Here is a 72,089-nt window from a genome sequence, read left to right on the forward strand (position 1 = left end):
AGAATGGATCCAAATTGTTGTAAAAAGTTTTCAGCTCTACATTGAGCCTGAAGCCACTCGTGTAGGCTGAGAAGCCCACTGAAGTACTCAGACCCCCCAACACAGTGTATGAATGGGGCCTAAAATGAAAATGTTATTTCCATTGACTTTTACAAGTTCAAAAAGGCCAGTAAAATCCCTTCTCATCAGTTTGGATTTTTGCCGACCAGTGCTGTTTGTGCCAACGTGGAAAACAACCTTCTTAACAGAGGCGTGTTCTGTAAGCACGCAGAAGCCGTGGCAATGACTGAATGGCAAAAACTCCAAGATGAGCTCGTCTTTTTCTTTGAGCTCGGCTTCCAGACGAGCGTTGCTTTTCTTCAGACTTGAAACGGCGTGATCGTCATCAGATCCACACTCAGCCATCATACTTGCAGTCCGTAGAAGTCCATAGAAGTGCTAAAAGCTTAAAGCTTCAGCAGAATAAAATTCCTCAAAAGTGTTCTGAGAGAAAACTAGACTTCTGCACCTCCTTATGGCTCTGTTTTCAAGCTTTAGAAAATCTAACCCGTGACAGGAGACTTTAGCCAATCACAGGTCATTTCAGAGAGAGTGCGTTCCTATTGGCTGTGCTCCGGCTGGTGGGCGTTGCTTGGTATTTCCTGAACTGATCTCAACATGGCTGCCGGATCACAAACTTTCTCATTTTACAGCTAAACCGTACAATACAAGATGTTTTCTGAAACATTTGAGGAGAGAAATACACATTACAGTAACAGAATATTGATTCATATTTGATCAGAGCTGCCTTGATCGGAGTTCACGAGTGATTGAAAGCTGCTCAGAGACGGCAGACTCCAGACCAGCCTGATTGCTTGTTTTCCTCCAGTCTATGAAATTCTGCAGATGCCGTCAGGAGCACCAGAGGACACAGAGGAACATGATTTTTTCCAGATTACCTGTCTCATGCACTACTCTCAGGATACAGTGACTGTTTTATAAAAATAACTTTTTGAAATCATATTTGCTCCATTTCTACCCACTGCAGCTTTAAGATCCACAAAACAATCCATAGAAGTGCTAAAAGAAAAGCCACCACCCAGCTAATGTAGCCAACGGGGCTTAAACAAACCTATCAACTCAAGCTAGCAGCAGTTGAGAACGAGTCGTGTCAAAAATGTAACCAACAAGTTACGAAAATGTGCGAAAACTCTCACGAGACTCGCTGCCCGACGACCTATCGTAACCTTAACCATTGGAGGTCATTGCTTTCCAGATCCAGACATCTGATGACTGAAATATTTGACCTTGTTACAGAATATAAGTAAAACAATCAGGATCTAAAAATGTAGCGTAAAAACTGGATTTATGACAGAGCTTTGGTGGACAAACACAATTAGATAGACCACGAAGACAGCGTTATATAACTTATCCTGAGAGACAAGAACGGAAAGACAGTCGACATTAAGAAGAGGCCACTATGTTTATTTTAATCCAATAGAATTTAATTAGAACTATGTAAAATATGCACGTCTTATTTTACAAAAAATAGTGTGCATGCTCTCAACTCTGTAGAACTACTCAACAAACGAGGGGTTTGCTTGAGTTTCCACCATTAAACAGTACCATGACACAATTTCTGTTAGCATACACTATATAATGACTTAGTTGTTGTGTTTTGAAAGATATGTGACATTTAATTCTGACAGAGAACTTACAACAAGGGTGTGAGTAATGTGACATTTTGTTAAAAAATGTGTCTGAAAAATGTGTTTGATGAAATACAACCTCTGAGATAGGAAATGGAACCAGAACAGAATCCAGTCCAGCTTTGATGCGACTGTAGTCGGCTTCCTTTGGTGAACTAAGACCGGTGATGAGCACACAAATAACTAAATATTCTCCACAGATCCACACACTTTCAGCACAATACAAGGATAAATACAAAGCAAACATAACAGTTTCAAAACCCATGGCTCAGATAAAGCATTGTGAAATGTTTTTATGTTTATGTATATATTCTTCATACAGTATATTGGAAATCCTAGTGGTGCTTCTGTGGTTTTAGGCTGTAGTACTCAGTTCTGAGCCAAACAGCACAATTTGTTTGTGGAAACAGAAAAGGAAGACATATCACATTATAAAGGTGTTTGATAACCACAGTGTTCTGGTTCATCCAACAGCAGCAAAAAAAACACGTCAAAGGACAAAAAGCACAATGTCAGTCATGACTGATACATACCAATATAAATTCAGATTTTCAAATACTTTAAAATCTCTTTCTTTTGTACAAAATTAGTAATCTTTGACTTACTACAGAAATGTACATATAGTACAGAGTTATTTTGTATTGTGTGTAACAGATTTAAAACAGTGCAGTAAACTCATCCAGATTCAATCTGACCAGATTCACAACAGCATTACAGAGACACTGGCTGGATTCAAAACCGCCTAAAGTACTACTGACGACGCAGTATACAGTATACAGTATACAGTATACAGTATACAGTATACAGTACATACTGCATACTGTGTTCCTCAGTAGTATGTAGTATGCGACGGTTAAAGTGATGTATTTTGCAGTATGCTAGACCGGGCTTTAGCCTTTAAACCAGCTCTTAAAGCACTGGACAAAAAATAAACTCGTACCACTATTACAATATTATCGAACAATAGAACTCAGATTTTGTTGTTTATGTTCTGTTTACTTTATCAGATACTGCAGGTTTAAACTATTTATTCTAACAGCTCATAATGAAGTGAGACAAACAGGATCATCAACGAGGAGAGACGGGAAATATAAAACATTGATCCACATTATTTACTCAAACTGCTTTTTCAGTTACAGCAACAAAACAGTGGACTGATCTCCCTCCAGATATTAGAGGAATATGTTGTCTCAGCAGGTATCTCTCTGCCCTGTCAGACGCTGCTCTTTCCCTCTCCTCTTCCCTCTCCTCTTCTCTCTCCTCTTCCCTCTCCTCCTCTCTCTCCTCAACTCTGAAAACGTTGGAGCAAATGTTCAATTCCCCATCTAATATCGTAAAACTGTAAACAATCAAAATCTATACAGTTGATTTCTCGCCACAAAAACTTTCAGAAGTGAGTTTAGTGATGAAATAGCTACGAAAAATTAAAAAAAGGAGCTGTTTTTGGCTGCTGTTGTTGTTGTAACTATAGCCTGTAGCTGTCCAGCGCTTTGCATTGTGGGATACGGTAAGTGAGGCAGACTGGTCCGATGCATACTGGAGATTTTGCTTTTGCTCGCATACTACATACAACATACTACATACTACATTTTGGGCGATTCAGTACGTACTACTATGCGGTTTCGAATACAGCCACTGTGTTTGTGAGGTTGTGAAAAAGACTGGCAACAACTGCTGTAATTCATCATCATCATTATCATCATCGTCATTAACTACAAGGCCCCAAGTAGAAAACTGAAACACACCCACACAGATGTTTTCAATACTTCTGGTTGATTAGACATCCTTACAGGCTCACGAGGCGCTGTGCTGGGGATCACATGATGTCATCAAACTACTACTGATCAGAGTGATGGTGGTGTAAGGTTTCTCACCATAAAGAGGTGCAACAAGAGAGTGAGGGAGATGCCAATGAAACACAGTCTGTAAATGCCCACCTAGTCCTCAGGAGAGCTCTAATGTTGCAATGAAAGTGTAAACAGTGTTGGAGCTTTAAGGGTTAAAGGGTGTAATAATAGACTACTCCTTCACTGGAGCAATTTTAAGGACCATACTCATGTTAACCCTATTTTCATTATTAGTACATTAACAACAAACCATGTAGACCTTTAAGGACCAGTGTGTAACATTTAGGAGGAACATTTTGCAGAAATGGAATATGATATTCAGAACTATGTTTCCATTAGTGTATAATCACGTGGAACTAAGTACCCCTTTACACTTGACGTTAAAATGTGTTTAGGGTGATCGGATAGTGCTTGACCACATGAAAGTACAGTTGTAAATGCCCCCAAAACGCATTGAGGACGGATTGTGCGCTGAATGGTCTGGAGGCGATCAGGGACGCATTGTGACCACCAACGCCAACGCCAACGCCAACGCCAACGCCAACGCCAACGCCAACGCCAACGCCAACGCCAACGCCAACGCTCTGTCTGTGTTCAGTGTCTCCTCTCCTCATTCCTCTGAGTGTGCCAGTGTAGATGTACCTCAAAGTCATGTTTGTGGGCCCTCCCCCCCCGAAATGTCTGGGTTTTTAGGCCGACACGCTTGTGAAACAGCGCTAACATGAGCCGCAGAGTAAAACCGTGCAAAACCGTGGTATCGGCAGCCGCCATCTGACTTCTGGTTCTCCTAGAATAGTGTTATTATAGTTTGCGGTGGCAAACTGACAACCATTTCCCACATAGATTTTGAATATATTTTCGTTCCAGGCATCAACTGATTTGCCTTAATTTTGCGTTATGAAAATGAGCTTGAAACCTGTTGGAGGTAGTTTCATTACTGTTGTGTGGTAATGAAGTCTGGACTTTTCAAATCTGCACTTTAAAATGCATTAAAACACAAAATTAACTTTGACCAAACTATGGTCACTGTAAAGTTGATTTTTAGGTGGTCTTTTAGATATAAAGATACAGGACAAACTAGGAAAAAGTATGTTAATATGAAAAATATGAATGTCATCACAGGACAGATTAAGGTCTTCTGCTTTTGCCCAGATCCACAAACAGAAGCTGTGTCCTAATTCCATATTACATACTGACAGGGCCACCGACAGTGGGTCAGTTGTCCCAGGTCCTTGCCCTTTAGGGCCTTTTAACCTTTAAATAATCTGGGGGGAGCTTTGGAAATCAACATGTCCTGGGCAGAAGCAAGACATAAGGCGGCCCTGCATACTAATTTTAAGTAGGTTTTGAATATGTAGTGTGTTTTCACTGAAAAATGACAACATGAAGTACAGAAAAGTCAATAGCATACAGAATGTGTGTCATTAAGTACTGTATGCACACATAGCTACAAAAAATGAAGGACGATGAAGAGAAAGCTCCAGGCAGAACTGAAGTTTAACTGGAACTGGAATTCCAAAGCCACATGCATACAAAATTGGCCATTGACAGCTTGTATATTACAGAAAAAAGTTGTCTATACTATAACCATAAACACTGTACTGCATAGTATATGTGTAATATCAGTATGTATGGAATTTGGACACAGCTGTACTTCCATCCATTGACTGTAACCGCTTATCCTATTCAAAGTCATGGGGGGGCTGGAGCCGATCCCAACTGACATTGGGCGAAGAAGGGGTACACCCTGGACAGGTCTCCAGACTATCACATGGCTGACACATAGAGACAGAAAGACAACCATTCACTCTCATGTAAACTCCACACAGAAGGGGCCCCAAGCCGGATTCAAACCTGCTACCTCCTTGCTGTGAGGCGATAGTGATAACCACTGCACCACAGCTGTATAGGTTCGAACCAAATGAATGGCTGCTACTATTTACTATCGAGCAAAACCATTGAGTATTAAATTTGAAACATCTAGAAGCAAATTATTTTAGATTTTTAACAAAGTCCTTGGTAAGAGACAACAGAAATGCCGTGACAAAGGGGAACAGCAAGAAGTTGTTTTCATTAGAACCATGCAAATATTTCTGTGAGGAAACACTGATGTAAATATTGCACAGCGACTGCACGGGAAGGCTTCATGTTAACAAGCTAACTGAACATCCTTCCAGGAAACACTGGAAACACCGCAGTCTCTGAATGGGAATTTTGTCTCGTCATTCATTTAACTCTTCCAGGACCACACCTGTTATTTGATGCATGCATGCTGTAGCAATATTTCCATGTTTTCTTTCTTTTTTTTCTCCGTTTAGTCTTCTTTTTGTAAACTATAAAAATCAGTGTACAGAAAATTGGGTTGGATAACTCATTATAGTGAACATTATGTCTGCTTTTATTGTTGTAAATGATAATATTGCATGATGACTGACTATAGACTGTATATAATGTTGAACGACGTGACAAAAGGGGGTGAGACATCATGATTGACAGCTGCTAGTAGTCGACGTGGAGACAGAGGATTGGGAATTGTACGATCCGGATCATGATCCGGATCTCCACCAAAATCTAATTGATTGTTCATTGTGCCTCACCCCACCCCTCTAAAAAATTTAATTCAAATCCATCGCACACTTTTGGAGTAATCCTGCTAACAGACAAACAAACCAACAAACAAACAACAAACAAACAAACCAACGCCGGTGAAAACATAACCTACTTCCTAGGCCTTTGGCCTTGTCGTAGGTAATGATTGATAATGAGTGCATGCAAAATAGTAAATGGGATAAAACATACAAAAAACTTTAAAGTCGGATTCTTGCCAAAACGTTTGTGTGTGTTGGTGCGATGCCATGCACCGACTGAGTTCAGTCCAAGACTGGCTCCATAATGACTAACTAGAAACACTGATCAATTATTGGGAGACTCCGATTGTTAAACATGAGATGAGTTCTATCTGGCCATGCACAGAGCATAAACCAGCCGTAGGACTGTTCAGTAAGTCATGCTGATCCTGGTTCAGAGCCAACTATGCAAAAGGAAACTATTTATGAGTGACTATGCATTTTTTTTCAGTCACACAGCAGAAATTTTAAATGTTCACACAGGACTACGTTGCATATTTTAGTCTACTCTACCATTGTACTTTAGACTTCTGAATGTGATTTTAATTTCTTCAGGCAGTGACAATTTTCCATTGATTGATAAAATCAACTTGTAGTAGCCTGAAACAGAGTCCATCAGATCACTATGACCATTATGACTGATGGCATATCTCAAGCAAGTTATGCTTTGAGAAATATTTTGTAGAAATGAAATGTTATTTGTAGGAAATAGGCTAAACCTTCAAAACCACCCAACCTCTCTCTTTGTGTGGCATAGACTGAAAGCACTCATGGTTGTCTCAGTAGAAAACACATAATGTCCTACAGCAGCAGACCCCTCCACCGCCGCACACAAACAGTCACATGATGCAGTATTGGCTGATGTTAACAGCTGAGTTAGGGCCAAGCTGTTTCCTAGAAAACACAATGAAGTTCCAATGAACTGGTGTGTACTCTGAGGTCAAAATTGCATAAACCAACAATAGTTTGGCCACAGACTTCATGTGAATGTATAACTATAAAATAAAGTATACCAAGTTCTTTTCAGAACAATTACTGACTGATATTAACTTTTATGGGACACAAAACACTTTCCATCCATCACACACACCACATGTTCTCCTCATACTGATTTTTCACTGCACTGGCACTCAATGTGTAACTTATATCATTTCTTTTTTCAAATGAAGTCAATTTAAATGTTTAGTCCAGCATTGGGTAAACTGCTAATGCAAAAAATAGTTGCATATGAATGTAATTTGCAGCAGAGATACAAAGTTACTTCTCTCTCTATCGTTTCATTGGGTCAGAAAAATGTCCACACAAACAACAGAGTTTCTAAATGTTGGTAGAAAACACACAGTGTAGACTACGGTTGTGAGCTGCCTAAATGCTCGAGTCAGAAGAAACCTGTGTGTGACAGAATATAAATGTGAACTGGAAAGTACCCCAGGAGTTGTTGCATTAGTCATAGTGCAAACAGAGAATCAGTGTAGTGATATTACAGGTTTTGGGGCCTCTTAACTGTTTGATAACTGAATAAAAACAGTCATGTATTGTATGGTGTGTGGTTTGGTGATAACAGCGTGTGTGTGTGTGTGTGTGTGTGTGGGTAGAATGAGAAGTTTGAGGTGGGGCTGAAAGCATAGGGGACAAAAACACAACATTGGCAGCTGAGCTGTAAGACACAAGTGGGTGTAACAGTGTGTAATTCATGTGTGTGTGTGTGTGTGTGTGTGTGTGTGTGTGTGTGTGTTTGTGTGTGGGTGTGCTCTTGTGGTTCCTAATATTCCACATTTCTTCAAGGAAACTTTTTCCATCTCCTTTCTGTTCCAGTCCTTTGTCTCCACAACAGTACTGATTAGTCAGAGGAGTCACCTGTGATCTGGAGCAGTCTTTATCTCGGGGTGAATTCCTCCATACTTGTTGTCTTCCCATATCTGGAGCTTTGTAGCTTTGTTCACCGTCTGTACGGAGAAGAGTATTAATCCAGTCCCCTTTCTTTCTCAGGCTTTTCTTGGCCTCTGTCACAGTGTTGCAAGTCTTGAAAAGTCCAAGGTTAGGGCGGACGTCTCACAGTAAAATGTCAGGAAAAGAGAACTGTGAATTTGATAAAAAATTAAACACAAACTAACTAACATGGATTTAGGAAGTGTCTTCAGTACAACCACTTTATGGTGCTCTTAAAGGGATACTGTGAGTTTTTGGCAGAGTTTTAAGTAAAAACAATGACTATTGTGATTTGCCTCACTAGCATCAGAGAACTAAAGATGGTGATGTTGATTGATCAGTTTATTCCTCTGTTCATCACTTTGGTCCTGGGCGACGTACTGTATCTGAACAACTCCTGACTATACAGTATATTACCATAAAATTAAAGATCATTGTCATGCTCTTCAGAGATTGAACACTTTCTATTTTGGACAAAAGTGTAATTTCGGTGATATTTTATAACCTAATATGCTCAAAGTTCCGTGAAATATGCTGATCACATTTATACTCTGTGTGGGATAAACCTGTTTCATTTTAATGACCTTCTGACTACCTACGCCCTGTTTATTTGTGGAACAGTTATAGCTGACTAACCATGATGTGTTGGACTGATTTGAAAAAAAAACTGTTTACGAGTCTATTTTCTCACAGACTCGTGATTAGAGTGGTAATCTCCACCAATTACAGTACAGATGATGGTACCACCCTCCATGGGTGCTTTGGGTTGTGTAAGCATTATAGTGCACAGTTCAAACCTCTGCAATGATACACCAACGTGTAAGTGTGTCTGCCAACAAACACATGACATCGGGGTCCACTGAACAGATGAGTGAAGAAGTGACAGGTCTTGTAATAACTGGACTTTGAAGCTGCAGTCTGTAACTTTGAGCAAATATGATAAAAGATTTTTTTTTTTTTTAAACTGTCACTATATCCACTAGTGCATGAGACAGATAATCCTATTCCTCTGCCTCCGCCTTAGTACTCATAATAGCATTAGCAAGATTTCACCGCACCCAAAGGAAAACAACCAATCAGAGCCGAGCAGTCTCTACAGCAGCTTAACCTCATAAACTCAGAAAGTTTGTGACCCGGCCGCCATGTTGACAATAGTCGAGCCAAAACCAAGCTCCGCCCACCGGCACTGTGAAATCTTGCCAATGCCATCAGGAGCACTAGGAGGAGGCAGAGGAGCCTGATGTTTTCACAGATTATCTGTCTCATGCACTATTGTCAGGATATAGTGACAGTTTTATCAAAATAACTTTTTATATAAACTTTTTTCACATTTGTTCAAAGTTACTGACTGCAGCTTTAATGATGCAGAAATGTCTCTTACATGAGTCATGTACTGAATATGTCAGTAATTGTCAATTTCCTGCTTATCCTTCTCCACTTGCATTTGCCATGCTTTCATATGTGCAGCACATGTTTCTGTTTGGTTGTTACGTCTTATTGAAGCACTCAGACAGGTCTAACCAGCGTGTCCTCAGCACATGCAGGTTTTAAATGGAGTGGAAACCACATCCACATGCACTGAAAGTTGTATAACTGCACAGAGTTTTTGTGCAGTGTTCTCTGGCTGTGCTCAAACACACAGGATTTGCTTCAGAAGTCAGCATGTTGTTAGTTACACTTGGAGAGCGCATAATGAGGTCACTAAACTCAAGAAAGTTGATTTGTTTTCAACTGTTGCTGTGTTGCACCTAGTATAGACCAAAGTTTTAATTAGACCAGAGGCAGTCCGATCTCAGCTCCACTGTTCCACCAGGAGCCAGAGCTGAGCTGCACCCCGCCTGCTGCCTTTAGTTAGTCCAGAGTTCTACATTAGTATGTTGGCGAGACGCTTCCACAGGGCACCAGACATCTACAGACCTTAGTTTTACTGGTTTAATCTGGTCTGTCTTGTCATTTCATCCATACATACCTTATCAAAGTGAGAAGAGTATGCATGTCACAAATTTACTAACAATGCACTAATACATGTTGCTTAGCAAAGCTAGTGAGAAGAAATCTGTGATGGTGATTTTATTTAGCACATTTACTGCTTATAACACTGAATCTTGATCATCTTTTGTGAATATCATATGATATATATATATAAATTATTAGATAGATGTAGTTCCAAGTTAACATAAGCTTCCAAAAGCTTTGTGTTGTGTACACAGTCCACTCAATAAAACATGTGCCCACCTGTGATGGGTGGAGATGACCTCTGCTCTAGTTGTGCATCGGATAGACACAGAGCTCCACCTACAGTACAGCAGCGAGAGAGTCTGTCAGCTCTCTGTTCAGAGTCTCTCTGCCCTTTAGAAGTCAAAATGCTGCTTTAGAAAACTATAAATCTGATGTTGGCTGTCCAGATAATAGATATCATTTGAACCACGGCTTCATTTAGATAAGATATCTGAAGCACTAGAACATGTTTTTAATCAGTGAGGGTTACACATTGATTAAAAACACCTGTTGGTTTAGGTTAAGCTTCTCATCTTTGAAGTCCTCAACTTTGTCTTTGACAGATCAGATTTTTCAACTAAATATGTCTCATCATCAGACACATGAACACTTGAAATGAAGCAGTTCCACATAGCTGTCATGATTGTCTTATATCTAGCGGTATGAATCTTTTATAAACCAAAGTTTGTGTAAATGTGACCAGATATTTAGTGTGTAATAATTCTGGTGTAAAGCTCCCTCAACTACATCAACACATGAATTCCAGGGCTCTGACTCATTCCACAGCAGATTGATGATGCTGATAATAAAGTAATATATATATTGAGTCACATGGGCCACATCACTCATTAATGGGAGATTTTTTTTTAACTTTGAATTTATAGGATATATCTATATGCTGGATATGTCTACGCATACTATTCCAGACACTGTCCAGATGTGTAAACAATCAACTCTTTGGATATTCTCTACCGTCAGTGTCTTTTAGAGAGAAATAAAATCATCATTCATACTCTTTGATTTGCTTATTCTTGATCCTTTTGTGTTTTTGAACATTATCTGTGAGAACTGATCGCTGTACTTCAGAATCAAGTGAGGTCTGAATGGTTCTCAAGGTCAGGCTGAAGGAAAAAGGAAATAAAGGTAGTTAATGAAGTGTCCTCATATGAAGGATGTGTGTGTGTGCGCACACATAGTAAATATGAATTTCTTTCTCTATTTGCTATGTACATCTTCATGTCGAAGTATCTTATAAAGAACCCAGTAGAATATATTGAAGAAGAGAAAGGCCAGAGGAAAGCCGGCCCTCGACACAGTGTCAATCTTTTTGGCTCTGTCGATAAATAACTTCCTCATCTCTTCGATGCTTTTACCACCTGCCCCAGGTGGATTCTGGGTAGTGTTTGCTGCGGCTCCTGTGGTGTTCAGTACAGTTACAGTATTGTTGGCGCTGGCCTTCGAGTCCTTGCTGTTGCTCGGAGTGGAGGTCACAGCGGCTGTGGAGGTCGGTCTGCCCTCATGTACTTCCCTTTCCTGTTGGAGAGACAAGGAAGAGGAGGAAGGGCTCACAGGTCACATACAGTAATCATTTCCTTCACAGACGGATGGGCTCTGAGCAAGGCACTGAACAAGGGTTACATTTTGATTGTATATAATAAAGGCCTCAGATTGGATTGGTTAATGCAGAAAAGATTTCACACTTGATGTTGTCATGGGAATTGTGGTATTAAAGGTTTATGAAATGTTATCTATATGAAATGTAATCTTATAGTTTTGTGCTGCACCCGATTCGTTTGTTATCAGGCCATTGAATAGGCGTTATCGGTCGCTATAACCACCATAGATGTGGGTCATTAGGGGCCTACTATGTTGTAAAAGTGAAAGCGAAACTTAAAGGTCCCATATCATACTCATTTTCAGGTTCATACTTGTATTTTGTGTTTCTACTAGAACATGTTTACATGCTGTATTGTTAAAAAAAAACTTTATTTTCCTCATACTGTCAGCCTGAATATGCGTGTATTAACCCTCTGTCTGAAACGCTCCGTTTTAGCGCATTTTGACGGAATTGCAACAGAATTGCGTTGCTAAGCAACAGCTTGGGTCCGTGTGTACTTCCTGTCAGCTGATGACATTCACATACACTGCCACCAGGATGAAACTGGGACACATTTAGAATGTTTACGTTAAAAATTGTGTAAAGGGTCTAAATATTGTATATTTGTGACATCACAAATGGATAGAAAATCCTGACAGCTTGTTTCAAATGCAGAGTTTCTGAATAGGGGCTGTGTGCATTTCCCTGTGGATTGAGTGTTTCGATACTTTCACAGTATTTATATAGGACTTAAGCCTGCTTTATAATAAAAAAACATGAAAATCTCACTTTTTTATAATATGGGACCTTTAATGGACCAATATGTAATATATTTACTGTAATAACTCATAAAATGACCATGATATGTCATCAGAGATTAAGGAAACACGCTAATTGAAATACCGGCTTCTCCGACAACAACGCTACAGCCAACGTGTTCTCCTTTGAAATGTCCATTTCAACACAAATGAAACAATCTTTACTCTTTAAGAAACAGATGTTGTAACTTTAAAATGCATTTATAACACTGTAGATAGTGAATGAGGTTTGTGTGTGTGACAGGATGTGGGCCTGTGTGAAAGTACACCATAAAGTAAGGACACTGATTGACCGTGGGTCATCAGGTCACCCATCCATCTGTCAGATACCTTGCTGTGGAGAAGGATGAGATTTCCTGCTTGTATGGGTTTTATGGAACAGACATGTTTTTATGGCTTGTCTGTACTACTTCAGAAGGCTGTATGTAGCTCATTGTGGGCTGCTCACTGCGTCTTTAGGAGAACTGATAGAAAAATATGTTGTTTGTGTGTTTTGTCGCATCACTCTCATCACTCTAGACAGCAACTGATTTTAAGTTGTCTTGACAATGTCTTTAGGAATTTCATAACTAAGTACTAACTTTACATATTTGCCTCATAATGTATGCTCTGTATTTTGTTTTGCTCAGCCTGACAAGATGATACACTCACTATTCAAGCCTGTGTATATGTGTTTCCTGTGCAAACTGGAATTTCAAATTCAAAATTTCAACTACACATCTTGTGCAAATTCAAATGATTTAATAGGTTGTTAACTGGCCATTATGGATCATTTCCTAAGCTTGCTCAAAATGTTAAAGGTTTCCTAGAGACACTGTACTAAAAATATAACTTTTCTCAATCTCAAATCTAGCATATCACGCTAGTTTGGGGCATAAATATGATCTATGCCAGTGGCCCAACCCAGGTTATAATAATTCTCAGCCAATGTTCCTGTCCACATCTTCACTAAGTCAACAGACTGATGGCGGAGGACTTACAACAAACAACACACTGGTTGGAACATGCAAGTGAAACATGCACAAATACATACATACGCGCACACACACGCCCATACACACACACACACACACACATACACACACACACACACACACTGTGCCATTACCCTGTGGTTGCTGGTGTAGATGTTGGTCATAGATCCATAAGGAGGGTCTGTTGGTTTGAGGTCGTCGTCAACATTAACACGACGAAGGGATGCAGCTAGCTCCTCTGGATCACCTGCACCTCCACTGTTCTACCAGTTGACAGCATGCATACCAGTAATCAACACACACAAACCAAAAGGAAAAAGAAACAAAAACAAATAGCATCCAAAAACAGGGTTGGGGGGGCACCCATTCATTCAGTCAACATGTGTGTTAAATGTTAAAAGCTGTCAAATACATTTTGTTTGGGTGTTTTTTGTCCCTGAGCGGTTACCTTTATAGAGCACCTGTCAAATAATATGAACTAATGCATGTTGAAAGCACAAACTTCAGTGGTAAAACTTTGTCAGGTGAAGATGCTATGAAGAGCGGGGCGACGTAGCTCAACATATCACGCAACGCCAGTGAGCGTCTGTTAACTCAAATGTAAGGAAATAAGTAGTTATTTTTCTATCAACTGTTCCTCCACAACAGTGTTTGTTTGAGCCAGTTGAAGGCACACATGCATGTGTGTGTGTGACACGTACAGTATGTTCATGATCAGGTACCACCATCAGGTTAAAAGTCAAATTAGTTAGTTTGAACATAAAACTGCTGTTGCAGTGTACTTCAGAATTATAATGATTTTGTTATTTTCATTCTTTAAAAGTCACCAGAACGCAGAAACAAAGTCTCTAAAACTCAGATTGTTCTGGGGGATGACCAACAGACCCCCCCACTTTGGTTTTGAAATCCTCCTGTATTTATTTTCCCGCTTAATTTCAGACCCTGCCAGTTTGCAACAACATACAGCAACATCAGCAGTTAATATTATATACAAACAATATGCTGTACGTAAGTTGTGGTTGACAGCTGATGGTACATCCCGCAGGACCCACAGGACCTGATTCCTGACCAGACTGAAGGACTATCATATCGGCTCTTTAGGATCTGGACAGAACACTATGTGCTGGAGTTATCTCAACCCATTTATAATTATTTCCTCAACATATATTCAGTCATATAATGACTGTTGATTGTTTTTCTAAACTGTTTTCAGATCAATGCAGGTTTTCATCAATCAATAATTCCATTGATATCCATCAATGTGGTTTTTCAAACAGAGGCAGCACTTTCTCTGACGCCCATGACTATAATGCATCAAAAACATATTTAGAATGCAGTATAATAACTGTTATAATGCATTATAAAGTAAAGTAAAACTTAATGTTACAACAACTTGTGTGTTGCTTTTGCATAGTTTTAATGATATATATATATATAAAAAAAAAATTGAGCACTTAGAGTAACTTATAGTCACATCATAATAAATTACAAAAGTGATTTTAATACATTATAAAAAAGATTATAATGTACTACAGCTATGGGAATTATAATTATATAAAAAATGTCAGTGACTGAGCAGCAGTTATGAAGTATTATGATCCTTGACCTTATAAGTCATTATAAAATTCTTTATAATGTGTTATGATTATTGTTATAAAGCATTATGGATATTTATAAGTATTAATTGTATAATTATACAGTGCTATAAGCAGATTATAATGCATTAAAGACATGGGCGTCAGAGAAAGTGTTACCAATAATTTACCTGAGGAGATATACAGTTTATAATAATAACATAATAATAACAACATAATAATACCGTACACAAATTGAATTTGTTTGTTCAATTCCGATTCTACAAATTTAAAACTTTTCTTTTTACTGCGTTGTCCCTCTGAGAAAGACATATTAACATGTAAATGCTGTTTGTGTGTGTGAGTTGACTGAATGCGGAGCCACAGAGATCCTAATCATGCACTGACAACAGACTCGTCCTCTGTTTGGAGAAATAAAGAACACAACTGTGAACCACACAGATGAAGTTACAGTCATGCTGCATCATGCACTAATACAGTAAGGGAGATGTGGTGTTTCAGGAGACTCAAACATGCACAGTCAGATGCACTGACACTTTATATCCACTGTCGCACATCAGGAATGGCATCAGGATTTCCTTTTTAACCCCCTCCTTTCTCTTTCTCCTCTCATGCTATTCCTCTAACAGCATGCCACCACAAGGTGGCAGCGTCAAACCAGAGTTGAGAAAACAATAAATTAAGTCCATAAGTCTGTGTGTGCATGTGCATGTCTGTGTGCAGGTTTAAATATATATAGTAGTATTTCTATACCTTGCTCTTGCTCTTGGTAGGCCGTCTGAATCGCAGCAGGTCTTTATGTTGCCTTGACACAAAGTTGACAGCAGCATACTCCAACAGGGCGGAGAAGACGAAGAGGAGACACACCGCCATCCAGATGTCTATGGCCTTCACATAGGAGACCTGTAAACATACACATACACACACTTCAATAAGTAAAGTGCCAGTCTGCAGACGTTCACCCACCAGAGGCCTTTTGTAGACTTGGTGTAGATGATCCTGCAATGCAAATGAGATTTTGTTTGTTTGTTGATATGAGGTTCTGCTGACCACCAGTAAGACGACTAGAGACGGGCTAGGGATGGCAATGTCTGTGTGAAATAACTCTACATCTTCAAGATCATCACAGACATTGTTTGAGGGCTCCAGCTGCTGCCCTTCACACACACACACACACACACACACACACACACACACACACACACACACACACACACACACACACACACATGGCTGTGCCGCTGATGCTTGTGGTGTCAAATTGATGCAATCTCATTTCTTTATGGAATAATGACTTATTCAGACGTGTGTTACATACTAGAGTGCAAAGTTCTGTTGAGCAGCGCTGGAAACATGAGAAACCTCCTAACCTCTAAATACACACACACACACACACACACGCACACACACACACACACACACACACACACACACACACACACACACACACACACACACACACACACACGCACGCACGCACACACACACACACACACACACACAGACACACACACACACACACACACACACGCACGCACGCACGCACGCACACACACACACACACACACACACACACACACACACACACACACACACACACACACACACACGCACACACGCACGCACACGCACACACACAGCCATGTTGTTGAGGTGCATGTGTGAGAGGGATGCGTGTGCTAATAAGGGTTATGTAACAAAGTGCTATATTTATGATTTTTTTTTCTCATGCATACACGATACCAGAACAAGGGACTCTTTCTCACACGCAAACACTAGCAGATACATGATATGTGTCATCACATTTGTGGTTGCCCCGTGCAAAACATCCACCAGAGAAAGATTTCAGATCTCAGGAGAGCCACACACACACACACACGCACACACACGCACACACACACGCACACACACGCACACACACGCACACACACGCACACACTCTCTTTGACAGTCACTTACCTACAGTATGTACTGTATGTTTATATAAAGGATGTCCTCCTAAATATGCAACTAAACTTTTAGATATACATGTGCTGCACCAAAGGCCTGTGAGTTTAACCCTTTGAACCAGATGGACACAGTTTGTCTGTGTATCCATGGTTACAGTGCAAGCAGGAATGTCTTTTCATGGTACAATGCAAACAAATACAACAAATAGACAAACAGGTCAGTTAGCAGGTGTAGCCCACAGCTAACTGACTCCACAGCAACATTACACTGATCACTCAAAGCATGATGGGAACACTGGTGGCACATTATATTTATATTATACAGAATACATCAATAAATAGAGTTTTTTTTTTTACAAATGCTAACTCACATTTCTCAATACTGAGTTCACTTTTTCAAACCTCTTCACACAGTCAGCACTACAGAAGCCAATGTGGACTAAACTGTGAATCACTTTTCATTGCTTTGACACAAAATGCATTCAATGACCAAATTCATCAACTGTGCCTCTTCAAACTCCATGTTTGCGTCCTACTGTCGATGTCAATGTTAAAAACCTAACAGAAAGGAGGAATTCTTGTCCTTGTGGAGCTGGAAAGTTTAGGACCACCAGCCACATGATCAGATGTCCCTCTTGGACACAATGAAGGCTGGATGTGTGGACATAGCTGCAGAAGATCACCAGGGGTGGATCAGAGACGTGCACAAAGGTTCTTTCCCAGGTGTATTACAAGAGAGGACAGAAGGTAGAACAAATGCAGAAGACAGAGTTGACTGTTGTATTTCTATATTTCTAGCTGTACGTATAGTGAATGTGTATCGTTCTGTCGCATTACTGGACTTACTTTAGTCTACTTTTGTGCTCTTGGAATTACTCTATATGTAAAAAGACAGTTTTGCACCATGTCTTGTTCATTTTGTGTGACATAAACTGTAAGTTAGCACACTTAGTGTTGTGTGAAGTGTTAATGTTGTTTTAGGTCATTATGTTCAGAGTGACAAAGCGTTACTGTTGGTAGACAAATATTCTGGTCCAAGAGTTGATCCTGAGATGTGTATCAATTGTTTGGGTGCATTAGTGCATCTTGGATATGAGGACGGTTGTGCTGAGCTTCGTGTCGATAAAGAGAAGTGTCTGAACAGTTTTGAAAAAGTAAACTCAGTACAGAGAAATGTGTGTTAGCACAAAAAAATTTAACAATAGGCTTCATGGTTCTTGTATCCAACACCGAACACTACCAACTCTCCTTTGTTTATCTCTACCCATTCATATACAGATACTTCCTGTTGTTGTTGAAGGCCTGTGGACAGACTGGAACAATTACAACATGTTCTAAATTGTCCCGTGCAGTGACATCCACAGAGGCCTGACTTAATATGAAAATAATATATGACATGCCTCGCTAACACATGTAATGACAGTGCCATAAGCCTGCTATAAGGGTTCAGTGCAGTATCCTGCTGAATACACTTGAGCTCCATTATGTCACTGGAGATATGAGGTCTCCTAGTTTTGTTGCTGAAACTCACTCTCCCAGGTTGAGAACTTGACTCCAACAGACTCTTCACTATAAATCTCTACTGGCTAGAACACTAGAACACATCCCTGTACACGCTGGGTGAGAAAACCAGCTTGCCAGACTATCACAGGACTGACAAACACAGACAGACAACCATTCATACCCACATTCACAGTTATGGGCAATTTAGAGACCCTAATTCACCTAACCCGCATGTGTTGGGACAGTGGGAGGAAATTGGAGCACCTAACAGATTCAGATTCATACAGATGGATAATAAAAAACATGAACACAGACTGATGACTGTATTTCCAGTCTGTTGTGTTATATGTAAGGGATAATGACCAGCTAGCGGGTCATTGTTGTGAAAGAATCCCCGACAGGGCGATGCATCGCGTCGGGGTCTCTCATCGCCCTGAAGGAGATTCTTTCACAACAATAACCCGCTAGCTGGTCATTATCCCGCTTATTACACGGCTACTTACTGGAGAAATCAATATTTTGCAGCCATAGCAACGGTCTGCTTTACATTGCAACGGTCTGTGATACATAGCAACGGTCTGTTATACAGAAATTATAGACCGCAGAACGCCGTGATTGACCAATCAGAATCATGTATTCAACACAGCCGTGTAATAATTCTTCTTAAACTGTAACTGGTGTGCTATCTTGGTCAGGTCGCCCTCAGAAAAGAGATTTCTACTGTATGTCAATGGCCTCCCTGGTTAAATAAAGTTAAATTAAAAATTCAAAAGACCTTAGGCAGTGAAGTCCTGGAGCCTGAACTCTGTGTTGTCATTGTGAGGACAGTGGTGATGCCCAGTGCCACTCTGGCTGGGGCAGCATCCATGTTGATCCAGAAGGAGACCCAGGACAGAATGACAATGAGCAGAGAGGGGATGTACATCTGGATCAGGTAGTAGCCCATCTGACGCTCCAGGTGGAAGCGCACTTCAATACACGTAAATTTACCTGCAACAAAGCGGAGACAAACAAAAGTAATATTTCCTTATTTATTATTTATTTATTATACATAATACATTTCTGAAGCACGATAATCAGCAACAAAGATGGGGCACCGTTATGATCTAACAAGGCTCCACCCTCGCTTTACCACACTCCTTGAATGTGGATTTTCTGGATTTACTAACTAACAAGATGGCAGCAAGCGCTCACTTTATGTCAGTCTTCAAAAAACATTGAGACATGGGTGTGGCTACAAAAACTGGTCTGGACTTGGGGTCTGCCCATTATGCCGCCAAAAATCTATAAATAGCATTAATCCCTGTCCTTCTCTGAGCCTCCTGAATCAATGTCCCCACCCCCATAAAGCACCCAAGGTCAAAGACACCACATCCCTGTTTGTCTACTATCTATGGTCACATCCCTTTCAATGAAAAGAATCCGTCTGTTTGTTTCTCCGTCTTGCAGATGATTTTTATCTTGACTTGATCCCAGCAGCAGAAACATGATGGATGCAATGTGGCAACCGTTTCACCCTGTGTGCATGTTACAGTACCTGTGTTGTGATGCTTACAGCAGTGTGTGTGTGTGTGTGTGTGTGTGTGTGTGTGTGTGTGTGTGTGTGTGCGTGTGTGCGTGTGTGCGTGTGTGTGTGTGTTACCTGTGTTGTAGTGCTTGGTGCAGTATCTGAGGTCTGATTCATCTTTGAGGAGGAACTGTGGGAGCGTGAGGCCTTCGGCCACTTGGACTGGTGCATTCTCCTGCCACTCAAAGATCAGGTCGTTCATGGTATAACCAACTGAAGAAAAGTAAACCACAACAATATTTAATAATCATCTATTAATGAAACTTTATGCAACATAAAGGTCATGGAGTAGAAATCATTAAAATGATAGATGTGTTTAGCAGAGGCTTCATGATTGGCTGACATTTTAAATTCTTGTCGGTTACTTTACTCTATCTTGCAGCGAGTTGTCTCAATGAGGGCTCAGTGCTGCTTTCTGACATCTTTCAGCCTCAGTTGGGAAAGTTGGCTCAATTATTCAAATTTGGTTTGGTCTTATAGTACATCTGTCCCTGAGCCTGGATTTCGTACTCGTAATCGTACTCGGGCAGCTTGGCGGAGGTCTCCGCTCTCCGAGTGCCATTCTAGTTTTTTTAAGTTTTCAATTTCAGAACACTCTTGATGTTAACCAACATCAAGCAGAGCACCAACTCACAAAACTGCTATTCTTGGTATGTTATTTGATGAATAATTGAGGCAAAACGTTGAAAGCAAAACCAGCTTTTTTTTTGCAGCCAGTAGTGCAACAAGTATTAGCATTCTTTACTTTAGCAAAAGTAGCAACACCACACAATAAAACTACTCCATTACAAGTAGAAGTTATTCAAAATTGTTTAATGAAGTAAAATTACACAAGTAGTATTAGCAAGGTGTGCTCAAAGTATCAAAATGACTCATTATGTAGCACAAAGCATTACATTATTATAATATTTAATTTTGTTACTGATGCATTAACATGTAATAGCAAGCAGCAATCCATCATCCATTCTGCAAGCAGCATCATGTTTTATATGTAACATTTGATCTCTAGTGTTTCTAGTTACTGTACTAAGCAGCATTAAATGGAAAAACTCAAGATATGTTTTGTGAGGTCACAGTGACCTTGATCTTTCACCTATGACCACCAAAATCTAATCAGTTCATCCTTGAGTCCAAGTGGACGCTTGTGCCAAATTAGAAGAAATTCCCACAAGGCGGACAACCTGAGAACATAACCCCTCCGGCCACGGCCGGTGTATGGGAGGTCGCTGGATGGAATAATAAGCTGAGTGCCTTGACATTGATACAAACTATTATGACTATTATGCTTACTTTGATCATAAAAATAATTCCAGGAATTATCCATGATTTTTTTTAAAAGCAGAATGTAAACTAAAGTACTCAAACACACAAACATCTTTATATTCAGGGTAAATTGTTATGTTCCATCTTCTAACCATGATGACTTTACTTGGAGAAGGTTACAAATGGGAAAGAGTAGAGTGAGAAACAAATGCATGAGAATAATGACTAAGGGAGTGGAGGCCACATTAAAATGCATGCAGTCAGCGCTCTGTAGGGCATTTTGGCAAAAGCAGAAACCAGCTGGCAGAAGCCTACAGCCATGCACAAAACAGTTTGTTCAGTTTGACTCTCAAGGTTCAGCGTGTGAAAAGTCTTTTCTTTTTTTTTTAACATGCATACCATGTTTATAAAACCAAATAAACAAAAAAACACAAACAAACAGAGGAGCGCATGCCCTCAGCCTTCCACACAAGACTCCAAGCTTCTGTGCTCAGCTCCGGATTATTTTAATCTAACATTTGCCCCGGGTGGTAACAGTGTCTCCGACTGTCAACTCAGAGCAATGACAAGTTCTGCTGGTCACACCAACTGCATCAACACAAAACAGACCTCTTTCCATTTCTAACTACTTCAGTCGATGAAATTCAGTTCAGTATTCAGTGCATGAGATTACCCTAGCAGGGACAATCTGCACATCATGTTACCCTCCAATTCAATTTCACACGTATTAAAGCTACAGTATATGTAATGTGCCGTATTAAATTGAAACATGCGTCATGACTGGAATAATTTCCTCTCATCCTCTCTTTCTCTCCCTCTGTCTGTATGCATGTGTCTTTATGTTTCCTCAGAGAGAGCCGCAACACAGCAATACAAACACTCTATTAGATATACATATATAAATATGAAAAGCGACCTACGGACGGTAATGCCTCTGGCCAGTGGGCTGGAGCAAAATGAATCCACCAATGAAGACAAACAGTCTGTGCCCTGGGCCGGGCTACGCTCCCGATTGGACAAAGGATGAATTAGTCATCATAACCCTATAGACATTATTAAACACGACTTTGTGTGTCCTAAAAAAGACACGACCACGTGTCTGCTTTCATCCACGAGGGGGGAAAGAGGATGATACTGAACTAGTGAGAATAAAAAATGAGAGAAAACGTGCGTTACACAACAAAATAAATAGATGGATAACATGGAAAATGATATGTAATATGATATGTATCCACACATTTGTAATTTACTGGTAATTACAGTATCAACGTTTGCACCAAGTCCACTTGGTGCTACAAGTTCTGCTCCCTGTATGAATCCAAGCAGCGTGTTAGACTGTGAGTGGTGTGCACAGCTCCGTTTCTGTTCCCACAAAGTGCCTGTGGGTTCAGCATGCTGCTCTCTACCCACAGAGGCAGATCCCAGCGGACACGGGATATACATACGGCATGAACAGGAGAAGCCGTCGCAATTATGATGAATAATAAACCGAAGCAGGAGGAGGAGGCAGGAGAGATGGAGCACGGGCTGAGCTATGTTAAGTTATTAATCAACAATGTGTGACTGACATTGTTGTTGCTGCTCACAGATAGAAGCCTATACTGTCATGAAACCCTCGTGAAGTGCAAATGCATCGTCGAGCGGTAAAAGCTCCACTATGATTTGATGAATAATAAACCAGAGGAGAAGGAGGCAAAGAATGAAATCAGCAGAACTAGTGAAAGAAAGCACGTAGATGCATGTGATACCGAGATGATACAGACAGACTTGATCAGGTGTGAAAGATTTAAAATGGGTTTATTGACAAGTCCAATAATCTGCCTCGGGGTGTTCACGTCATATTTGCAGTTGCGTGTGTCAGATTAGCTATAGCTGCCAGAGTTCGAACTCTGCTCATCCATTTCACCCCCCCAGGAAGCTCATAACTTAAAGAATGACAGCAAGGGAAGGGACATTGTTTCCTGTGTTTGTCCTTCAGACAGCACTTCTCCACATGCTTGGTGGCGTTTTACAGGGGCATGTTGCCTGTAAGGACCAAGCCCCCGGGAAGAGCGCCGGGCTTTGATGCAAATTTTCATAGAAGCCAATCGGTGGTACTACAACTTCTGTATCCGTCACCTGATGCAGCCAATTGACATCCATTGGGCTGGAAAGAGACATCTGTAACCCAGCGGATCATTTTTTTTTAGGTGAATCAACTCCCTAGTACGAACACTGTAATAGCCCCTATTTAAATCATTAGGTCCTAAAAGTTGTAAAACGCACTAATAGCCGAATCCAGAGTTATTTCCCTTCCTCCGTTCATATGAATGAGACCCAGACCGAGGCTGGAGCAAGGGCTGGGAGGCTGGGTTAAAGGAAACGCTACTGCGTCTGCTTTATGGGCCTAATGGATGCGGAAGATCACTGGACGATCCGGGTACTTTATCACTCGGCAGTCGAGCCATTTTGGCTTCTCCTCATCTCTCATAGGAATGAACGGGAGCCGCCTACAACGCTGTATCCAGTTCTCTTTATACAGCCATGGTAAGGAGGCCCTGCCTTAACGGCTAAAGTCAGATTACAGAAGTCAAAAGGCAGAAGAAAAAAGGTTGTAACAGCTATCTGATGTAACTGAAAGAATCCAAATGAGGAAACTATTTCCTTGATTTCAAACTATAGCAGAGAGTTGGTTTCAAGCTTATGGTTAGAACTAGGTTGAGGTTCTGTGGAGGGCAAGGGTTGGGGTTGGGCATTTAGTTGCGATGGTTAAGGTTAGAGTAAATCATGTCAGTAAGGGTCCTCACAAGTATAGAACTACAAACATGTACTGTATATGTGTGTGTGTCCATACTGCACTTACAGCTCTCCAGCTGCATGATGCACGTCTGGACATCCATAGGGAAGTTCTTTAGATCCATGGGGCATGACAGAGTTAATGTTAGTCTGAAAGAGAAGAGAGAGGAGAGAACAAGTTAGAAGTGAGTCAAAGACAGTGACGGGGTATGAAGTCATCCATCAATGTCGTACACATGTACATCATCAAAACACTTTTATCTGTGCTTATTTTATATTAATGTTGCACTAAGTCAGATATCTTTGAAGCACCGAAACAGAAGCACAACCTCTCCAAAATATCTAAGATATAACAGCTGCTATTTTTACTCTTGCCTACCATCACATCTACTCTACAGAGTACAACCAGAGAAACTATCATATAGCAATACAGAACTTCTATCAGCATTTTATGTTGAAAGTCAAACATCTGTGAGTATTAACAATTAATAGCGGTAAAATAGACATGCACACATTCTTGGGGATTTTTACAAAACATGTTTGTCAAAGCTTGGAAATGAAATGACTATTTATTTGGATCTGAACAGAACCAGAAAAAGAAAAATAGTCCCCCCTCTCCCTATTAAGCTGGGTTGTATTGTTCAGTGTGCATTGTGTTGAGAGTAAGCATGCTGTTGGTTCATGCACTATAAATAAAAAAATAATTATATCAGAAGATATTGTAAAATTATACAAAACAAATACATTCTTCAGTGAGGTCCCCGATAAAAAGACAAATCCCCGCACAGAACTACAGTACTTATGATGATAATGTATTACTCCAAATCCCATCTTGTTTGCAACTGCACTGTGGGTGCACTGCGTGCCTCTAGCCATGGAAATGCTAAAAGTGCATCACCATGTGTTCCCATGACACACTGCTCCTTGAGTCATGAATACAGGACCCCTACAGCGCTACAGCTCCTCAGTCTGCTCAAATTCAAGAGAAGTACGTCCAAAACGGAGCCTACTGGCGAAATAAAAACCTTCTTTCTGTACTGACTCAGATATGACTGACACATTTCTTTACACACATACTGTTCTTCGGCTTCTCTTTTAACCCCCCCGCGGCGAAAAACAAAAACAGGGCCCGACCCACACTTACCTGATAGAGTACAAAACATTCCCATTCTTGAATATCCTGAGCAGCTTGTTATCTGTAGTGACTTCATGAAAGTGGGCCCCCTTCTCATTGGCAAAGAACAGGTCCGGTTTCCATATGGAGTCTAACATAGAGGGGTCCAAGTCCAGAGAGTCATCTGGGTATTCAGTAAAAGCGAGCCTGGGGTCGTTCCACTGCTGACGGAGGAAGATATTTACACGGTAGTCCTGCAGACACAGAGAATAACATGGATGATCACTCACATGTATAGAGGAACCTGAAGCAGCTGGTTGATTCCCCCAAAACAAATGCGCACGATGAGCCAAGTTGGCCTCAGTCCAAGCATGTGGGCCGATGCGGATGACAACGGTCAAAAACTGTTAAATATCTAAATACATACACTGTAACAAAAAACATTTTTTACATTTTTTTTCAAGAAATCTTAAATTTTTTGTCTGTATTTTAAAATGACAGAACATTTTTTTAAAAATTACATGTTTCATTTGTGATTTATATGTAAATTGTCTTAGATTTACAGTATTTTTTGTAATCACAATCAAAATTATCTGTATTTAAGCTTTTCTTGATCATTTTTAAAGATAATTACTCTGTTCTTTTAGATGTTTATGACTCTATTTTAACAATTAATTTATGATAGAAGAAAAGGATTTCATGGAATTCTAAAAATATTTCTTGTAAAAATACAGATTTTTTTTGCAAAACTTCTGAGTTAATGTAAATTTCGACTTTTTGCAACGTAAAATTACAAGTTTCATTTGTGATTTATATGTAAATGGTCTTAGATTTACGGTGTATGACTATTCTAACAATAAATATATGTTAAAAGTAAAATATTTCTTGTAAAATTACAGTAATAAAGGCTAATTATATAAAGATAATTACTGTTTTTTTTTTACAGTTTATTTATGTTAATTAACGGACAGTATTTTTTAGTTTTTTAACAGACATTTTCTGGCGCCCGTGCTGCCGGAAAAAATTCCGTTATTTTATACTTTTTTTGACAGTGTAGTGATGTGCAGTCCTGTACATGAGGACAAGAGATTCCATTGTTGCTCCTAGTAAAAGTTTGGATACTTGGGTATGTAGTTGTAGTTCTTGATTCTGCAATTGTACTCCATTTTTTCACTGAGAAGCAGACGTCTATATGCTCATGTTGACTCTGCGCACAAAGTGGCTATAGTGTTACAGAAGTTTGTCACAGGGTCATGCTCACGAGCTTATTTGCCTCAGGTAAGCAAATCCTAGCCTAGACCCTTGGGTTTCTGATGGTTTGTAATCCATCCATTATTAGAACGAATGATGGTGTTTACAGGAAAGGTGCCGAAAAATGTCCTTTTTGACACCAATGTGCTTAACCACTCCTGGAATCAGATATAAAAAACCTGATCCCTTTGTTTAAACCTTTTAAAACCATTACATCATTTCCCCTCAGTGACTCACGAACTCTTCTATCTGACTATAAATGCTATTAATCAAACCATCTGGAGTAATAGTTGATCCCAGCATGTCAATCAGCAGCAGTATACTGGGCTCTGAGGGTTATCTATGTAGGAATTAAAAACAATAAGAGGAGATAAGCCTATAGGTGGGGGAGGGGGATGTTATCATATGGTCTGAGGTTTTGTCTAGCAGGAAATGCTTTGGTGAAAATTCTGGTTTATTCTACATGATTTGAGTGATTTAAATGATCTGTGAGAGTAGTTTATAAGCATCTGGGGAGAACACAGGGCCTCTCAAACTAGTCTGGTTCCTAGAACCGATTGTCCGGATGCCAGTATCACTACATTGCACTGCAAGTTCAGCTAACTAGAAAATTCCCAGAATGCACTGTAAAAGGCAGTTAGCATATCTGCCCACTATGCTCACTGACTGGAAGTGACATCACTACTCTTCCACTTCACTGCACTTCCAACAGAGCCAGAGTCATCGCACGGTGAACACAGATGTGGCTAATGAAACTAAACAAGGGGAAGTCTGATTTAGGTGTGACAGTAGCACTAGGTTTTGGCCCACATGAGTCAAACATGCAATCTTTTTTATGAGCCGTGTCTTCTTTGCACTTATGATGCAACAAGAGTCCCCTTGAGAAGCAAATCATTATACCTCAATACACTTGAATTATATTATATCTGTTTATACACTTTATGCTTTATTTTTCATTACCTATTACACAATAGGTAGCCTAACTCTTAAGAGAACAAATGCCATTATCATCGCTGCCTAGGAATCATGTAGCAGATTCATTAGCGTCTCAGTGTTCACTGATGCAGAAACCTAATCAGAGCTGAAAATACAATTCACTGTGCAGTGATTCACCGCCTGCCTGGAGGTGATCCTGAACGTCTGTACAGATGTGGTTTCTGTTGGCAGGTAGATAGGCCTTCATTCCAGCTATTCAGTTATCAGCTGTTTCTGATGATCTCTCTATTACCACAGTGTCCGGGCACCAAGCATTAGATATACAATCCTTTGTCTTTCTGATGTCTTCAACCTAACCCTAATACCCCAACTGCATACTATGCTAATTTTCAACAATGTTTTTTTATATATATTACAGTACATAAACATCTGGACAGTTAGAAAAGAGTAACAGTGTAGTTGTTACGGTTCCATCCGTGCCATCAGCCTTCCTAGTGTGTCTTTTTCCTTTTTCCTGTGTGCCCATAGATCTCTGTCTGTCTCGTGTGGGCATGTCTGGCTGTTTGTGTGTGTGTGTGTGTGTGTGTGTGTGTGCGAGGCTCTTTTCCCTGGCAGACTCTCTCTCTCCCTGATGCAATCAACTAACCTGATCAACCTGCACAGCTGCCTGCCATCTAATCATCAACTGCTCATTCCCAGCCTCGACATTCCCTCATTCCATTCATCATTCATGCTTTTGGCAATAAAGCCCTTTGTTCAACTTCCACGCCGTTGTCTATGTCTGCATTTGTTGAAAGCCCTGTGTGTCTCATACGGACGCTAAAGGGTGACTCGGTGCGTCGGCTACACTATTTCATATTTATTCCATCAATAATGGATCAAATGACTGTATGACTGAATGTGTAATGTGAGAGGTGCTGCTTATAGTGATGAGCCCACAAACTCCACTCTCATTAACTCAATTTTCAGAGAAAAAGCACAGATAAACCCACTGACTCCCTGCCCAGCACCCAAAGGCAGGCAGAAAAGGTTTACGACTAGCTGGTGAACATAGCATATCAAAGAAACAAGTCTTTCTCTCAGGAGTTAGGTGAGACTGAAACAGAGGTAAAACCAGAGAGAATATTGCATATCTTGGCCAGAAATGTGATTCCATAATGAAAGGCCTGTTTTTCTCTGAGCCTGCTGAAATTGTAAACAGGAAATTGTTGCTTACAATTGCTAACAAGTTTGCCATATGAACTTTATAAGATGCCAATATGTCAACGTTGTATTAACAGCTCGTTCCACTGCCCCAAAGTGGTCAAAAAAAATAAATTATGCAACTTTAAAGAACCATCACAGCCAACAGGATCAGGTGCACTGCTAACAAAACAGCTAAATTGTTCTGGCACAGGTTAAATGTTTTTATGAGGACAAACATCATTTGGCATTATCATGTCTCCGTGGGCAGTCAGATAAACTAAACACTGCTCGCACACAGATAGAGAATGGATTAAGAGGGATGGAGAGATTGAGTGAATAAATGAAAAAAAGAGAGTCTAACAGTAGTAAATCTGTTTAACATAGATAGCGTGTCCAGACCAGAGAGTGCCAACCTGGCTCTAAGCCCTCTGTGTGTGTCTGAATCTCTCCTCCTGTCTATATTTCTCCCCTCTTTCAGTGACGCAATGGTAAAACAAAGAAAGGAAACTGTGTCACCAAACAATCAGCATCATAAATGGTTATATTACCATTTAATTGTTAAAAAATTAAAATGTATTTAAGGCATATCTGTCCAAGACCACTACAAGGCATGCTCCATAAATGTGCATTCTGATAATGTAAAGGTGGTTAAGCTAAGCTCTGAAAAACAAGAGGGATTTATAATGTGAATTAAGGGATTTAACTTCACTACATCACAAGATTGATTTATTCAAAACACAACCTCTCTCATTATCATGTGTGTAATGATTTCTGAGCACAGAACAGGTAAGAACCCACAACTCAAGACATGCACTTAAGGTCCAAAATCCAAAGGTTTATTCCAAAAACAGGCAGGGAAAAGGAGAACCAAACTAACCAGACAAGGAGATGGCAGGAATCAGAGTCCGAGAAGTCAAACAGGGTTCATCAATCAGGGTTCAGCTTAACGTAACAGTAGTACGGACTGATTTGTCCAAAATGTAGCATGTAATATGCAGTATATACAAACAAAAGCAAAATCTGCAGTTTGCCAAAAATACCCAGATGTCATACTGATTCAGAAAAAATCTCCTCCACTATGCATCGGACCAGTCTACCTCGCCTGATGTATCCCACAATGCAAAGCGCTGGCTATGGTCACATCAACAGTGGCCAAAAATGAAAAGTTATTTTACAGTTTTTGTACGCTATTTCATCACTAAATTCACTTCTGAGAATTTTTGAGAAATCAAACATATAGATTTTGAATATTGAGCAGAACAGCCTCTGACGGGGGAGAGAGATACCTGCTGAGACAACATGACCCTTTTGAACATTATAGCTTTAAATGATTAAAACTAATACACTCTGTAATATTTGTGAAGATATCATTCCACTGCTCTGTTGCTGCAAGTGAAAAAGCAGTTTGAGCAAATTTTGTTAAGCAATGTTTTATATAACATTATGTTATTTATCTTTCACCATGAGCTGTTAGAATAAATGTTTAAGGGGTTATAATAATAATAATTATTATTATTATTATTATCTTTGCTGACTGCAAAAATTCAAACAGTCTAGTACGTAAAAGGCAATGGCAATTGACATCACTTATAAGTCTATCCATCCATCCATCCATTATCTACATCCTAGCTGTTATTAACATGTGTGTTATACTTCCTGTCATGTCAGTGAAACATATTTATAATGTGTTGTTGTCGTGTTGAGGTTATTTCTCTTCACTCTCTTGTTTGTTAGAGGAACAGAGGGAGTGGGTGGATGACAGAGACAAAGACAGATGGTGAGAAGAGAGAAAGGTCTTAATCCTAATGTGACATATGGCCCATGTATACTGTATATACACGTATCTCTTACTGTAGTGCTCCTCTCTCTATACAGCTGTCAGTATAAACTGGGTATGACGACCTCTACATCTGACCCCTCACTCTGCACAGTCCTCTAAGTCACTGCTTTGACTTGAAGCCCCTTCATTGGCCGTCTGACTTTTAGATCCTGCTCTCAGTTTTCTAATCTCTCAACGGAATAGGACCTTTAACACATGTCTGATATGTAAAGTATATGACACTAGCCTGTTAGCTGTTCCCTGGGCTGGGAATAAGAATGGTGCACAATCAGCTTTAATTGTCTGTGGTGTTCACATCTGGAACAGCCTGCCACAAATGACCAACAAATGGATATGGTAGCTTGATATACACACACTTTACTGAACAGGATAAACCAGTTGCAAACTATTTAGATAACTTTTTCCATTACTACCAGAACATCTAACCATCAATTATTATCCAACCTCTGAAAAATCAATACAGTGTAAAAGCCAGTATTATGGGATTGTTTAAGATAATAATGATGAATTGAATGCGTATAACTACAGACATCCTCAAAATGAAAGTGAAAGTGAAAGTGCATACTGAAAACTGACTAAGACTCTAGTGGATTTGAAATCTAAATTAACAAAATCCATCCATTATCTGTAACTGCTTATTCTATTCAGGGTCGCGGCAGGGTTGGAGCAGATCCCAGTTGACGTTGGGCGAAGTGCAGGGTACACCCTGGACAGGTCGCCAGACTATCACAGGGCTGACACATATAGAGACAGACAACCATTCGCACTCACAGTGTGGGAGGAAGCTGGAGGACGGTACCACAGGGAGAACATGCAAACTCCATACAGAAGGGCCCCAAGCCACATTTGAAGTCTTGCTGTGAGGTGATAGTGCTAACCACTGCAACACTGTGCTGCCCAATTACAAAAAAAATAAATAATAATTGTTTAATTAAAAAAATGAACAAATAAAAATGATAATCAGAATTCCCCTAGTTATATACTACAGCAGGCAGACTCCAAAAATAAATCACACAAAGCCGGCTGGGTGTTGTGTAAACAAACGGAAGCCTACTGTCATGGAACATTCATTTGAGTCCGATAAATAATGAAAGCCAAATGAAAGCAATATTGTAAATTCTGAAATTTCTCATGACAGTTCATGCTTGGCAGGCAAACACACACACACACACACACACACACACACACACACACACACACACACACACATACATACAAATGGCATATCCGTCAGAACAACTCCCAGTGGTGCAGAAAGCACTTAGACCTTGTCGCTTCAATCATCCATCCACTCGTCCATCCATCCGCGGACTGATCACAACCAGTTCGGCTCTGCTGGCTCATTATGCAGCAGACAGACTGGGACAGGAAGTGAAGTGGTGTCAGAGTGTAGTGAAGCATCCCAAATGTGTTCAATCATTCAGACTGTATAATTCTATCTAACTACTAAAACTTTTGGTTTATGAAGACTAATAGCTCATATATTTTGGGACAACTATTTTTTGCTTTGAGCCAGCAAGACTAACAAGATGTCTTCACAGGAGGCGTGGCTTGAGAAGCACATGAGCAGAGCAGCAGCTTCAGCAGCTTCACTGCTCTCCTCTGTGTCTACACAGGATGCATTCAGGCACAGTATTGAGTGTAGGTCCCCTGTGTTTTTGATCACACAACACATCACTGTAGTTGTGTGAGAAAAACCAACTGGAAAATAGACTTGAAACAGAAAAATACACTGTGGGTTGTTTTTGCATGTATCGCGTGAGTAAAACGTGAGTCATTATGCAGCCTGTGGAGACAGCTGGATTGGTTAAAATAGGAGCGCATCTGTTGTGTTAGACGGACAACCTCATGAGCAGTTGATAAACCAACTAGAATAGCACTCGGAGAGCGCAGACCTCCGCCAACGCATGACTTTAAAAACATATCACAGCTGGTGGTTTCGTGAGGTGGTCGGCTTGTTATTAACACGGTGTGTTTTCGTTTAACGTATCGGCGGATGCCTCTCTCATTCAGTAGCCTTGTTATGTCTGTATAACGTTACACTACGTTGTCTCTCATCCTGTCAGCTACAGCTTTGTTCTTTCTCACCGTGAACGGCCTGCAGCTTCCGCACACACATTCACTGACGCATCTCCCTGCTCTCAGAAGGAGGCGGGGTCATGCGTCATCAGCTACACTGCGCATGTGTTATACCCTGTGGTTTTAATGCTCAGGCTGAAATTCTTAAAAATATTCCTGAATCTGGATCGCAACCAAAATCTAATGGATTATTCATTGTGCCACACAACACCCCTCCAAAAAATGTTATTCAAATCCATTGCAAACTTTTGGAGTAATCCTGCTAACGGACAAACAAACAAACCAATGCCGGTGAAAACATAATGGTGGCTAAACGGAGGTAAATATGAACAAAAATAAACACAAGTTCAAAGCTTTCTTCCTCTGGAGTGCATGAATATGTTTAACCAGTCTGTAATATTCTGCAATATATTTAGGAAAGTATCTTTATCTGTGCATTGAGCTGCGATATTATTGGCTACATGCTTTTTACACACACAAATCCAACATAACATTTCAATTACATTTGGTGGCTAGTGAATTATTGATATGCATTACATTGGTGTTTTAAGGGGGAAATAAACACAACAACAATTTGGGACTCAAATCCTTGCTGTTGTAATTTTCTGTCCTTGTTGATAATAAGCATGGACAGATGACACATTGGAAGGAATTACAGCTACTTTGAATCCACCAGTGCATTCTGTAGGATTTCCACACATACTGGATGTTCTACTCTTGTTTCTCTTATCGTTTGTCCCTGGTCGGGGGACTCCTAACAGGTTGGGACAGCTCTGCAGATCCCAAAATCCTAGAGGAGATGGAGTGACTTTCACAGGTTAAGAAAGTTGATAAAATACCCTTACTCCTGTACTGCTGTGCCTGAAATTAGAACCAAATATGAATCACTTTTGGGACATTTTACTAATATAAGTGCAACATACCAAGAAACATATAAAATTTGTGTTCCTGGTCTATGTATTAATGTGTGTATGCATGATATTGATGTACAAAGCAGCTTGTGTGCAGCCTGGACTGACTTCATGTCACTTTAAAGCATTTGCTGTCAGAGTCACTAAATGTCTTTACTGAACTGCTATTTATGTCTGCTTGTCTGTCTCTTCTGATTTCTGTCTCTGTCTGCCTCCCTCTGTCATTATCTCTACTTGTCAGTGTGCTCCTGTCTGGCCACAGTTTGAAGCTTTTCTTTCTTCCTCTTGCAAATTATTTTCCCTTCTGGTAGATACTGTCACTTGACCAGTCTCCCCAGTCAGTGTACTGTCTCAATTTGAGGGAAATGCTCTTGTTGGCTGGTGCACATTTTACTATTTAAATAGAATGTTGCCCTGACCTGTTTTAAACTGGATCCTACCTACAGTATGTAAACCCTATTTAAATATTGGCAAGATGTGAAGAGCTCTGAAACTGTATTCAATAATTTACAGCAGATATTGGGGCTTGATAATGAATGACAAACTAATGACCATCAGGCTCAAAGCTTATGAAGTTAGACCTTTTAGGGCACAAAACGATCTGCTTTCTGCGCAGGATTTTTTCATGGTTTTGTAAACAAATTTTCATGTTTTATTTAGTGTCTCTCCAATGACACATTAATTTAGTTTTTCACAGGGAATGTCTTAAATGGAAAATTTGCCGATTTTCAACCTTATCTCTATTTATGTGAGTTAAGAATATAGTGTGGAAACACCTGCAGGTGTTTGACGTGATAGTGATGTCGTTGGAGGCGAGGAAGAACTACAGAGTGCTACTTCAGCTTTGGTAGCTGTGGAGTGAAATGCCATTCAAAAACGTCCTTGTTCTCTTCGCTTGTATTGCAAACTAGTTACGTTTCCAACAGTGAAACTAGCATCGTAAAATATGAGTGCAGAGGATGTTATGGACGAGGATTTTTACAGTGTACAGTGTTTTGGCTGACTCGGATATTCAGCCGTATTCAGCCGGAGAGAGGCCACTCGAGGCTGCATTGGAGGATATGGCCGGCGGGGACCCTCCAGAAGCTGAGTTGCCGACAGCAAACACCGACCCATGGAGCCTTTGCTCAAATTGCCCTCCGATGCTATGAGAAACGTAATCATTCTGCTGTAATGAATGTCAGCGTTGGCAGATTTTGTTGGATGCTGTCGCTGACGCCAACCCAGGGAGAGCGAGCCGTGTGTGTGTTGTATGAAAGTTTTCCTCCTCACTGGGTTGGAGGTGTGCTGGAGACCTCCTTCAGGTTGTATTATTGTAAGCTGTTTTGTTGAGTTGAGTTGTCCATCAGCACTGACTGGACATCCACATAGAAAATGTAAATGACTATACATATTTGAATACTCTTTATGAATGTCTTTTGACGAAATACGGTTTATATAAAACATTTGTATAAAATGAGTCTGTGCCTTCATGCTAATGTAACCTTTATGCTAATTTATTTTATTTTACTTTCATGCAGTATCTGTGTTACTTACCATGGTGGTTTCAGCAATGGAGCCAAAGCTGTTGATGAAAATGTTACAGGAAACGTTAACTGGAGGACCTGCAGAGAGAGAGAGAGAGAGAGAGAGAGAGAGAGAGAGAGAGAGAGAGAGAGAGAGAGAGAGAGAGAGAGAGAGAGAGAGAGAGAGAATGATTACAGTAGATGGATATAATGTGATAATATGCATCCTAATCATATTCATTGATACAAACTGGGGGGTGGGACCCCTAAGGGGTGCCCAGTGTTATAAAAAGGGCGAGGCTAATTATTAATGATGATGAATGGGGGGTCTTGAAAATATTTTTGGGAACCAGTGAAGTAGCATGTGAAGTGTGATTGCACTCAACTTTGGGCTATCAGAAAGTAATCAGTATTTTTCAAAATAAGATAATTTAACTTTATTAAACTTCATTAAATGTCACCTCGGGGCACCACCAATCGAAAAGAGAAAATGATAGCCAATTAATAAATTCAGTTTCAATTATAGAGGTTGCTACTAAGTTATTGACTTATAAACAGTGACCGGAATACTCCATACACACAAACCACATATAGTGGGGAAGCATTTTTACCTTTTTGTAATAACATTTTGTACAATTGCACTTTAAGCCACGTCTCTGTCTAATCCTTACACTTATCTGCGTATTGACCTGTATATAGAGGTTAGTCTTGGGTGAACCCGGGTTAAGGTGTGTGGGTCAACAGTGCCTTATCCCCCAGTTGGGCAGGTCACAATAACATTGATATTTTAATGGTGCCATCAATTTTCAGAATGAAGGAGTAGCTTTTTAGTTTTCGGCATGTGAACTGAAAGAGGTATCTTCAGGATATTTCAGAATGATACCAATATATCTTTACAGGAGCCTCATAAAGAAATGTGGTTTACTACAAGGACCATTTCTTTGGTTATCTACAAAGATATGAAATCAGGGGCGTTTCTAGGAGGCTTAGGATCCTCCCCTGGGGATTATTTTTGCTAAACAAGCTCTCTTTTGATGCTTTTCTCTGCACTTTGGCACCTTATTTACATTGATATAGATGCTCTCTTCAAAGTCAGCAGACTCCATTAACAAAAACAGTATAGATAAGTTTCATGTTCAGTAATGAGTGAACAATAAAGGAGGATAACCGACCTTGGATCGACAAGTGTTACATTTCAGCAACTGGACTGCATGGGCTAATTCTCCATTTGGTACGTGATTCTGTACATAATATCAGTCGGTGAGGAACTGTGCCTGGCGAATCCAAAGTTCAAGTGAAGTTCCACAACAAGTCTTTACATGTGGGGATACCGGTGGCTGCTTGAACTAAATCATTATCTTGCTGTTACGTAAGTTATCCATGTTATTATGGACAGTGCCTCACAGGGGAAGTCCATTTCTTGTGTCCTGTGTGTTCCTGTGGAAAAATACAGACAGACACTTACAGTAGATAGCAAGGGGGATACCTTTAAAGTTTGGTCTTATCCTGGCATCATATCCAGACGTCCTGCCCATCAGTTTATCCAGAAAATCAGAGGGAGACATTGGGACATGTCGTGTCCTTGCAGCATTGTCCGCCTCCTTACACTGACCCACACTGTCATAGAAACAAAACACAAATAATACAAGTAATCATCTGTGACATGTTCACAGCAGGGTGTGTATGACAGCTCTGGTGTTGAGGTTATATTAAACACCCTGAGGATACACAAGACAACTTTTGAATCTCCAACCAAGGAGTTGAATGGTTTAGGAAAGTAGGAGCTCTGAATTTCATATGGATGAGATAGTCACTCTTAGCTCAGCAACATTTGAATCAAATCAACAGGGAGTGAATAAGGAATGAGTCCTACATGGAGGAAGCTATCAGCTGTGGAGCTATATCCAATTTTCTGTAATCCTGCTCTATCGTGGTATAAACGGCTCTACTAAAGAGGCATGGTTGAATTCATTGTTCTAACCTACTGGGCAATGTGTGTGTGTGTGTGTGTGTGTGTGTGTGTGTGTGTGTGTGTGTGTGTGTGTGTGTCTTTTGGGGTGAATAGATAGTAGTTTCTAAATGTTAAGGTAAAGCTTGATGATCCTGAAACTACACTTGTGTACGTGTGTATGTTTGTCAGTTGGGACAAGACGGAACCTTTCCTGAAATAGCTCAACTCTCTGCAGGGGGTTATACTGCTAAACACACACATCGCACACACGCACACACGCACACACACACACACACACACACACACAGAAGCAGCTAACATTTACCCCAGCAGAGAGTAAGCTTATACAACCCTGAGAACAGAATAATGGTGTTTACCATGAGTTTGATGACTCATTTAACCTCTTCTAAACATGCACTCACGCTAGCGGTGACAGTAGGAGACAACGGGACTAGCACTCATTCATTTCCAATGAGCTTTGGGAGACGAGGAGCGACAGAGAGCAGAGAGGAGGAGGAGGGAGAGACGGGAGGAAGTCGAGCAGAGTTCAAATACAAGCAAAGAAGTAGAGACAAGTAGCAATGGCCAATAAAAAAAAGGTCAATATGTTTTTCTGTTAAAAAATGTCCTTTAGCTCCTATTAGTTAGTCAAAAAACATTAAACAGCAGAGTGTTTCCCAGCCAAAAACAAATCCCTGTTGTGTTGTGATTGGGAAAAAAATAACATCAACTATAAACTCGAACATATCTGTTCTCATCGTCATGTCTGACGTCAGCATCGTCTAGCTCAGTAGCGATACAATCTTTTGTCCTGCCCTCGGAGAGAGCTCTGACACAGAAGCGCGCCACTGGCAGCCCGGTGTAGAGCTGCTCTCTGGTTGATGCATCACCACACACACTCTGTCTGCTGTCTGTGTGAGTCTGCCCATAGATGTGGATGTGTCTGCTAGGAGTGTGTGACTCATACTCAACATGATGTATGTGTGTGTGTGTTTATGTTTCTCTCTCTAGAGACAGCAGCCCAACAGTGTTTCTACCTGGCAGTGGAGGCAGATGATGTTGATGCTGGCTGGGTTTCCGCAGCTGTGAATGGCATATGATATCAATAGTACAGTAGCACAGGTCCAACCATGCAAAGTATTACAATTACTTCCCTTTTAAAAGTTTAACCGCAGACCGTCACATACATCATCAAAGCCAGCTTACCATAGAAGATTAGCAACACCATTTCCAGTTCCTGCTGGCTTTGCCCTTATTGGTGCTGTTGTTTATGCCTACGGATAACGCTCAGAGACACTAGAGGCCTTACTCTCATTTAGGGATGTTAATTTAGAATTTTTTTTCTAACCGATAACCGACCCTCGTTAACCGATTATTAACAGTTAACAGAATTAGTGTCTCATGCCAACGGTGCTATTTTTAGTGCCCAACAAGCAGCCCAGCTGCAACGAGAAGCCGATGCACAACAAGTCTAAATCCATCATTTATCACCAGCTTCAGTGTGTGAGCACAACAGACAACTGAGTCCCCAGTTCACCGTCTGGGAGAGTTACTGTAGCAGCCATGATGCTGCGTGTATTGTCCCAGTAAGTCTCCACCGCATCATTTAGTTTAGTTGCGAGGTTGTCAGCAGTGTGTCTGCCTGGCATAAATAGTAAATGGTAAATGGACTTGTATTTATAGCGCTTTTCTAGTCTTCCCACCACTCAAAGTGCTTTACACTACATGTCAACATTCACCCATTCACACACACACATTCATACACTGACGGCAGAGGCTGCCAATAGTACAAAGTGCCAACTTTGCCCATCAGGATCTAATCTAAATACTCATTCACACACTGATGGCTAAGCCTTCGGAAGCAATTTGGGGTTAAGTGTCTTGCTCAAGGTCACGTCGACATGTGACCAGAGCAGCCGGGGATCAAACCACCGACCTTCCGATTGGTGGACGACCTGCTCTACCCTGTGAGCCACAGCCGCCGCAACGTTAGCGGGTGTCTGACAGACCGTGTGTGTGTGGCGGCGGTGAGTGTGGGGTTGTCGGTGGCGTTCTAGCTGTGAATGTAGCTGTAGCAGTGTGTGTACAGGTTATTTGTCGGTGAATAAATGCCACAACTCCTCCAAGCCCAGCTCATGTGATCACTCTCTTAAGGTGGACTTTTAAGGTGGACCAGCTATTCTCCTTTAAGTGAGAAACTGCTCCTGTGAGTTTTGCTCATCTTTTAATTTGATTTTTAATATTTCTTTTAACCGTTAAACCGATATCGTTAATCGGTTAAAATTCTTTAAAAGTCTCGTTCGTTAATATGTCAGTCTTTCCGTGCTTTTCATTTTGCTCCACCTCTCCCTGGAACAGTTTCTTTCTTTGGTTGGCACAGTTAACAGTCACACTCAGGCAGAGTTGTCAGCTCAGAGCATCTTAAATCAGCTGCTAAGCTGCTTAGGTTGCTGTAGCGCTACCTCTCGCCATGTTTTCTTCTCCTCTCTCCTGCAATTTCGTGTCCTCTTCTTCCTGCCCCCCTCTCTCTCCTATACTCTCCTCCTTTTAAAACACCAGAGAACAACAGGAAGCAATGTAGAGAGACGCAGCATAACATCGGATCTTTATCAATAATGGAGGAGCTTTTAATCTAGAACTATACTCTCTCACGTCTCGTCCCTCTTACACACAGAGGCCATTTAAAGGGGAGAGCTGAACACATTTCATGTTTTAATGCATTTAATATATTAATTATCTTTCTTTCTTTCGTGTTTTAATCTACTGCTACTACTATCAGTGCTACTAAATCAATAATAAATTCAATGGTGATTTCTAAGTGTACGTGAAGTGAGCACAATATTTCATTCATGCTAAGACTTCAGCCTCAGACACTGAGTGAACCACAGAGCTACCACAGCTATACACAGGATCTGGCATTTATACAGACGTCATCCAGAGCTTGTAAAAAGAATAATAGTAAAATAAACTCGGAAAAAAAAGTTTGGAAACTTGTGTTTGGTGGATTATTTCTCTGTTGTTACAATGCTAATTGTCATTGTATTTTACATTGTTGGAAAGCCTGTTTATTTACCTTCACAATGATGTCCAACTTGTAAGGATCATGCATTTGTGGGATGAGCAGCACAGCTGATTATGCGGGTAGCGCCCAAGTAAAATTTGCCAAAATTCTCTGCCAATGCTAAACAGTGTTTTCTCCTGTTGGTGTTGACTCTTGTTTTGAGCTCAAGGTGCTGCCAATCAGGTGCCTGATGTGCATGGGGGCCTGCTGGGTGCTGCGCCCTACTAAAGTGATCATTTGGTGTCTGCTTAAAGCGTCGGCATGCCATGTTTGTCTAATCTGGATAAGGCCCGCGCGATAGGGCAAGTTGAAGCTGGTGTTCCGCAAAATAAAGTTGAAGTCTGGTTGAGGAATGGAACGCCATCCCACAGCAACGTGTGACCAGGTTGGTGACCAGCGTGAGGAGGAGGTGCCAGGCTTTTGTGGCTGCGTATGGATCTTCCACCCGCTACTGAGGTGTATTAAATGAACAAAGTGTAAAATAGCCAATATGTCTTGTTTGTTCCTTGTTACTGAAAAAGAGTTCAATCACCCAATCCACCAAACAACTCAAAACAAGAGTCAACACCAACTGGAGAATACACTGTTTAGCAGTTTAGGCCCACCTAAACCTCTAAACCACCTAGACCTCTGGTCAGAGATTCAAACAGCCCATCATGTTTTTAAATCTGAACCAGAATTATAGTGGGTTGTGCTTCTGTGGGTCTTTTATATTGTGCTGGCACATTGCAAAGGTTACATGGATTAGGCCAGAGAGCATTCTACGTGTGGTTGTGTGTGTTCAGTGTTTCATTAACAAGCTTCATTTTCAGGGAATAAAAGGTTTGCTGTTCGATGGCAGACACACGCAATAGACCAGTGGTTCTCAAACTGTGGGGTGCGCCCCCCTAGAGTGCATAATATTATAAATATTGATTCATATTTGATCGGCCAGATCAGTTCAGTGACAAGCTGCTCTGCCGAAGTTTGCTTAGCACCACCGCCACCACGGGACGCCATAAATCGTCATATACCGTGTACCCCGGTGAAATGTCAGGAAGGTATGAAGGTATAATAAAACAGATACAACCCAAGCTTACCCAGTAGTATGCGAGATTGCCGCGGACGGACAGACAGATGCACACGCACAGATATGACCGAACACATAATCTCCACCCAAAGATAATAATAATATTGATAATAATAAAAGGGCTTGTGTCCAATGAGGACACATTTCCTTTATGGGTTGCAGTGACCCTGTACATCTACAAAGTTAGTAACTTAAGGAGCGCAAAGAGACAATGTGCTCATTGAACTACAACTACTACATTCAGTTAGTTTTATTTTGCACAGCCTTTTGCCCTCTCACTGGCTCTATAGGTTGAAGTGAGCAAAGCCTGCAGATGTTTCCCTTCTAGGGAACACCAACACAATGTGTCAAAACTTTATTGTGAAAAGGCAACAAAAAATATCAGACTCAAAACCCCAGAGGATTCTATCCTAACATATCACCTGAGCTCTGCAACTAAGACGCTAAAAAGCCCAACTGTGTCTGGGAGAGGTTTGGTTTGAAGTGCTGACAGAATTATTTATAACTAGCTCTCTGATTATGCAATAAAACATCCCCATGAAGCCGACATGAAGAGACAGAGAGAAGAGGCCTTTTGCATCTGGCCATATCGAGAGACCTTGGTTTATTCCTACCGTTACGTAACACCCTATCTCTATCAGCACGCCAACAAGCATGCAGGAAAGTACAATGTTGAAGAATCCATTATTCTGGTCTATGATCTGCAGATGTGAATGAGCGTGAGATAAATGTATTACAGGACTGTTCAGACTTTGAGTCATTAAAAATGTATTAAAACAAAAAATCCCAGTTTATCACCGCAACATCCTCCTATCTGGTTAGACGGGACTTCAGTTTAAGAGGTCTTTGCACATTAATTGTATGAATCATGCTAGTATGAATCTGATAATTTATTAAAAAAAATCAATGTGGAATTACATGTACGTGAGTGTGCAGGTGTCTACTGTCATATCTACCAATGACTAATGTAAACTGATATTGTTGCATTAATAGTTTTTGGGCTGCAACTAACAATTATTTTGATCATTGGTTAATTTCTGATAAATTGTTTATGGTGTATAAATTGTCTGACAATTTCTTAAAAACTAAGTTCTTCAAATAACTTTTGTCCAAACAACAATCTAAAACCCCCAAATTCATATCTATCAATCCATCCATCTTATGACACAAGACTAAAAACACATTTTAGAAGCTCAAACTCATGCATTACCATGCAGGTATGTATCTCCGCACAACCGCACTGTGTGAGAAGGAAAACGGTCACTTAGGTAAGCTGTTGGATACAATGGCTGGTGAGAGAAAACCCTAAAGCACAATTTCAGTGACTATGCCATTGAAAACTTTGGAGAAGAAACAAGTGAAAAAGAAAGTAGAAAAAAAAGAAGAATAGATTTTCTGGATGCCTGAGCAGTGGCATTTCAAACAAAAAGAAAAGAATGGCAGTGGGTCACTGATGCAGTAAGTCATGTTCTGTAGTCAAGTTATGAGGACCACAAGCTGGCAGAAATACAGAAACAGTATAGTATGATTTAAATAAAAAAGGCCAAAAAGGCATTAGCACACAAAAGCAGAACCACTGCGAGGATGAGAAGGGACACCAGCACTCTGAGAGACACTGCTGCTGGCTCAACAGTCACACACTGCACTGATGACCACACACATCCAAATGTGCCCTGAGATTAAGCATCTGCACTGGCGTGGAATCTCTGACTACATTTACATGCACAAAATATTATGATTTTTTTATTCCAAAGAAAAGACAATATTCCTACTAAGCTGTTTACATGGCTAATGAAAATGAATATTCCACTAATATTCCCATTTACATGCAGCCGTGCATACTCCAATTAATGTAAAACACCCCCATGATGTACTACGGCTACGCCCTTTAAATAACTTTAATATCCCTCCTTTTCCAACTGCAGTCATGTTGTTCCCGTGTTGTACCCTTGTCGTTACTGTTCAAGTTTTGCAAAACTGTGTTCTTCAAGCTATTCTTTTTACGGCTATGCATGAGAACAGACTGGTTTGTGTACAATGCAGAGAGCTGGTCGTAAACAGGCAAGAGACCATGTGTCACAAACTGTGATAAAAACCCCAATGAGACGCATATTCCACATATTCAGAACAGTAGTGGAATATTAGTGTGCATGTAAACACAGTCACTGATAGTTTGATCAGGAACTGAAGAGATGGTCTTTTCACTCAGAGAGCCAACCAGGCGTTCTCTATCATATCGAGACTATCTCTCCATTCCGTTACATTCCATATGTACAGGGTAATTCTTTAAGACACCCATGAGGAGACACTACTGTATTTACATAGCAACCAGGTCAAGGCCCCGCAAGATGTAAAGGCCAAGCCTGTGAACGGGGGAGCCACTCTGGTAAGCCCGAAAGTCTCCAAGCTGACCGAGGGCCACAACAAACGGTGGAGTCCCAATGAGTCACACCCAGCACTCATTCACCGAAGGTCAGCAGCTCTCTTCAAAGCGGGAGCTCCCATGGTGTTCCGCCGTAGAGAGGCGGAGTCTCTGAAAACCATGGCATGTGGGGCAAAGAAGAGCCAGTAATGTCAGCCTCAGCCCTTCCACCTGAACCCTGCAAAGAAGGGCTGGAGGAAAGTGAAAGGAGGGAAGGCGTAGAGGCCATGCGTGTACCAGAGCATCACACCGCAAAGGTGGATTATCGTTTTTCAAGGAGAAGAAGAAGGAAAAGAAGAGTCGACAATGTGCTGACTAGGGATGTTAATAATTGACAATTAATAATTAAATTAGCATCCCTAGTGCTGACTCTCTGGAAGTCGGCTTCTGCCTTGCGGAGGTGACACCAGATCTCCTCGATCAGCTGAGGATAAAGTCTCCACTCTCCTGGGTTTTGACCCCCTCTTGTAGTGATGCATGGGTCGACCCACAACCCGCGGCGCCCCGGATTGATCCGCAGGTCGGGCAGGTTCGGGTAAGCTTATTACAAAATATCGCGGGCACGGGCAAAGCAGCTTTCCAAGTAAGTTATTAATAACTTCTGGAAAAATTGGTGCAATAGTTTTCTTTCTTTTCCGCTCTCTTTCCTGTCTCTCTATCTCAAACCATACTCGCCTGGTGAGTTTTAAAGAATGAAAATAACTAAATAATAAGTACACTGCATCAGCACTTTATGTTAAATAGGCCTACTTTTAATTTTACTTTTCATTCTCAGGAAAGAAAACTGAATAATTCGCCACCTCTGGCATGAACTTGTGTGAATCTCTGGTATAAACTAGGCTAATATTCGTCAGTTTTCATTAATTCATTCATCATTCATCATTTTGCCCCTTGCTTGAGTATTTCTTTCTCTAAGGCCCTTTTAGACACAACGTGAAAATTGGGGTGGGACAAAAAATCCATTCACCTATGTATCGTGATTTTTGTTTTCGATTTTGAAATCAATTTTTAATGCCAGAATCGATATATTGGCTTAATTTGAGTCTACACGGAGGTAAAAGGAAGTTACTGCTTTTATTTTTGTGGTCAGAGTAACGTGACGTCATATCCGTTCCGTATCCGTCAACCAAAACAAACCACAGAAAGTAAAAAACGTTTGGAGGGTCTGCGTGGATATGACCTGCACCCTCACATGTCCAATCCAAAATGGTAAACACTACACATCCAGTAATGTATTGAAACACTTTGGGTTTCACACATTGCAGGAAAAGCAGAGCTAGACATCACGGCTAAAGCGCACTGATGTTCAGCTTTAAATATGAATGGATGTCTTTGTTCTGCTTTTCACCAAAACATAATTATCTTTATTAATTTATCTAATCTTTCGTACTGAAGAGACAACTCCTGTGGATATTTCCCTTGAAGAGTTGCAGACACTTGACTCCACTTTGAGGTGAAACAGTTCTTGCCTGCCACTGTGTTAATATAGAGCCTTTCCAGTCTATTTGCAGCTGTAGTACTTGTTCAGACTAATTAGCTGCTGGATTAACACATACATCAGAAACACTACATTTCCCAGCTTCCCCTGGGGTATTTTTGGCATTACAGTCTAAGGCAGCCCAGCCCAGTGACAGCGACGGGGTCGACGACTGCCTTCAGCCAAATGTTCACTTAGTGTGCAGACTACCCCCCCCCATCACATACACACAGCCAGGCAGAGCAGCACTTAGCTGTGCTTTTCAGCCACATGTTTCCTTCAGCAGTAACAAGTGTTCTTTTGGCCATATTTGTCATGCACTGTTATAACAGAGGTAGTGACAGATACACAAGCACAAACTTAATCTTGGTCTGATATGATGAATACTGTGCAATTTGGTTCCTTATGTTTTGTAGAATCTATTTATGCAACAGCTGCAACTAAAGCACTTTATTCAGATTTCAGATTGTGATGGATGCCTGCTCGAATACAGGTGCTGCGCTGTTCTCATGTTAAGAAGGAAACTTTGCTTTGCCTCCCAACTATTACTGTGATCGCGCCATTTGAACGCCAGTATAGCCGTTAACGTAACGGAAGAAGTGATTTACCCATTGTCTATTCTTTTCATAAATGTGCTGAAAGTGCTTGTGTCGATGCTGTCCTGTTTCCATCGAAATGCTGTTCTCAGATTTATCCACCATACTGGCCTACGCCTGTCTTGTGATTGGGGATTTTGCATTTACACATGATGACAGGAATGGATTGGAAAGCTGTAAAACAGAGTCAGCAATTTCCACTTGTAGTGTTTAGGCTCTAAGGCTCTCTTAAGTATCTTTCTGTCTCTATGGCCTCTGAAAACAGCATTTAACACATTGGAAAGCATAGACCGGGAAACAAAAAAATGAGGCCGGAGGCTTACAATGGCATGTAATGGAGAGGGGAGATGAGGCAAATACTAAAACATTCAAGAGAGACAGTTGTGTTTGTGCACTAACGCATACTGCATTATGCAAGGAAATTAAATAAAATACTTTCTCTCAATGCTCTGAAACAGGGCTTTCTACAGGACCTTTGAATCAGTATTAAGTATTACACTACTAATGATGACCAGTGACCAGAGATAACACCTATCTGCACTCTGACAAGGACACAGAAAACATAAGCAGAGAGGGAAAAGAGGGAGAAACAAAGCTTTTGACTAGTATACATGCATGACAAGCTGAAGGCAGATCCAGTCCAGCTCCCATTGAATGGCAAAATATAAGCCTGTTAAATTTTTGTCTTTGAATCCATCCATGACCCTCTAAGAAGATTTACTGGGGCTTTCATCTTTTCAGCAGCTTTTTTTTTTTTTTTTTATCCTAAAGCTTGCTCAAACTTTTGGGAAACCACATGTGTTTTACTTTTAGACGGCCTAAAATTAAAATACTAAAGCATGTCAAAGCTAAATGCAGCCAACATTCCTTCAGAAAGTTATCTTAATAATAAAGGACGTGCAGCAGTGGGGGAAAAGGGGAGGAAAGGAGGAAATGCTCAAAGAGTAGAAGATTTGACAGAACAGGGAATCATGTTAATATCACAACTTGCCTTTTGGGATCGGGGCTACTATTAGGGGTTTCAATGACAAAATCTCAAGAGCCTTGAGCTTCACGTCATGTGTTATGGAAAGTAGCTCAACTGTCAATCTGCAGGATCTAACAGGATCTAACAGACAGTATCCCTTCCAGCCCTTCAGCTACTTTTGTCCCCAGTGACCAATGGTGTTCAGCCATTTCCATCAGTTAGGTCCAAGTCATGTCTGTGATACGGCATTTGAGTACAAGTACAACAAAATGCAATTTATTTTCTAACTGCAAAATGCAGTAAATGTATATTGGTAATAAATACAGCAAGGCCAGAGCTATACTTGCTTTTTAAACCATGCGTTCACGTCACATGAGCGGCGCGTTTCTGAGGACGTACACAACTAACACTCCAAACGGATGCATGATACCTGAGGCAGCGTCATAGTTATAAGCAAGTATCTCTACCCTAAGGGGTGGATATGAATACGCTATATGTAAGGGATAATGTACAGCGAGCCAGTCATTGTTGTGAAAGAATCCCCGACAGGGTGATGCTGGTGTCTCATCGACCTGAAGGGGATTCTTTGACAACAATGACCCGCTAGCTGTACATTATTCCGCTTATTACACTGCTACTTCCTGAAGAAATTAATATTTTGACACATGAACGGTCCTCCGGAGTTCAACATCAGAGCTGCGCCCATAGCAACGGTCTGTTATACAAGCCGCAGAACGCAGTGATTGACCAATCAGAATCGAGTATTCAACACAGCCGTGCAATAAACAGTATTAATATTAGATTAGATTAGATTAGATTAGATTTCCTTTATTGTCATTGTACAAAATTGAGTTGAGATCACATACACGATGCATTAAAAGACACTGGTACTGTAACAGATATCATCGGATTGGGGAGAGCAAAGCCGCTGTGTTTGGACGTGCCACCATCTTGACATTTATGACTTTTTTATGAACATGTGCAGCAATTACAGTACATGTCATCTTCAACTGGTTTGTAGTCAAGCATAAGGATCAGTACATTTAAATAAAACACACAAGACATTTATGATATCACTGTGCAATTACAAATTCCACTGTAGGAAGTAACTACTTTGTGGTCTGTGGTTAACGTTGGCAAATGTACAAAAAAAACGTGAGTAAATTTTTTTTAAATCTACATCAAACTTCAGTCTTGGCATCTTGAAGCCTTCAAATATTGCACCACAATACTTTATGTAGAACTCACCACTCACCAGCATAAGTATATAATAACAGGAGTAGAAGTATCTGCACAATACAATCTGTGCAAAATTAAAGGTAGGGTCGGTAATGCTGAGAAACTAAAAAAGAGTACACTAGATTTTAAACATGATCCATCCAAAAACCCAGCCCAGTGTTGCCATCTCTAAGTAGCTAGCAGCACTAGCTCCAGAAGTCCCTGAGAATGATCATCATGAACTTAAACAACCAACATGGCTGTTGTTAGTACTCACAGCTGTCAAGCTAGCAGCTTGTGGAAGACAACGGTGACACGCAATGAATGCACGCAGGCAGGCAGCCCGTCCAATCATTTCATTCTGCCCAAAGGGCTTACTACAATCCTGCAACAGCCACAGATAACAGATTGTTTTTCTTTTTTTTGTCAGAGCATTTGATGTTTTGATTGTTGTTGTGATGTGAAGAGAATTTCAACAAATATAACAAAAACTGTATTTGAACAGCTACCAACCCTACCTTTAATTTATCAAGGCAAGACAGGATGCTGGAAGAAGGTAAATATTGCAAATGTTAGAGAGTGTGGACGCTTCTCCTATTGTTATTTATAATGAACACTTTAAATTCCTTCCTTCCTCATCCAATTTTATTTAAAAATCATACATCCTTTGTCAGAAAAAACATCTCACACGACAACCTGGGTCCTTCATTACAAACACAGGCTGTCCAGCCACGTATCAAACCCGCAGGTCTTAAAGAGCCACTGACTCTCAGACAGGTTAAAGGCATCAGAAAGCTTCAAATGAACAGCGTCAGGGCTGCGTTCAACAAACAATGTGACAATCACGTCCACATCACACAGCCATTGGCCAGGTGTGCATGTGGTGGAAAGGTATAGGCAAGATGTCAACTTACCCCTCAAGCTCTCTTTTTTCATTCTTTACACAACTACTTCACTTTTTACACGTACAAACACATTCAATATCATGAATGCCTTCATTGAGAGAGTGTGCTCTTATCCCCATTTGTACAATTCATTGTGAATCGTCCTTTGAGTATGGCCATTTGGAACAGCTATAGCCACTTTTGCCTTTACACTTGGTCAGACGACACGTTGTACTAACATACCCAGGCCTCACAACCACACAGACAGTTTTCAACCCAACCAGTGGCGATTTTAGACTCTATTTAGGTGTGCTCAAGAACACCTAAATTTCCTCTTAGCACTAAAAATACTAGAAAACCTGAGGAATCCATTGGTATCAACCATGTTGTGCTAGCTTGCCGGGAAGGAGGTTAAATAACGCTGCAAAGTTAGGCTAAAACAAAACAATTACAGGTTCAAAGGGCTTTTATTTAAATAGGTTTAATATCCAGATTTCTCTGTAAAGTCATGATGTTACACACTCCGGTACAATAGGTGGTGGCATGCATCTTTAACGTTGGTAGTCTGCCAGTAAAACCAAAGGAGAAGAAGAAGAAGTAGTGAATTTGGTGATGTCGCAGATTAAAAACAAGGAAGTTGAAATGCTAGCAAATAAAATAGCTGACAGAGAACGTTGGGTCACATTGGTCATTATTACCATAGATATAGGTTATAACGGGATAACATTAAACGAGAAAAGTTTATCTACAGGAGAATACAGCTGTCAGTGTGGTGCTCAGAAAACAACCGGGTCCTGAACACTACCAAGACCAAGGAGCTGATCATAGACGGACATTCAGCCCCTGTTCATCGGCGGGGACTGTGTGCAGAGGGTCTCAGACTTCCGGTTTCTGGGCGTTCACATAGAGCAAGGCTGCCCAAAGTGGGGCCCGCGGGCCAAAGTTGGCCCACCATCAGCTTTGATTTGGCCCGCCAGATGTTAGCAAATACTTTTTTTTTTATTATGCAAGGAAACCTAAGGACTCCATTATACCAATCATGTCATGTTAGCTTGTCAGGAAGGAGGCTAACACTCTAAAGGTTGGCTAAATTTTGGTGGGGAAAAACTGGCATGGCCGTTTGTCAAGATGTCCCCTTGACCTCTGACCTCAAGATATGTGAATGAAAATGGGTTCTATGGGTACCCACAAGTGTCCCCTTTACAGACATGTCCACTTTATAATAATCCTATGCAGTTTTGGGGAAAACATGCAGTTTTTTGAATGCAGTATACTGTACATGGGAACTTGGGATGGGATCCTAGTACCATTTTGCATCTTAACAATACAATACAATAGGTGTTTAATTTTGGCCCATGGCCCTCCATTGAGTTCCAGTTTTGGCCCTCCAAGGGAAACGTTTGGGCACCCTTGACATAGAGGATGACCCGGCCTGGAGCGTCAACACCACAGCTATCACCAAGAAGGCACAGCAGAGACTGCACTTCCTGAGAGTACTCAGGAAAAACCACCTTATATAAAAACTGCTTGTGTCCTTTTATCGTTGCTCCATAGAGAGCATCCTGACATACTGCATCTGTGTGTGGTTCTCCAGCTGCACAGCTGCAGACAGGAAAGCGTTCCAGAGGCTTGTCACCACTGCCCAAAAGATTATCGGCTGCCCTCTTGCCTCTTTGGAAGATCTGTACAGTTCCCGCTGTTTCAGGGAAGCACAGAATATTCTCAGGGACTCATCTCGCCCCGGACATTCTCTCTCTTTGAACTGCTGCCCTCAGGGCAGATGACTGAGAGCCATAATTACTGCATTATATTCCATTATATTTTGAATCATCTCCTGCATTTTGTGTTCCATTTGTGTTGCATTTCGCAGAACAGGACAGGCAGAAATTGGTGCAAATAAATTCACCAGAATGCAGAAAATGAATTAACTTTCCTGGGGGACGACCCCCAGACACCGGCTTAGTATGTGTCAGCCCCCCCAATGTTGAAATGATACCTACAGTAAGCCCTTGACTGTACACGTGTCACATTGGCATTAGGGGCTCAGGCCCCTAAAGGGCTGATCCTAGAACAGCCCCTGAACACAACATAAATAGTATCAGCTGTGTTCATTTTTTTTAAACATAAACAGATTAGTTAACATGTTTTGACAGGGATACCTCAAGAGCTGTGACAGCGATATATGTTGGAGGTGGAGCTGCTATACCGTACTTTACAGTTCAAAAATAAAATATAATAAAAATATAGTCTTGTGAAGGGCTCCTTCCATGGGTGGAAAAAAGTACAAAATGCAAGTCTCCCTCAAAAATAATCCAAGGCACACTGTAGTGTTTGAACAAAATTAAAATGCCTTTATTTTACACGGCAATAATTGTTTGAAATGACCAACGCTTTGCGACCAACATAGGTTTTCATCAGGGTCACCGTCAGAGACAAACTGTGTGGATTATCTTTTTATTTTTGAGGAAGACTTGCATTTTGTACTTTTTCCACCCATGCAAGGAGCCCTTCACAAGACTGAATGAGCCCAATACACCTGAAGGATCCAAAGAGCACCTGTATGTGATTACCATAGAGACCCAGCAGCGCTTCTACTCCATTGTCTTCATAATAAAAATATAGCTACATAATAGAAAATGAATAGATAAATAAAATAAATTGATATTTCACTGATAATTAAATAGGCCTATGGATAAAAACACAAATACAACAATATGTATAATTAAACTTTACAAATGTATTGAGGATACATAAAAAACATGCAGTCTTTTCAACATGTATGCAATGAAAATTGATTTTGCATATCCTGCAAAATTTATGCCGATATTGATTTTGGCCAATCCCATTATAGCCTCTCCAACATCGGTGGGGTCACTGACCTCTGACACAACTTAGCCCAGCAGCTGCAGGTCATTGACCCTGCACATATTTTGACAAAAAACATTGATATCACCAAATACAAATAATCTATTTCAAATAAGTCTGAAACAATTTAGCTTCACAAATACACTCTAAGTGGAATTTTATAAGGATCTCCCTTCTGACGTGTGCGTGTGTGTGGTGATGTTGTGTGATGAGCAGGATGTAGTCCTACCTCAGTGACAGTAGCAGTAGAAAGCCCGCCACAGAGAGCTGCTGCCTCCTCATCTCTCTCTCTCTCCTCTCGTCTCTTCAGCTTTCAGCACCGCGGATAGCGCTCGTGCTCCTCCAGCTCCAGCTGTGGTCAAACAGCGCGCGGGGGGCAACTATACAACCATATTACCTTATTACTGGCAGCAACTCCAACAACTCTGTGTGTTCCGTTCATTTTCATCACTGGCACGACAAAACAACAACATGGAAGCTGCAGAATAAAGCAGTTAAAGTGAACAACGTTGAGAGATGGAGAGATGGAGGATGAGGAGAAGAAGCGACGCCAGCTGTTGAGAGCGCGCTCTGGGCTCTGGGCTCGTTCTGTGCCCTCATGAAACACGAGGACACAGAGAGATGACGGGCACGCAGCTCAGCCAATCAGCTTCAGTGTTGTTAATTTTTCCAGTTGAATCGCATCTGAAATTAGAAGCCCATTGAGCTGGATCAAATGTAACACCCACCCATGCATTATTCTGCTTTCTCTCTCTCTCTCTCTCTCTCTCTCTCTCTCTCTCTCTCTCTGTGTGTGTGTGTGTGTGTGTCCCTATAGCTCACCATCATCTCCATTTTCTTTCCCTTCTTCTTCTTCTTCTTCTCCTCTGTTTTTTTATTTCTCCATCTGTCTCGTGCTCTCTCTGTTATTCTGCTCTGTTAGGCAGGATGGCAGAGTCGCATGTGGTTGTGATTCCCGGCTGTAAAGTAGCCTATATTGATGACAGTTTGCCATATGTGTCCAAAGTAGGCGGGTAGAGAGTGCTGCTTACAGTTCAGTCAGATTTACATCAAGAGTATAGCCTGAGGCAAAGGATGGATATACTGTGTAGTAGTCGTGTGATGTGATGTACATTCCGGCTCTATTCCACCACTTTGGATTTCATTACACACTCGAAGGGGTGACTGTGATCATCTGTAAGGGTGTTGACATTCATACTGGCTGAACAGTGTGAGGCTCGTTGTGATTTTGACTCTTTGGGAGTATTTATATAAAAAGAGCGACAATTTCCACACAGTGCCCCGAAAGGGAAACAACCAATCACAGCAGAGGAGTCTGTAATGCAGCTGTCAATCACTGCTCGCAAAACTGTTTTCAGAAAAATCTTGAAGCGTATAGGCTACTCTTCAGCTGTAAAATTAGAAAGTTTGTGACCCGGCCGCCATGTTTAAAACAGTCAAGCCAAAACCACCAAGCACCGCCCCACTGTCATTTTACCACTGAACACTTTTTACTAAAAGATGTTTCTGAAAACATCTGAGGAGAGAAATAGACATTACGGTAACAGAATAATGATTCATATTGGATCAGCGCTGCCTAGTTTGACTGCGAGTTTTTGCGAGCAGTGGTTTTCTCTTCTATCCTCATCACCTTTGAAGTGGTTGGACACTCTGTTGATGGTGATATTGATGCCTTTTGAGACCAGGGTCACTTGAGTCTCATCTGCGTGATCCTAGGATGTTTTAAATTGGGAACCCAGAGGGGATCAAGAACTAGTCCAGAGTGTCCCACGACAACTCCAACACACACAAGTCAAGATTCTCAAAACCAAAGATGCAGCAATGATTGTGGGCTTACAATGCATACTACTGCAAACATACTATATACTAGTATAGGTCCAGTATGTATACTAGTATACTAGGTACTAGTATGTATATCAGATCAGTAAAGCCCAATGCAGCATGCACCCACAGGCCACTGTAACACGGATATTATCCCTTTTAAATGTTGGTGTTCTTTTTCCATATTATGGCATTGAAATACATCTATGGAAACTCTTTTCTTTCACCTATTTTAGTTACATATATGATAGTCTTCATAAGTGCTTTACAAAATAATATATCACATATAGACAGATGTTTTAGGGGAATTTCTCATCATTTTAAAAGGTAGAAAACAAGCAGCACTGCTCAGTGCAAATCAACAAAATACTCTATTATATTTTCTTTCCAGAGGCTTTTGCAATTTATGGGTGTTTCTGCAACTACGGTCACTTTTGACTCTCCCAAATTAAAAAAAAATTAAAATCAACCTCTATGGCTTTACACATCAGAGTATGTAATACATATACAGAATGACATATAGTGGTTAAGATTTTAATCTGTAACATGTTTATTTTTGATGGTTTTCATCACTTGTTCTTACTATTTTCCTTTTTTAATTTCTGTAATATTTTTAAGACTTTGAACATATTTTATCAGGCTTTGTGCATCATTCTATATTGTTACAAAAACAATTTTAAAAAAATAGGGGATTTCATGATTTTCTCTATACTAGACGCAGTAACCACAGATATCAGCCTGTTTTTTATGACAGATATTGCAATTCTAATGTGTTTACCACAATACCTAAAGCTGCTGTGGTAATGACATATTTTAAGTTGGCCTTCTCTTCCTGCCGACCTGGTTCTGACCTCTGCCGGTTGTACGGATTGAAGATTTTGGACTTACTCTTTAACTTTTGTGTTTCTGTCTGTTCTGTGCCAGCCAGTGTTACACATGATATGGTACACACACATACACCAAACAGCAGGCGCTTCATGCACATATTAGTGTGTGTACTGTAGGTCTAGGTGACCTTCCTCTGAGGGAAGGATGACCCTCATTTAGGCCATTCTCCAGCTGACAGTGAAATGTTGAGCAAAATGGTAGGTTGTGCCTCCCCCTCTCACTAACACACTCCTCTGCTGTGGTTTCTCTCTCTCTCTCTCTCTCTCTCTCCTTCCTTCTCTTTGAGCCCTCACAGCTGCTGGAGCTGAACATCCTGCCAGCATTTTATTAACAATCTTCTTTAATAAACAGACACTCATAACTAGCGGTTATATTACTTTACAGAAGCCTTCTAAACTAGATAATTAACCTATTAGTTAGCTTGTACATTCTACATGCCCATGCCAAATGGATTTTGAATAACCTTTATTAATTAACTTCCAGTCACAGCCCTCTTTGATTGTCGTTGGTGATTTTATTCCATCTATAACCACAACATCCTCTGAGCTTCTAACCACCAATCAAAATGTGTTTTCTGGAATTACAACATCAGTTAAATTGGTTACCCTTGCTTTATTAGTTTTTTGAGATGGATCTGCCACACCAAACACAAATCTCAGTTATCTCTCCATCCTCTCTTATTGATGAGGCCTATGCAGTGGTACTAAAATAGATTATGCACTGACCTTTCTCATACTATCACTTACTCACCTCACAATCTGCTGCCAAGCAAAAGTGGCACGTTCTGCAGTCAGACCCTGAACTAACCTCTTTTTTAGGTGTCTAAATGGGATAGTAATTTAAGAGACTTAGGCCCAGCCTAATCAGCCCCCCCCCTTGTGGCAGGGACGGTTAATTGTCAGCATGCTGGTTAGAAACATCCCTTTCATAGATGTGCTTCCTATGGAACTGTATATGATGATATGCCTTTGTAATTAAGCACGATACATATGTTATAAAGAGGTCACCAAAAGGTAACACAAACAAAGAATGCCATATGGTAAAGTGACCCCAATTATCCTGGTGCAGTGCATTTTAATTGTGCAAATCATCACTTCTGTACATTCAGATTCCCTGGCACAGAAAAAGTCAATCTGGCAGCAAGAACACACGCAGAATCAAGATTTATCACTAATGAGAAGAGACTTTTTCTGGGTCACAGGTCACCCAGATGACCCACACTGAAAGTTTTGCCCGATAATGGTCTCAATAAAGAGCAGATAGTTCATTATCTCTTGGTAAATATTTACTTCTGGTTCCCTTACCTATACATGTAACCCTACAACTAATCAATATTTTAATATAAACAATGGATCAAATGATGATTAATGTGGAAGGTGTCTCTCACTTCCCCTCAGGTACAGTATATATGTTTTATATATATCGTTTTTACAGCCTGCAACTTCCTTGTTTCAGTAAATGAAGATTTACGCTCCCACTGCCATCCGTGGTTGTCTGCTTTAATATGATCATGATCATCCCACAGCTGGACACCTAGGCCCTGCAAAGACACTGGCACGCCTCGGGCTCATGTTCTTTTGGCCAAACATGGCCTCTGATGTCAAGAAGTATGTGGTCTCTTGTGCTGTGTGTCAAGTCACTAAACCAAGCCAAATAAAGAAAGCCAGCTGGTCTTATGGTCCCCATTCAACCACAAAGGCCCTAGAAATACACTGGCATGGACTATGTCAGTCCGCTGCCTCGCACTTCAAGCGTCAATTCTTCCATCCTCGTCTTCGTGGATTACTTTTCCAAGTGGATGGAAGTGAGCGCAGTGAGAGAAGCAACAGCTCAGGTTCCAGCTAACAAGTTCATCAGTGATGTCTTTGCCCGATGCGGTGCTCCGTCATACCTCATTTCGGACAGAGGGACACTGTTATTGTACGTGTCCACAGGATCCGTCCTTTCCACGCTCCCCATTGATTGTCTGAGTAAGCAGCCTTGCAATGCATTCTTGGAGCGTGGCGGCTAGATTCGAGAGACGGAGCCTCACGACGCCCGCTCCTCATTTGCATAAAGTTGAGGTCTAGTCTACTTTATGCAAATCACGGGCGTCCGACGCGACTCGCCGCCTCTCGAAATTCTCTAGAAACTTTTAAACTAAGCGTTGTCAATCCAAAATAAAGACAGATTCAGCAACTGCGTGGCTTATTTCTCGCCTCAAATGTTTTCAGAACCACATTTTGGTGAACTATTTTCGTGAAATAAGAGAAGAAAGTTTCCAAATGAACCTCCATATTGTTTCCGGTTTGAAAGCTGGGAGCAGCAGCCCACGGAGGTAAAGCGTTCGTCCAATCATGTGGGGAGAGCCTTGTTTCTAGTGACAGCCCACCAAGCGTCCAATGCTGGGTAGCGGGGCGTCCCCTCGCGATAAAAACGCCCCTGTGGACACGTACCATTAGTGAGTGATCTCTTATAGAGCATGTTGTGTCAGCACTTGGGACTGAGCACAGACTCACTACTGCATATCATCCGCAGACAAATGCAACTGAACGTGTCAATCGTACTCTCAAAACAGCCATTGGTGCATATCTCGGTGAGAAAAACGCATCATGGGACAAGTTCATTCCCCAGATCTGTTTTGCACTGCGCCCCACGAGAGTACAGGTTTTAGTCCCTTCATGATGTTGTACGGACAAGAGTTGGAGACTCCGCTTGACCTTGTCACCCAGCCTATGTGGGATGGAGTGGATGACCTGGGAGTCACCTACCCGGAGAGCCTCACTTCAAGAAGTGCATGATCATGCCAAAGCAGTGCTTACTAAGAGTCACAATCGTCAGAAGCGTGACTATGACTTGAGACGTCGCAAAGTCTCCTAAAGGATTGTAGACCTATAATTAGAGTGAAATCCCATCCGAGGTTGGACGCTCTAACTAATTTAACAGCCAGGCTGGCCCGACTGTACTCTAGCCTTTACCGCATCTCCAGGAGGATGTCGGATGTGAACTACAGTCTCACCAAGGTTGACAGTGGGGAAGACGCTGGAGTTCATTGCAGCTTTTCCATACGTGGGCAACAGCTTCGCCTAGCAAGCGTACAGGACACGTAACCTCTGAAGGACAGAGCTCTGTCGTCAACACAGTAGCCGCAGATGTCTCCGTGGATATGCCTGTTGAAGAAGACACCTACGTCACTGACTTTGACCCCATTCACCCTGCTCAGAACTCTGTACAAGAGACTGGTGAAATGATTCATGACACTGAAAACTATGACTCACCTCTGACCGACTCTGTTCCTGCACTTACAGGTTGTTACGACCGAAGACCAAGACGAACCCCCAGACTCACCTCTGGTTGGTCAGACAATAGATGGACCACGTTTTTGTTATTGATCACGTGTCTATACATGAGGTTTAAGTCCTCTATGCAGCCTACCAGAGTGGTGGTGATATTGTTGATATGTTGTACAAACCAAAGATCTTTTCGATGAAAGTGAGAAAGTTTGGAAGTTGTTTTACTGTGTTTTTCAAAGGTAAAAGAAAAAAAACAAACAGGGGATTTCATACTGTTCTTGTCTCGAAAACCTAAGTTTATATTTTGTTTATTTTCTTCTTGAATGTCGTTGGAGACTTTCATTATGTATAGAACTGTCATGTATGCCAGTTATACAATACTTCACTGTATGTCACCCTGTTTGGTTTTAGCCATATATGTGAGCATGTTAAGTGTAGACTGAATCTCAGTAGTGTGCGGCTGAGGTCAGCCTTTGTTTAACCAGGGGGGAATATGTAACAGTCGAAACTGTGAAATGAGCCTCTAATAAACACTATAATCTAATGGTTGATGTTTATATATAAAAATATATGTCAATATAGATGTACATGTAACCGGTGGACTTCTGCGTTGTGTTGTGTTAGTTAGAAAGGACACCGTGACACCGGGATCTCTTCATATATGGCCTCTGTTTATTCTCTGCGAAACACACAGGCAAACAGAACCTCCATGTCAAAACTCATGCCCGCTCCAGCTCCTATGCACACAATTAAAATATACAAAACGGAAGTTAGCTTAACTCGCCGTAACTAAAGCTAGTAGCATTTACTCTTAAAACAACTACGGTATTCCTAAATGCTAGTTCATTGAGATCAGTATATTGACATGTTGGGATGGATGTTATAATAGTACTAATATGGTAAGAAACAAAAATATAAACAAAACAGTATGATAAGTAATGGGATGGATAAGGATAATAAATCAGACAAAAGAAATCACATCCAACTCTCCCACAGGATAGTTGTACAAAAGGGCAGAGGGGATTTATAGTTAGGACCACAGAAGAAGAAACAAATGAGGAGGGGCTCTGAACTTCACATATCCTGGAGTTTGGAGGTTCTCCTATTCAAAATAAAGTGCAACTACATCCATTTTGTGGAATTATAAAAACCAGAGAACAAGATAAACATAGGGTACATAATGACCTTGTTACATACACATGTTTCATGATGTCAAATAAAACATTGAATTACTCCTGAACTCTGCCCCCCTCACTTTTGGAATCACAGCTACACCTCTACGTGCGTTGCCTACGTGTGTCAGGTGAGGATCATATTTCAAGAATGTCTCACTGTGGGCACGCCCCGACTCTACTGTTCAGCAAAGGAAAAAAGGGAAGAAAAGAAAACCTCATACGTCGTTCTGAAGCCAAAGGCCAGAACTGAAGTACATTTTCTTCTCAGATGGACTCTCAGACCAAAACAGGGAAGGCTTACCTCCAACCGCACAAAGTTGGCAAAGTGAGTACATGACAGATTTGCTTTTTCTCAGTTGCAGTGATCATTTATGAGCCTGGGTTATGACAGACGAATGAATAGACAGCCTTGTTTTACTAGCAGTGGATAATAATTGCTTTGTGTTATGATTACAGTAATAAAAATATAATCATATCAACCTTATTACCAGAAAACTGAACTGACGCTACAGTGACTAAGCAACTAAGAAAGATAGATAGAAAGATGATGTACTGTTATATTGGATTATAATACTGCATGGCTTGGTGCTCTGTGTATTTAACAGGTGAGATGCAAGGAAAAATATTATTTAGTCCTGGTTTCATTCAGATTCCGCAGTTAGCTGACGGAATGCAATGTGAGCTCTCCGTCTTTCTGTGTTGCTCAAAGACAACTCCAGAGAAGGAATCCAAATTAACAAGTTGAAACACAACACAGTTTCCACAGTACACATTCCTGTGCAGCACTGACAGAGAGTGCACGCTCATGATGTGTTATGTCACTGCAGAGGCCATTAAATCTCAACCATCACACCTAGAACCTGAAACTGATATAGAAATGCAAAGTGTCCGTTTCAAATCACTGTTAACATGCTGTAAACGATCAGAGTTTAAATGCATTACATGAAACATGAGGTATATGTGACTTACTTTGAGTAATAATAGATGTGTAGTCAAGTAAACAGCACTGTTAAATTCACAAACATGTATTCCCTCTTTTATTTTGAAGGAAGGAATGGGTCAGAGGTGACGTGGTGGCTTGTCCTCCCACTGTGTGACACTCCTTGAGGACGTGACTAATGTTTACCTCTCTGTGTCACATGTGGGAGGGTTTAACCTGACAATCTCATTCACAGGGTTCAAAGGTTTAGGTGAACCAACATACTTCCTCTGTTATTAATCCTGTCTCGGTCTCTCTTCTCAGAAATGGAAGCCAGTGTGGTTGTCTCTGTTTCCCCCCAGTGGCAGTGGAGTGGGTCGACTGGAGATCCAGGATATGGGAGGTAGTTACCATTTCTAATTCTATCAGTATTTGTCCGGGGAAAGAAAGTTCCACTACATCAGGAATTTGGCCTAATTTTATAGTTAAAATCCAATTAATATAACTTGCTGAGTAATTACTGACATCTGGTGACATTTCCTTTCACTTTCTAAAAGTCAAAATAATAATAATAATAATAATAATAATAATAATAATAATAATAATAATAATAATAATAATAATAACAATAATAATAATAATAACAATAATAATGATGCTCTAAAGTTTGCATTTTTTCTTGTAATTTAGTTGGTAACTTTACCATATTGGGTCTTTAAAAATGTTCAGATAAAACAGAAAAAAGCAGCTTTTTGTTAAACTGGTCACAAGTGGAAGACATATAACTTGTATTTACAGGTCACAAGCCAAACAAATTGTGAAACACTGCTTTAATACAACACTACATTTAGTTTCCTTTTTCTTTTTTTGTTATTATCAATTATTGCAGGAGATTGAATTTAGTTTAGTTTAGTTATTATTCCGTATACTCTGTTTGAGTCGGTTGATTTCTAAAGTGAATGATGGATATGCCACAAATTTCCAATAATAACAAATTCCATCCAAACATTTTAGTGACATCCACTTATTGTGCATCCTAAATGCCCAAAAATGTGGTATGTTTTTCAGAAGTTGCGTGGAATAACTTAACTAGCTAAATAACTAACGACGTAAAAAAACATGAGCAGGGAGAGATGAGGACAGCCCCTGTCATGGGGAATCATGAGGTGGATGCTGGGTGATGGTGGTGGTGGTGGTGTGTGTTGCGAGCAGCAGCAGCAGAACATGAGCAGCGAGTTTGACAGCTTAAATAGAGCCCAGAATTGGTGATGGTGTTATGTAAGCTCAGCAGATGCATCTGCACGATGCAGCTCCTCTCCAGATAACTGTCCGATGTCGCGTGCAGGCTTTACTTGTGCACATATTACATGCAATATACATATCAAATAATCTAAGGAACAAAGAGTAACATGAAGTTGAGTTTTAGAATGATAACTATAGCAGAGTAACATACACATGAATCAGCCATTATACTGGAATGAATACAGTATGTGGTGGAGAACACTGAATAACTGTGGACAGCTGGACAGTTATGACAACACACTTCAGCTGCACGCAACAAAGTGTAGTGTGATGTAGTACACCTGATTTTTGCTGTTATGAATGATGGCCTGTGTCTGTGATGATCATGTGCCAGCTGAGGTGAGTCCCAAAGGACGTGAGGAGCACTGAGACAGGGTGGACGTGAGGACAGTAGGACTGTGGTTGATTTGGACTCTCCCCACCGGCGTGAGCTGACCTGAAAGTGTCCAAGTGACTTCCCCGATAAGAGCTGGTTGAATTAGGAAAGAAGGGACAAGGAAGGCGCTACACCTCTTCCTTCCCTCTCTATCTCCTTTAGCCTGATGCAGACACACTACATGAGGAGCATGTTTTTAAAAGCCTCAGCTGAAGACATAAAAATGAAAATGCTGACCTCTAGTTGTTTTTATGTTTGCATATAATTTGTCAGATTTTTCATTTGGCCTATTAAACGGGAGCTATTATGCTTTTGTGCTTTTTCCCTTTCCTTTAGTGTGTTATATCATGCAAAGTTACAAAGCCCGAAGTCCACACCACAGGGAGTCAGAAACACTGAAACACCTCGCTTTCTTCTGTAACGTGGTGATGTCACCAAGTAACACGTTCCCATAATATTTGTCCACAGAGTTTGGTACGGTTGACCAATCACAACAGACCCAACATTGAAGCATGTAAACATGTTCTAGTAGAAACCCAAAATAAGCATAACATATCCTCTGTCCTTGTATTTTTTACATTTTTATTTTTTATTTTTATCCTTACAGATATTTGTCTGTTGTCTGAGTGAACCTGAACAACGTCATATCTGGTTTATATCTCCTGGTGTCAGTTCAGTTTTCGGATGGACAGGTGAACATGTTTTGATAATTGTATTGCCCTCTAGGTTGCGATAGGACACAGACAGGTGAGGTCCAGCTGTGTGCGGGCGTACAGCCCAGCAGGGCTATCGCATTACAAATAACAGGACTCAATAAGATGTGACAGGCCTGTGTGAGCCCTAATGAGAGTTCCTCTAGGGTCATGTTCAGTCTGTACCAACCTTTGAAGAGATAGGTATTATTAAAACTGATTGAGGAGTGGTGTGTGTGTGTGTGTGTGTGTGTGTGTGTGTGTGTGTGTGTGTGTGTGTGTGGTGTGTGTCCAAAGTCCAAAGTGTAACAGAGTTCAGAGCGTTTACAATGTTTGTCAAGTAGGAGTGTGAAGATGTAGGAATGTTTGAAGCTGCAATGGGAAAACACAAGACTGACTTTCTCCCAGAAACTCAAAAATACATTCAGCATTATCAGTAAGAATCTGCATTTTGGAATAAAGAAATTACAGCACTCAGTATATTTCTGTGAGGGTCACTTGACACTCAGCAGGCTGGTTGGGTTAATTATCTCTGAGGAGAGGCAGCTGTGGATTCTAGTCAGCTGCTCGGCAGTTTTAGTCTTTTCAAGATATATTGAGTGTAGGGAGCCTTCCTTTTAGGCCTGTTTTCATTTGGCGTTTCCCCTCTCCCTTTAAATCGCTTGCGATTTTAGTGGTTAACCTTCGGGATTAACTTTTAGATTCCCCTGGTCCGCAATTGCGTCCCTCTCCCCGTTTCCCCTGACAATTTACTTGTGGCTCCATAAGTCATTCGCTCTTGTTTCAGTAAATCCACATTAAATAACACAGCAGAACATTGTAAGCATTGTATATTGCACTATATAGTATATATCTATCTATATATATATAGATAAATACATACATATATAGATAGATAGATAGATCGAAATCATACGTTATTATATATAAACAATGGTCTTCCTTGTAAGCAAACATTACAAAAGATTGTGCCATAGCCATTTACTTTGACATTATGCATGCTCACCTCATTATCAGATTGAATTTTCATTCTAATATTAGATTAGATAGTATTCGATTTGAATCACTGAAAACACCTGAGATGCTTCCATATAAACAAAGGATGAGCTGGTCTATGAGACCCATCAGCTAAAGCAATGCTTACCTACTTTTAAACAATATTAATGAACAAAGATGCTGTTCATTTGATGAGTTAGGATCGTTTTAGAGCAAAAACTTATCTCATGACCTACAGCTACATGTATATATTCTTTTCTTGGTGTAAAACACCACCCAAAAAAATAGTAACAGCTCATACATAAAGCTGTCACCTGTAGCTATTTGGCATTCAGGAATTTGCGAGTTGCTGCATGCAGTTTCTTCTCCCTGACAGGCTTTGTGCAGTTAGAGAATATTTTCTCTGTTCAAAATCAAATCCTCACAATGCAACTGCTGTCAGCTGCTGTACGTAAGTTAGGTAAATGCTATGAAACAAATACTGTCCAGATGACAAAAGAATAATTTTATTGTATACTTATTGTCCAAGTTGTCTCAGTTAATGAATGACATAAATACATTACAGGTACATGCAATACATTTAATAAATTTTCTTTATTTAAATTCGGACATTTCAGCCTTTGTGGTGAATTATTTTAAGATTTCGTGCTTGGTTTCCTTGATAAATAATGTTAATATAGCAATCCTGTGTCTGCTTGTCCATTATGTGTCCTCCAGGTGGCGGTGCTGGAGGTGATCATGTCAGGAGACACTACCAGCCTCATGTAGACAGGAAGCTGAAGGTGGTCCGACTGTCCGAGCTGATCAGCGTCCTCAGACTCCCCCCAAACGCTGAGGCCTGTCCCATGGTCAGCCTTTCTGCTTGTTTATCATGTTTGCATGTATCAGTAATAGTTAAACAAATCATACAAGCTGCTATATCTGTGCTGTTTGCAGGAGAACATGTCAGCGTTTTGTGTGGAGACACGGGACAGAACCATGGTGTTTGCTACACTCAAAGACGACTGTGTGGAGTGGGTAGAAAAACTGTGTCACAGCACGTTTCAGGTGAGAGAGAAACAGAACTGACATTAGCTGTATCAGTACCTTGATGATTGTTATTCCAGGTCATAAGTAGGCAGCATATTCTGTAAAATAGTTTGTATCCAACCTGTAGACCAGGCTAATTCAACTCCTTTCCTTACTCTGTGTCTCTCTGTCAGAGAGCTAAGCAGCTTCAGATGGAGGAGAACCAGATATACACTTCAGCAGATGAAGGTAAATTTTCTGTTCCTTTTATCAAAGAGGTGATTGGCTGTACTAAACACACACCAGAGGAAAGATAAGAGTCATTAGAACCAGCCGAAGCACATGTATCTGCTGCATGCAACACATCTAAACAGCTTACTGTGCTAGAGACAGAATACGTGTAATTATCCATATGTTGGCAGATGATAAACAGCAGGAGAGTACATCATGCCATAGGAGTGATTTAAGTACTATCTATGGATGATTTGTTGTGACTCTGGGTCATCAGTGTGATCTATATGTGTGTTTGATAATGAAAACAGGTTTAGGTGAGGAAAGAGTATTCCTTTAAACTACACCGTGTGAGTAAAGTTGACAGGTTGACCTGATGGGGTTGCTATAGAAAAGCCCGTAGAGTCACCAAAATCATTAGGGTTCTTCATATGGGTCATGAATATCCAGCAAATGACATGGTAGACAGTCTTGTTCTGGATCAATATAGAGTATGTAATGGCAATGGCACCAGCTAGTCTCCCTGGGGTCCCAAATCAAGTACATTACATTTATCACATACATACTGTATATAGAACATCATATTTGTGTTATGCTAATAACATTAACATTTTCCAAACATATATAAAATTTCACATTCATTCGCATCATCCACAACCATTTAGCCTCAAGGCCCATCATCAGGGAAAAAGAACGAAAAACCATATATCACCAACACTGGACTATCGATCAGCTGCTTCAGTAATGTGTTCTTAGATGGTGTCTGAATGAGGATTTGTTAGAGGATTGACGGATGTGAAGAGGGCAGCTATTCCAGTGATTGATGGCACCATAAATGACTGTGAACGCCCCTGCATTTGGTAATTTGACTGTATAAAAACTCAGGTTTAGTAGAGTAAATGCTGTTACTAAAGAATGTGACTGTACTTAAGGCGAGTCTTTTCTCTATTGGTAACCATGATAGTTTATGATGCATGCTGTCTGTGTTTGTTTTTATGGGGTCAATGTAAGACTTGTCTTGCAGCTCTGTTTTGGGCAATTTGTAGTTTCCTCAGTACACTTTTTGATGCAGAAGACCATACAGGTGAGCAATAGTCCAGGTGGCTTAAATTTAAAGATTTCATTATTTGTCCCAGAACGTGTGCTGGAACGTACGGAAGGCATTTTCTTGCCATGGAGATGTCATTTCCCATTTTCCTGACAATTATGTCAATGTGTTCTATCCATGATAACTGACTGTCTATAGTTAGTCCCAGTAATTTGACCTTATCCACCTGCTGTATAGGTTCACCGTCCAAGTAGAGAATCAATGTGGGCATAGATGACAGCTTATGACTAGATCCGAGAATAATGGATTTGTTTTTTGAGATATTTAGTACCAACTTATTTTGTTTCATCCAATCAAAGACCAAGTTTAAGTCTGAAGATAAAACTTGGTCTAGTTCTCCACTTGTATTTGCTGCGTAATACAGCGTGGAATCGTCGGCGTACATTTGTATACTCGCTTTATGCAAAACAGATGGCAAGTCATTTGTGAAGATGGAATACAGGAGAGGTCCAAGACAGCTGCCCTGTGGCAGGCCACAGTCAAGCCCTTTACAGTTGCTGGCATTGTAATACACGCTTTGTGTTCTGCATGAAAGATAATTTTTCATAAATGTGATGGCACTTGATCTAAATCCATAGCACTGTAGTTTACTAATTAAAAGATCATGATCTATGGCATCCAGTAACACTGCAGCTGTCATCATAGAGTTATCTATCTCTTTTAACCAGTCGTCTGTCATCTGTGTTAGTGCAGAACATGTTCATAGTCCTTCCGAGGCCAAACCTTACATCACTTCACAATGAAGTGTACAGTGTGTACGTGGTACACAACACTTTCCTACATTCCAAACACCCACATTCTAGTTGTTAATTAATGCATTTTGAAGGAGCCTTTAGTTGTAAAATTATGTCATCACTCTATCTGATGGTATGTTCACTTTATGAGGTCAAACAGTGTTTGGCTTCATCAAACTGTACGTTGTTTTATTATCAACAGCCGTGGCCAGAGGTAATATGTTTTCATTTTCAATTAATTTATTTGTTTATTTGTAAGAGACGAGTACAGAGAAATGTCCAGTGGACTGTACATGTAGCCAAAGCTAATTTCCAACACCAGTCCATTGATGGGTACTGATAGTTTAAGTAATCATTCACATTTCACGTTACAGTTTAAAATCTTTCAATCAGTGCATATAATAATCAGAAACAAGAACAACCATCCATAAAAACACACTAACAAACATTCAAACAGGCAAATGAGACAAATAGTGACTTGGTGTCATGATTACAGATCTGCTCAAGTTTTAACTGTTTAAACTGTTTTATAACAGGTTTCAGGTTGTCAGTCCGTCCGTCCGTCCATCCGTTCGTACAAATGTCCACTTGGACAAAATACGTTTTTGGCCATAACTCAAGAATTCATATGCAATTTATGACAATTTCACACAAATGTACAACAGGGTAAAATCATGAAGTGATGACATTTTGAACAGACATGGATGTACACTGCAACTTGACTGGTTGGCGGAAGTATACAACTGCTAGTCGATAATTCTAGTTTTCATAGTAATGACAAAGAATATTGTCTCCAGTCTCACAGTTCTGGGTGACGGTTCAGAGGACTGACGCAGCGACACGCTGTGGCCTGAAGGGGTCGTACTGGCTGCAGGTGGGGCGAGAGTCGCTGCTGCTGAGAGAAACAAAGAAGAACGTTGTTAGAGAATGGCCATACGAACTGCTGAGACGATACGGTAAAGATAAGGTAAGGTTTTCAATTTCATAAACAATCCTAACTTCCCCCTTTAACCGCTCATATGATGTCAATTCAAACTGGATAAGGTGGGAATTATGACTGGGATGTTGAATTGGATTGCGCTAGTTACATGAACATGTTTATGTGTGTTTTCTTACCAGCTGGCCTTAACCATTGAAGCAGGCAGACGCTGTGACTCTGGTCCTGGAACATTCACCTTTGAGACGCAGCAGGCCGAGACAATATTCTGCCTGATTCAGAGTACCATCAAACGGAAGACCTCATCGGTTACTTCAGGCAGCCCAAACCTAGAGGCTGAGAAAGTTACCGTAGCCAATATATGGGCTCATTCCTCTCTCCCCAAAATACCAGATATGACCAGCATGGCTGCCATTCTGGAGAACAAACTGAGGACACAGGAAGGTCAATCTGCTACTGTAGAAGAGAGTGCACATGCTCAAGAAGATTTGGTTGGTTCATCAGAGAGTGTATTGCCGCAGCCAGCTCCTATCACCCTTATGCCTCTTCCACTGGTCCCCACACATGGCAGCCTCTCTGGAGGTCATCTTAGTGGCCAATCAGAAGCTGTGTATGCTGACCCAGCTGACTGCATCCAATCTGTAAGAAAAGCGCAACCGACCATGGCTCTGTATGTAGACCCTGCAAGTTTTCTCCCGCTCAAACCCCCCAGCTCAGGAGAACCCGTCACTCCCCCTCCTAACTCCTCTGCTCCACGTCCCTGCTTTACCATCGATCACCCAGATTCAGAATACTCGGAGGTGTACGACAAAATCAGTCCGGTCCAGATTAAACAAACTGTCACTCAGAGCAAACATGATGAACCCATTTATAGTGAGCCCATGAGCAAGAAGGAGGAAGAGTCTCGTAAAATTGAAAGCAAGCCAGACCCATCTGCCCACCTTTATGCTCAAGTCTGCAAAACAAAACCATCAGTTAGTCCTTCTTCATCCTCTAACACCATCCCTTCCTGCTCTGCTTCATCTTCCTCTCTTACTGCCAGTATGAGCACAAAAAACGCCACAGATGATGATGTCATCTACGAAAACCTGGGCATCATTTGATTTAGTTGTACTAGTTGTATTTTGTACAATGATTGCTAGAGACTATGGGAGTTTATTAGGAAACAGTACACCTACAGTAGTTAGCACTTCTCCTGCATGAATGTGCTTTCTGTTGTGTATATCCATATACAAACTATAGTTCGTTATTTATTAAATAAATAACAGGGCTTACCATCTCTGGTGCAAACTCTCTTCAAATGAGCATCATCAACATCTCTTCATCATCATCATCATCATCATCATCACAGCCTACACCGAGCATGATTGGCTAGAAAGAGGTCACATGAGAAGTGATACGTAAACACAGACGTAGGATTCATCTGATCAGCACAGATTAAAACCGACTACTATTTGTAAACCTCACAAAACGGTCAAATTATGGCACTTTTTGGAATTATTTATAGTACATCGTACAGAGGGCAAAATGATCGTACAAATAAAATAATTATAACAGTACATATGCATCTGGCAACGCTGCTCTAGCAGCGGGCGACGGAGGTCTGGTAAAACCACACCTCCAGATATTTGTCGTCTTCAGCCCCAACTGACACTGATCATTCCATTTAGATTAATTCAGCACAAATTTAAAAATGATTTGTAAATATTTTGAAAATAGTAAGTTTCAGACTTACAATATTTATACCCAGTGATATGTGATAGTATTTTTGCAATGCCATCAAATTGTCAATATTTTTAAATATGTGTTTGTTGGTTTGCTCATAATGTTGTTCAGCTGAATAACAATAATGTTTACAATGAAAATGTCCTATAGTTATTTTTCATTTATTGTTTTTCATTAAACTGTGTATAGTTCTGTATAAGTATTGAAGATGAAAGTAGTATTTGTCACTTTCATAGAGTGTTATAAGTCCTGTCCCCCCTTCCTAACACTAACACATACTGTAACCACTGTATATACTGTAATGTTAATATATATATATAATGTTCTTTATGCATATTTTCACTTCATGTCTTGGTCAAAATGATTTCACATAACCCAACCCATTTTGTGTAGTGTATAATTAAGACTATGCAACTGAAAAAATAACACTCAATAGCGAGCAATAAAATTAACTGTTGGTCAGTTTTATGCACTCAGGGGGGGTTGGCTGACCAGTAGCTTATGGTGGCTAAATGCTAGAGCTATTGTTAGCTAGCTTCACACACATATTTCTGTTTAAAAGACATGAATAAGTCAGTTCACTAATTCCTCTCTACTTTCACCACATCTACCATCTGGGTGGTGTCACTTGTGACCACAGTGGCTGCTATTCAGCAAAAGTTACATCGTTTTTACACATTTTTAATAAAAATATGAATAATTAAACTGACTGAGTAACTGCTGGCATCTCTTCATTGTTTCAAAATGAATCTCAGTGAGTTCTTAACAGGACAGAATAAACCTTGATCAGAGGACTGTGGCAGCATGTGTGAAGTAATTATGAGTTAGTCACTCGCTAAATATGCAATCAATGTGGACCTTTCCAACAACATATTTACTTTTTTATTTTTACTATATTTTTTATTTCAGGGTGAGAAATCGATTTTTGAACGTGTTCTCCCCAGAATCCTACCAAATGCATTTGTCACACGCAATGTCATAATGTAACATAATCACCTGCATGATTTGTTATGATAAGGTGACCTTTAAAGGTACTGTTTGTAACTTCTTATACTTTCACTCTTATAAATCATTGCGGGTCCGTGTCCCATGCGCGCTCGCGTGTGACTACGCTGTTCCAACACAAACTACACTGAAGCACCAAAACCGGAAAGTTATATCTAGTGAAGCCCGTCTTGCAAAACAGTGTCAACTCTTCCTGCTTCGGCCCCCCGACCGTGGTCAGAAGACACAGGGGAGACCGTAGCTTTGGTCTCCAGGGCCGGAGTTGATGCTGTACTCTGCTCCGCTGCCTGCCTTCACTCACACACCGCGCTCGTTCTCCGTCGCTCCACCTCTCTCGTGCATGCACACACAATACACACTGCAGAAGAGTTAGTTTAGCTCTGAGAATATCTAGTGAATGTACAGTGGATGTTTGTGCAGATATGAATGCTGCAGCTCCTCCAGACCAACAGAGGTTTCCCGTGACTTGTTTCATGCTGCTGAGTGAAATGACGGGTCTCCGGAGCATGTAATGTTATCGTCTCCGACCGAAACTCCCCTGTTCCCTCCGGCTGCGGTCAGGAGGTTGAGGCAGGAAAAGCCAACACTAGGATCAGCATTGATTCATTGAGAGACCTTCGTCTGGTCAGTTAACATTACTGCCAAGCAGGTAAAATATAGAGTGATATTGTGGTTTTAGCTGACGTGCGTCGCCTCACTGTTTTGACCGATGCTCGTCCATGTCTATGTAGAGTGAGCACAAGCGTGAGCACCAGCAACAGGACGCTGACTTTCGTTGACTTAACGGCAACAGGTGTCGCTGTTAACAAGCAATTTCTGATTCTTACATAGAGTCCCTTTAACTGTTGATTTGCAATATCTCACCTGCCCTCTGGAGTTGATGCAGTGCCATAAAGGCTGCCCTACATGCCAGAAAACGTTTTGTGCGCTGGTGCCCCACTGCATGCTGCTATTGCCCTTTTTACTTTTTTTGCCCTTCAGACAGCTTGAGTCTGCCACTGACAGACAAAAAAAACATTACCATTACACCATGTTGATTATCTGTTATAGTCAATAGAATTCTATAAAATGATTTACAAAGTCTTATAGGCAACCACAAAAGTGCTACAAGATGAAATGAAGACGCAAACTCAAAACATTCCCTTATTAACAAGTACACAAGTGTATTATTTCATTTTATTTATATATGCAAGCAAGTTTATGTCTTTACAAATAAAAAAGCCACTGTCTGCCCAAGCTGTTGGCACAGATATGTACAAAAATGGAGGAGTGAATCCGATAAAGCCTGCTACTAAGCAACCAGAGTGAAGTACAAAAAGTCTAGAATACTATGGTGAAACAGAAGAAATGTACTCCGAACGTCCAACGTGTTCAACCTGACACAATGCATGGATCTGAAACGTGATGATCAGTTTAAGGTCACAGACTGACATCATCAGCTTTTAGATCTGTGGTTCAGTTCATGATGGATAAGAGCTGAATCTGTTTAGGCACAGAGGATCAGATTTTTTCATCCTGTGATACAGAGCTGAGGTTTTATAGCTGCACAGACAGTCAAAAACAGATCAAGTCTTTTTCACAGAGGGTTAGAAATCAGATTTCATGTTATTGAAACTCATGCTTTATTAGGCTGACATGGTCAGTTTTTCTGAATCCGGTCAGGATCATGGAATGGTGAAGTTAATCCTGGTTCAGCCGTGGTCAGCGGGTATAGACAAGACGGACGCAGGATTAGTACGTGTCAATACACATATTCATCTTTACAAGGAGACGGGTCGAATGAGCAGACTTAAACAAATGGAGCGCGAGCAGCTCACATCCTCTTACTGATCACAACACATCCTCTCATGGCAGTTTAAACAGTAAATATCCCATTTTAGGTGCTTTGTCTTCATTTACACCGCCTGGCAAAGATGACCCAATTTGACATTTTTGCTCAAATGAAGTACATATTCTCAGATCTATTTTTGGGCCGTATCCATACGTGGGGATCCAATTCAAGAACAATCTAATATCTGCCAGTGTTCAGTCACTGCTGCCTGCTAACAGGCTTCATTCTGCTTCACCCTCAAATGGGATTTTGCAGCTCTAAATTTAATTTGGAAGTAACCTGAATTATTATTTTGCCTTGTTAGCATCCATTACAGATGGTGATTTGACTGTGTGAGCTGGGCAGACTGTGCTTGTTGCTAGGTTACACGGAGCTTTACTCACGTACGCATCAGTGACACACAGGAAATCAGACATATAGGTCGCTTTTGAATTCAAAAATCTGAATGGGACATCCAGAGCTGTGGTGTGATTTAAGCCTAAACGGCCAGACTTGAGGAAGAGGATGTGAGCGGAGGTGGGTGCAGGATAACGGGTGGCCAGAGCAATACATTACATCACATCTGCAAATCCGCTTTATTAGGATAAACAATAGAGAACACCATGATC

General features: G+C 40.7%; 2 protein-coding genes across 3 annotated transcripts; one reads left to right on the forward strand and one right to left on the reverse strand.

The window, feature by feature from the left end:
• Positions 1 to 10,365: 10,365 nt before the first annotated feature.
• Positions 10,366 to 52,105, reverse strand: glra3 (glycine receptor, alpha 3). 2 transcript variants are annotated; one of them, XM_074628724.1, is made up of 10 exons: positions 51,691 to 52,105; positions 36,438 to 36,568; positions 34,983 to 35,050; positions 25,275 to 25,498; positions 24,198 to 24,280; positions 20,168 to 20,305; positions 19,301 to 19,515; positions 15,827 to 15,976; positions 13,613 to 13,741; positions 10,366 to 11,622 (listed from the first exon to the last, which is right to left on the reverse strand). In XM_074628724.1, exons 1-10 carry the CDS (start codon positions 51,741 to 51,743, stop codon positions 11,305 to 11,307), a joined length of 1,509 nt encoding a protein of 502 aa, XP_074484825.1. In that variant the 5' UTR covers positions 51,744 to 52,105; the 3' UTR covers positions 10,366 to 11,304. The 2 variants fall into 2 exon arrangements, with proteins under 2 accessions (XP_074484825.1, XP_074484826.1); XM_074628725.1 differs by lacking the exon at positions 13,613 to 13,741 and having other exon boundaries at positions 51,691 to 52,104.
• Positions 52,106 to 58,790: 6,685 nt separating this feature from the next.
• LOC141763905 (uncharacterized) lies at positions 58,791 to 69,352 on the forward strand. Its single transcript, XM_074628689.1, has 7 exons — positions 58,791 to 58,942; positions 59,861 to 59,939; positions 63,620 to 63,750; positions 63,839 to 63,949; positions 64,105 to 64,159; positions 66,781 to 66,950; positions 67,103 to 69,352. The coding sequence occupies exons 1-7, from the start codon at positions 58,886 to 58,888 to the stop codon at positions 68,021 to 68,023; spliced, it is 1,524 nt and encodes a 507-aa protein (XP_074484790.1). The 5' UTR covers positions 58,791 to 58,885; the 3' UTR covers positions 68,024 to 69,352.
• The last annotated feature ends 2,737 nt before the right edge of the window (positions 69,353 to 72,089 follow it).

The sequence above is a fragment of the Sebastes fasciatus genome, chromosome 3, assembly GCF_043250625.1.
Source record: "Sebastes fasciatus isolate fSebFas1 chromosome 3, fSebFas1.pri, whole genome shotgun sequence".
NCBI lineage: Eukaryota > Metazoa > Chordata > Actinopteri > Perciformes > Sebastidae > Sebastes > Sebastes fasciatus.

What these genes read in the sequence shown, in the direction of transcription:
- LOC141763905 (XM_074628689.1), top strand. Translation starts at nt 58,886, where the DNA reads ATGGACTCTCAGACCAAAACAGGGAAGGCTTACCTCCAACCGCACAAA. An exon ending in ACGCTGAGGCCTGTCCCATG is followed by an intron (nt 63,751 to 63,838) that starts GTCAGCCTTTCT and finishes TGCTGTTTGCAG; the next exon opens with GAGAACATGTCAGCGTTTTG. An exon ending in GACGATACGGTAAAGATAAG is followed by an intron (nt 66,951 to 67,102) that starts GTAAGGTTTTCA and finishes TTTTCTTACCAG; the next exon opens with CTGGCCTTAACCATTGAAGC.
- glra3 (XM_074628724.1), bottom strand. Translation starts at nt 51,743, where the DNA reads ATGAGGAGGCAGCAGCTCTCTGTGGCGGGCTTTCTACTGCTACTGTCA. An exon ending in CTACTGCTACTGTCACTGAG is followed by an intron (nt 36,569 to 51,690) that starts GTAGGACTACAT and finishes TTTCTATGACAG; the next exon opens with TGTGGGTCAGTGTAAGGAGG. An exon ending in CATCATGCAGCTGGAGAGCT is followed by an intron (nt 20,306 to 24,197) that starts GTAAGTGCAGTA and finishes ACTTTTCTTCAG; the next exon opens with TTGGTTATACCATGAACGAC.